Source organism: Puma concolor, chromosome B2 (genome assembly GCF_028749965.1).
Source record: "Puma concolor isolate L17-30 chromosome B2, mPumCon1.1.hap2, whole genome shotgun sequence".
Lineage (NCBI taxonomy): Eukaryota > Metazoa > Chordata > Mammalia > Carnivora > Felidae > Puma > Puma concolor.
In genome coordinates this window covers 40,446-110,175 of record NC_141671.1, presented here as the reverse complement: position 1 = coordinate 110,175, position 69,730 = coordinate 40,446, and the positions used below count along the sequence as shown (strand labels likewise).

The window sequence follows — 69,730 nt, the reverse complement described above, 5'->3', positions numbered from 1 at the left end:
ACCCTCGCCGTCCAATGCGTGCAGACACCCACATTTGCTGAAACACAGTGTGTGAGTGACTCAAAGGTGCTCAGATTTAATGAAAGATAAAGCTGCACCCCACATACGTGTACCCAACCTGCGTGCAAACATGCATTTACTCACAGACATGACCACTCCCACAGTACACTTACACACTCAGTCAGCCGCCCCCCCCCCCTTCCCACGCGCACTGGTGAACACGCAAACACTCCGGCCTGTTCCGTACTGTTTGGGCCTCATTCCCTCACATACAAACCCTGTGTCCTGAGGCCCTGTGTGCGGACACACACTCTCACGTCATGGCCACTCCGTCGCTCAGTGCACGTTCACCGAGCTACATGTCGGCCGTGAGTGAACAGCTCAGAACGTGCGGACGCACAAACACCGACCCTGCACCCAGAGCTGCCTGCATGCTGACAGAGTGGGGGAGACAGACTCCTACCCGGTAGGGCCTGGCTGCGTCCTCCAGGAAGCGCACGGTGTGGGCCTGGTGCGCCCAGGCCTCGCGGCACAGCACGCACAGCTGCGTCTCATCGTCCTCGCAGAAGAAGTAGATCTTCTCCCCGTGCTCCTTGCACACGTCCTCCTCGTCCAGGCCCGGCGTGGGCACCAGCCTGAGGCGCTCGATGTTGTCCACCACACTGGCCAGCTGCCAGTTGGGCCGCAAGCCCGCCGGGCGGAAGGGCTGCTTGCAGAGCGGGCAGGCGAGGGACTCCTCTGGCTCCGGGCCCGGGACCTCACAGTAGCGGGTCAGGCAGCTGCGGCAGAAGTTGTGGCCGCAGTCGATGGTGACCGGCTCCCTGAGGGTGCCTTGGCAGATGGGGCAGCTGACCTCATCCACCAGACTGCTCACAGAGGCGGCCGAGGCCATGGTGCTGCTGTGCCCACTGGCTCCTCAAGGTCGCCCTCTCTGCTTGGCTGGGGAAGCGGTCAGGACACACGGGCACATGTCACACACGCACGGGCACCCTCATGGTCACCTGCACACACACGTGCCCAGAGGCAAGGCATCCGCCTACACGCCCGGGGTCTTCTGTCCCTGTCCCAAAGCCACAGATGCGACGGTCCAAGACAGACGGACAAGCAGCAGAGGAGAGGGGGGACAAAGAGCCCGCAGCTGCAGAGGTGACCTCGGTTACTCTCTGGGCTGGTGTCCGCAGCCTGGGGCTCAGCGTTCCCTCCTGTTCATCCACACGCACGTCAGTGCTGCTATCTCGGCCGCCCACACTTGACAGATAGGTCCCTCCTTTGGGGGTGGGAGGGAGACTGAGTCAGAGAGCAGAGATGCCAGCCCAGCCCCTGCAACGTGGCCAGCTGTGCCCAGGGAGATTACAGGTATCAGCGGGCCCAGGGCAAGCAGTGGGCAGGCAGGGGGTGTCGGGACCCAGATAAGGCAGTGCTCAGGGCAACACAGCCCAGACGGCTTCCCCAGTGATGCCCCCAGCGGCCTGCCACAGGCTTCTAAGTAGGCTGCACCAAACCCCCTGTGGGGGAGACAGAGAAAAAGAGCAGCGGCCAGCACTCATTTATGGTGACTGCACACCCTACACTCCTACCCCCCAGCCCAATGACACCCATGCTGTCAGTGTGGAGCTTGGGCAAAGCTGGGTTATTCTTGCCCAAGGCAGCAGGAGGAAGGTGGACGGCCATAATATGCACTCAGAGCTGTGTGTCCCACATAGAAATACAGCGTGAGCCACAGATGCAAGCAAACTTCCTTAGTAGCCATATTCTAAAAAGTGAAATTAATTTTAATGTTTTGTTAACCCCAAATACTATCATTTCAACACGTGATTGGTCTAAAGATAAGAAATGAGAGATTTTGTGCTCTTTCTAACTGGTGCTAAGTCTTTGAAATCGGGGTGTATTTTACACTGTGGCACATCTCAGCTGGGACTGGCCACACTTCCAGGCCCGGCCATCACAGGGGACTGAGGGCTGCACCCTCCGGAGGGGCGGGCCGGTGGGAAGGGGTGAACAGTCCGTGTGACAATGGGAGTTTTCTTTGGTTTTATCCAAGGACGCAGGGGATCGGATGAAGAACCATGGTTGTTTGACCGTCACCTGGGCCTGGGGCTCAGGAGGAGCACCTGTCTGGAAGGCCAGGAGAGGAGGCTGGGAGAGAAGGCCAGGAAAAGAGTCTGGGAGAGGAGGCTGGCACTGGAGGCCAGGAGAGGAGGCCTGGAGAGGAGGCTGGGAGAGGAGGCTGGGACTGGAGGCCGGGAGAGGAGGCTGGGACTGGAGGCTGGGAGAGGAGGCTAGGAGAGGAGGCTGGGAGAGGAGGCTGGGAAAGGAGGCTGGGAGAGGAGGCCAGGAGAGAAGGCTGGGACTAGAGGCCGGGAGAGGAGGCTGGGAGAGGAGGCTGGGAGAGGAGGCTGGGACTGGAGGCCAGGAGAGAAGGATGGGAGAGGAGGCTGGGACTGGAGGCCAGGAGAAGAGTCGAGGAGAGGAGGCTGGGAGAGGAGGCTGGGACTGGAGGCTGGGAGAGGAGGCCGGGAGAGGAGGCCAGGAGAGGAGTCTGGGAGAGGAGGCTGGCACTGGAGGCCAGGAGAGGAGGCTGGGAGAGGAGGCTGGGACTGGAGGCCGGGAGAGGAGGCTGGGACTGGAGGCTGGGAGAGGAGGCTAGGAGAGGAGGCTGGGAGAGGAGGCCAGGAAAGGAGTCTGGGAGAGGAGGCTGGCACTGGAGGCCAGGAGAGGAGGCCAGGAGAGGAGGCTGGGAGAGGAGGCTGGCACTGGAGGCCAGGAGAGAAGGCTGGGAGAGGAGCCCGGGAGAGGAGGCTGGGAGAGGAGGCTGGCACTGGAGGCTGGGAGAGGAGGCTGGCACTGGAGGCTGGGAGAGGAGGCCGGGACTGGAGGCTGGGAGAGGAGGCTGGGAGAGGAGGCCAGGACAGGAGGCTGGGAGAGGAGGCCAGGAGAGGAGGCTGGGACTAGAGGCTGGGAGAGAAGGCTGGGAGAGGAGGCTGGGAGAGGAGGCCAGGAAAGGAGGCTGGGAGAGGAGGCCAGGAGAGGAGGCTGGGACTAGAGGCTGGGAGAGAAGGCTGGGAGAGGAGGCCGGGAGAGGAGGCCGGGAGAGGAGGCTGGGAGAGGAGGCTGGCACTGGAGGCCGGGAGAGGAGGCTGGGACTGGAGGCCAGGAGAGGGGGCTGAGAAAGGAGGCTGGGACTAGAGGCCGGGAGAGGAGGCCGGGACTGGAGGCTGGGAGAGGAGGCCAGGAGAGGAGGCCAGGAAAGGAGGCCCGAACTGGAGGCCAGGACTGATCCCAGCCCCACAGCTTCCCAGCTTCGTGACTTCACATGTTTTCTTCGGTAAAAAGAGAGTAATCATCCCTGTCCCAAAGGGTTGGTATTAGATTGGACACAATAATATGAGAATACTAAGCCAACACAAATGTCTGTTACCTTTGGGGCTGGGTTTTGCAAATTTTATCAATACAAATCATTCATATTGCAGTTTCTCGCCTTCTCTCGCCTGAAGTTAGAGAGTAAAATTGAAGCACAACGTGACCCAGCGTCATCCTGTTGGGGACACTGGCTCTGGGGCTGGCAGGGCGCACAAGCCAAGGAGGCCAGCCTGGGCAGAGGAGGGGCCCCCGAGAGCACCTCGTGCCCCAGGATGGACTTTGCCGCCCCAGACACACCTCAGAGCCAGAGGTTTATGGCTCCCACCTGCTCTGCTGGACAGGAAGTGGAGTCTCTTCCCAGGTCTCTCCACCCTCCGTGGTCCAGGGAGTGGTTCCAGGAAACCGTGCTCAGCTCCCCAGCCCAGGAACAGAGAGCAGGCTGACCAGGCTGGGAAATGCTGGGTGATTCGAGCCATGCTGGAGTTTGAACCCACTCAGCTGATGGGTGGTTCCGGGGAAGCACACGTGGCTTCCCCGTCTCAGCCTCCCGTGGTCTTCCCTCAGTGACTCACGCAAACGTGACTCATCTTGGGGAAGGACATTCGTGTGGCCTGAGGCAGAGGCCTCAGTGGACAGGCTGGGGAAGGCACCGTGATGCCCTCAGCCCCTTCCCACGAGGAGGCCACCTGTCCGGCCTGCACGAGGCCCCACAAAGGACCTGTGGACACACCTCCTGCTGGCCGTGCCTCATCTGCCCTCTGGGATGGGGGCCCAGCCCTCCTGCAAGGTCCTGCTGTGTCCATGGTGCAAGGAGGAGGGGCACACAGACCCTGTCACAGTCCCCGTGCCGCTGGGCACTCTGGAGGAGATGCATTGTGAGGAACACGGGGAGAAGGTATGCTTCTTCTGTGGACATGATGCTCAGCTCCTGTGCACGCGCTGTCGAGAGGGCCCCTCCCACCACACCCACGCCGTGGGCTTCCTGGACGGGGCCTGCCAGCCCAACCAGGTAAGAAGCATGGCTTTACCTCGGGCCTTTGGGGGTGGGACAGTGTCTGGTCACACGTAGTGGAGGGAACAGGATAGGGGTCCAGGTGAAGGCCCTGGCTGGCACATCAGGGGACTCCAGCGTAGGGACACGGGGCACACTTCCAGACGGAGAGGGCCATGGGTCACTTGGATGTGTGGCTGTTCACAGTCTTGCAGGAACTTCAACGCCAGCCTCAGAGGCCCCTCGGTGATGGATGCCAAGAACCGTAAGCATGAGTTGGCTGCCCTTGGGACAATCCACCCACTGTGTGCAGGCTGAGCCAGGCCTCCCGGGACCCAGACTGGAGACTTCGCAAAGCCCTGGCTGCTGGACCCAGAGGGATGAGGCGGGAGGGGCCAGCAAGGGCGACTGGCAGGCAGGGCTCCTCCTTGTGAGAGTGGGCATGACCTGGCCCATCCAGTCTCAGGGACGCTGCCCCCTCTGTCTGCCCCCAGATCTCTCTCATCATCCAGTCACCAGGTCTGCAAGCGATTTCTCAGAGGCACCTCTTGGGTCTTTAACTCGGCCTCGTCCCCACAACCGCCACCAAATCCAGGCTCTCAGTGCTTCACCCAGACATTGGACGGCCTCGGACGTGCTCCCTGCCTCCGCTCTCTCTGTCTCCGATCACCCTCCAACCCTCCACGAGGTACATCTTCCGCAAACACACAGCAGACCACGTTGCTTCCCTGCTCAAAACCCTCCTATGGCTCCCTCGTGCCCCTCATCTCCCAGCCGCCCCTCCCAGGACCTGAGCATCCAGCTGGACTGGCGGCTGGGCACCTGCTCCTTCCTGCTTCCAGCTCCTTCTCACGTAGCTACTTCCTCCGACACTGCTCTCTCTCCCCCCACTCCTTTTTAAACCATTTCAGCAATTTCTACGTGTGCAGTCCAGGGACACACAGTACACTCCACCCCTCTAGACCCACTGTACGTGCTTTCTGTCTCTGAGATCCCCCCTGTGCCCTTTGCGTTCCCACCTCGGCTGCCAGTTTCGTCGTGACTGACTCATCTCAGGTGCTGGTCTGTTCAGGTCAGCCCTTTCCACCGCTGAATCCCTCAGTGGTCAGCCGTGTGCCTGGGACCCAGCAGACAACTTGTATCTGTGAATTAAGCCACCCCTTTCTGCCCATTCTTCTCCCCACAGGACGGTGTCAGGACTCAGTTGGAAGCCCTGAGGGTGGAGGGAGAAGAGATTGAGGACATAAAGAGTCGGGAAGACCAGAAGTTCCAAATGCTTCTGGTAAAGAGCTTCTGGGCACCTTGTCCTCTGGGGGTTTTCTTAGCAGACTGGGGGCCTGGCAGGTGAGAAGAGGCAAACTGTTCTCACTCACTTCCCTATGTGTGCACAAGGGCATTTGGGGTCAAGGTTTTGGAATCCCAGAGCATCACAGCTGGAAATGGTTCTGATGACTTCTAGCCCAAGATCCACTTAGCAGCCACTTTACAGAGCAGAAAGCTGAGGTCCAGGAAAGTGATGCTCCCAAGGCCACACAGCAAAGCCCACGTTCACGCTGACATGGCTGTAGAACCTTGGCCCTCAGCAACCCTTCCCATCCCAGTCTCAGTGCCTGAAAGCATCGCCTTCAGATGGGAAGCTTGGGGCCAGGAAGTGTATACAAGGGTCTGCCCTCTAGTCTGGCCGTGAGGCTGACCCTACACCATGAGGGTGTCCCTGGGCACGGTAGGTGAATGGTGGGGCTCCCTGCTCACAGCTACATGGTTATTTATCCAAGAGGAAAGCTGCAGTATGAGAATTTCTGGTACCCTGACCAAGAGACAAGTTTTGGGACAGGAAGGGATCTCCAGCATCCCTGTGCCCCCCTCAGAGTGTGCCCTACAGGAGGCAATGTCGGAGGCCAAGACCAATGCCACACACTCTGCGTGGCCTGTAACCTCACTTCCTTTGCTTGCGTGGCCCTCCGATTAATGACTACCGCCATCTCCCCTGGGCCCTAGGGGAGGTGGGGTGAGGTTAGTGTGAAAGTTCATTGTGGCTCGGAGGATATAATGTGTATGACGGGTAGAATCTCCAGGTAGGACAAGAACATAGCCCTCATCACGTTAAGTTTACCCTGAGACCCATCATATTATACAAGAGACTTAGTTAGTCCTTATCACTCTTAACAGTAAGAATACCGATGACCCTCCTGGAACCCAGCTTCTGAGCTTCCTCCTGGCCACGTCTATATTTTTGCCTCTCACAGACTCACATCGAAATCAGGAAGCAGCAGGTAGAAGCCGTGTTTGAGAAGTTGCAGCAGGAGCTGAGGGAACAGCGGGGCCTCCTGCTGGCCAGGCTGAGGGGGCTGGAGGTGCAGGTCTGCGAGGAGCGAGAAGACTACATCTCCAAGTTCTCCGAGGAGGTTGCCAGGCACAGAGCTGAGGCCGAGGAGCTGGAGAACTGCCAGCAGCTGGCAAGTGTCCTGCTACATGTGGGGGGCTGTCCACAACCTGCCTCGTGGGATGGGAGAGGGATTGCTCAGGCAGGGACAGCAGCTGAGGTTGGGAGATGCTGCAGAGGGGCAGGAGAGGGGAGCAGAGGTCTTCTGCTAGGAGGGACTGGTAGCTGTCAGGTTTCTTCAGCCCAGAGACGCTACAGAGGGGCAGACCCCGAAAGGCTGGATGACTTGACCCTGCACTGCGGTCGTGTCAAAGACTCTGGAATCAGCCGTTCTTGGGTTTGAGGGCAGGCTCTTCCAGCCGTGTGGCCTCAGCGAGCCTTGCGCCCGCCTAAACATGGGGATAACAGTAGCACCTCCTTCCTAGAGCTCCTGCAAAGATGATAAACAATCCGTACCAAATGCCTCGCATGGTCCTGGTTCACAGAGAGAACTCCATAGTGGCGTCTGTTTCGATGGTCCTCACGTTATCCTGCGTCACATCAGGTTCGGCTGGTAACTCAAGGCCTGGACCCTGTTCTCCACCATGTCTCAATGACTGGAGGCAGAACACGCTCCCAAGATGAGGCTAAGACAAAGAAGTGAGCTTGAATGATCTGGCCAGAGTCCCACATTAGTAGGGAGGCATGGTGCAAAAGAATAGTCTGATGGGTAGGTCATTAGACACACAGAACTTTCTTCAAGAGGAGAACTTTGAGCCAATGCGTTACGAAGAACGGATGTGCAGGCTCTCTGGCGGGAAGGACCTGAGGACACTGAGTGCATGTTCTTTTTCTTTTGTAGGATGTGGGCGTCAGCCAGAGCAGGTAGGGCCTCCTCCCAGTCCTGCTTCCTTCACACATGGGGTGTATACTTTGTATCCGTCACCTGTGTCCCCTGGGCACGGACATTGGGGGGCACTCTGACCTCGCCCTCCAGCGGGCTGCGCGGAAACGCAAAACTGCTTTGGCAGACACACACACAGGCAGCCTCCACTCAAAGGTTTGTGTTCCAAGAGTTCGTTTTTAAAACTGATTGTTTGGTATCAGGGACACATTTTCCCCTTAAAAGTGAAGAAACAAACAACAATCAGGTTTTTTGGCTGATCCAGGAACATCCATTTAATTCCCGAAATTATTAGTGCTCGAGGCAGCGTTAACACCAAAACGTAATTCTGAGGGGAACATCTTCTATCAAGTACAGTCAGCACGGAACGTGGAAAGACCAGGCAGCCTGCCTTCAACCATTTCCCCCCTCAACTGCCCCATTTCCTTCAGAATTTACAAACACTACTCTCAAGGGGCAGCCGCTGGAACTGTGAATATTAGCTCCTCTCCCTTCCTCTGCTCCAAGTGCCTGCGCCTTCCCGGTGCTCTGCTAGGGAGCAGCTGTCACAGCCGTGGGTCATGCATCCACAGGGGCCTGAACCCCGGGGGGGGGTCTACCCTGGGGGCCCATGAGCCAAGAAGCATCTCCAAACATACTTTTCAAGTTGTGTTAGAGATTCCGATCTAGATGGGCTTTGCAGGCCTTCTGGTTTGCAGAGGAAGCTGAGACCAGGAAGTGGGGGAAGGGGCTTGGGGGGTTGAGGGGTTGGGGGAGGGGGTAGGGGTGCTGTCAAGGTCATGCAGCGGGTGACCCGCAAGGACACATTTTCTTCCATCCCGCTGTTCTCCCCCATCCCCTTTCCCCTAGTAATGAGCAGCACACAAGTCACAGAGGAGTTCAAGCGCCTTCTCCTTTTCCTAGTGACCCTGTACTGTCCTCTAGAGGCAAACAGGGTAACGACCTCTTGCAGCCTCCACAAGCCCCAAACATTCTCCTAAAGGACCTTCCTCTAATTCTGGAGGAACTGGTTGTAGGTGTGAGAAGACTTTTGTGAGTCCAGAGACCATTTCTCCTGCCCTTGTCGAGAAGATCCGAGATGTTCACAGGAAAATCCTGCCCCTCCCAGAGATGCTAAGGACCTTCTCAGGTAAAGGGGAAGGGGTAACAGATTTCCCCATGCTGTTCCCTCCCCCCTCCACCGCTTGCCCTTCTGCCCCCCCCATCCCTCTCCGCCTTCCCCTGCCTTCCAAGCCTGCCTCCAGTTGTCTTCCACCCAAGCCTTCCCTTAGTGACCCTGCTCTGCTCAGAGGGACCATTCCTCAGAGATCTTCTCTCCCCAGGGACATGCACTGGCAGGTGGGGGCTGCTCCTGTGCCATTAGAGCACAGCAGGAGGCATGGAGCAGATGCCTTCTCCTCCTTCCCCACGGGGTCCCCAGGTCTGCCCTGGGGAGTACCTGTAAGAGATGGCAAGTCACATACCTTTCTATTTCTGCTTCGCTCAGAAAGCCTGGTGCATCATCTGGAAACAGACTCAGGTAAACAGCTGGGGGTTTCGGGAGCCTTTCTCTCATCCACCCACTCAACCCGAGGCAGCAAACAGAGCAGTTAAATACACCACGTCTGGAGCCTGGTTACTGGGCTCTCTGCTCCAGCTCTCGCTGGGTATGAGGCATCCGGCAAGCCGTTAAGCCTCTTTGTTCCAGTCTCTTCACTGGAAATGGAAAGAGACAATGGAAAACACACTGGTTCTAGCCCCATACATAGCCGCCAGGCAAGTGAGGCAGTAGATGCCTCATTACCACCAGGTAATGAGGCAGTTAGTGTAGCACCTGGCACATAGTGAGGGCTCAATGTTTGTTACTTGTGTAGGCATTATTTCCCCCCAAATATTTATGAAGTTCTTGGTTGTGTGTGTGTATGTGTGTGTAATGCCCGGCACTGTGCCAGACTCTGCTGACTTGAACAGATACTGTATAATTTAAAACCTAGCATTTACTTTGAGATTGGTGCTTAAAGAAGAAACTATTTCCACAAATATCACCACATTCTGCTTCTCACACTTAATGTGCAAGAAAAACCACCCGGGGGATCTTGTTAAAATGCAGATTCTGGTTCAGTAGGGATGGGGCCCAAGATTCTGCATCAAAAAAAAAAAAAAGTTTATTTATTTATTTTGAGAGAAAGCGGGGGAGGAGAAAAGAGAGAGGGAGAGGGAGAGAGAGAGATCCCAAGCAGGCTCCACAATGTCAGTGCAGAGCCTGATGTGGGGCTTGATCCCAGGGAGATCATGACCTGGGCTAAAACCAAGAGTCAGACGCCTAACCGAATGAGCCACCCAGGCACCCCCAGGATTCTGCACTTTTACAAGCTCCCTGGCGAGGCCGTTCAAGGGCTGCACTTTGAAAAACAAAATCTCACAGCTGAGCAGCACTTGCGTGTTGGGTAGCATTGCTCCCGCCTCGGTCCTTACAGAACAGAAGGGGAAGCCGAGGTTCAGGACAGAAAGGCGCTGGCAGGTGGCACCTACTGGAGCGCTTTTTGCCCCGCCCCGAGCGGCGCATGCGCCCCAGGGCTCCCCTCCACGCCCTGCTCTCCTCCCCCAGGGGCCGGGACCCGGGACCCTCCGGCCGCCAGCTGGAGCACGGCCCTCTCCGAGGACAGGAAGCCGACGAGGTTCACCCGGGACCAGCAGGACCTGCCTCACTGCCCCTGGAGCTCCGAGGGTGTCCCCTTGGCGCTCCGCTGCCCCGGCGGCACCTCCGGGCGCCCCCGCGGGCATGTGCAAGTGCAGCCCAGAGCCCGCGGGTAGGCGGTGGGCGTGGCGGGCGCGTGGGCGGGGAGCAGGGCGGGGAGCAGGGCGGGGAGGGGGGGTGGGGGGCGCCTGAGCTCGGCCGCGCTCGCACCGGCACCAGGCCTCCAGGGCTTCGCACCTGCTGCGCCCAGCGCGCAAGTGCCCTGCCCCGTCTCGCCCGCCGCGGAGCGCGACCCCGCCTTCGCCACCTCCTTCGGTCGGTCGGAGCTGTTTGGGAAACAGGCTCCTAACAGAATGAAGGGCCGAGGGGGGAGTCCGAGGGGCGCTGGGGCGGAGAGTGGCCGAGCTTTCGGGAGCCCAGGGGCTGCTCCCGGACACACGCACGGCTCGGGGAGCCAGCGCGAGTTTGAAAAACGAAACCAAACACCAGTAGAATAGAAACTGCCAAAGCTTCAAAATAACCGTCGTGGGGAAAAACAACGTCGTTGGGCCTGCATTAATTTGTTCCGTTGACATGCGCGCAGACATGCTCCCGTCTTTGCGGGGCGCAGGGTGGACCCAGACTCCCTTCCATTCTGACATTCGGGTCGTTTCTTTCTCGTAGAGGGCGTCCTAATACAGTGTACGACGAACCAGCCAGACGCTGAAAACTTGAAAGGCAACGGAATCCGTGACCGCGACACAAGCCTGTCCCTCCTTGTAACTCCGAGTTTCCTGATTTACCAGACCCCACCGTTCAATAAAGTGACATTTGCTTTCAGGTCCAACTAACCTCTCAAATATGTATTATCGTCCCCGTTCCTGTTGGACGATGAGGCTTTGTCTCACTTCCCCTGCACTCAACTCGTGTTCTGGGCAGGCCAGGCGTTTTGGCCGCGTATGAAGTTGAGAACACAAATGAGCTGCTTACACTGTATTTCCACGTCTAGTGCTGCTACTCTCAACGGTGAGTGTCCAGTGATTTAGGCTGTGGGTATGCATCTAGGGAGGCCCTGGGCCAAAATTAAATTGCCCTGCATAAGGAAGAAAGTAGGATTCAGAGGCTTCAGGGAAAAGTTGAGTCTGAGGACTGGAGCTGCCTGGAGGGAAAGAATCCACTTGGTGGCCCCACTGGAAAACCTGAAAATATTTGTGTTGCAATGTTTGTGATGTAAAACCGGCCTTTATCGCCTGCACAGGAGCCTCAGCCTAGTTGACCTTGGGCTCGATGCTTCTGGAAGCCTTGCTGGGCTCCGGGAATCTGGAATGTGAGAGGCTGAGCACTGTTCACTACCGGGCAGGAGGCAAACAGAGACTCCACAAAACAAGTGTGTGGCTGCTGGTTTACGTGAGGAGCTGTCACACACCGGGACGTGCCCCTGAGGACCAGGGCGGCCCAGGTGGAGTCTGTCCAAAGCCCAAGGACAGCAATTACAGCAGGCAGGATGTGACAGACACCCGGGCCAGAGCACTGCCTCTGTGCCCTGGTCGTGCTCCGCAGGCTTGCTGGCTTTCCTCATGCCATTTTCCCCACGCATCTCCGTTCTTTCCTTTTCCTTGGACCCCAGTGCAGACAGCTGACTCAGTCATACTCCATGGTTCCGGGCGCAAAACCGTGCAGGGTCTTCTTGTTTTATTTATGCTTTCTCCCCTGTCTCCAAGTCCCATTGCCATTCTCTTCACCCCGTGGGCAGTGGCTCTTGAATGTTCTCACAAACCCGCGGATACAGAGGGGTCCTTGCACACACAAGTAGTACAGGACTGTTTCTTCCTTCTTTAAACCTAGTACCACGGTTTTAAGATCTAGTCATGTTGCTGTATATACATCTAGTTTTTGGCTTCTAATCGCTGAATAGTATTCTATAGATCACGTCAACCACGTTTACTTTGCTTTCTTTTGGCAAAGAATGTCTGGGTTACCTCCGTCTGCCTGTGACAATGAGCAACATTGGTGATGAACAGCCTCATGCTTTTCCCTTGTGAACCTAAGATATACCCCAGGAGGGGATGGCTGGCGTTTGCACACTTAATTTCCTTAAGTACCACCAGTTGCTCCCCAAGATGGCTGTACCCACTTATACTTCTGCTGGAGGGGCACAGAGGTTCCTGCTTCCCAGCCCCCCCACACAAATGGGTGCCATCAAACTTGCTCATTTCTGCAAATCTGATGCCTGCAAACTGATAACGTATTTTTAAAATGTTTGTGTTTTTCTTCCTGTAAAGTGTGCGTTTCTTCTGGACTTTCCTATGCTGTTTCCCTATCTTTCAGGTTCCCCTCTTCCTTTCATTGACTTCCAAGAATCTCTTACATATTCTAGATGGTAATCTCTTGCTCATCTTAGGCTTGAAAATATCACTCATTTATTAACTTTGCTGGTGGTGTTATTCATTAGATAGCAATCCTGAACTTTCATGATAAATTTAATAAATTTTCACTTTGTGACTTATGTTTTTGAGATCTTTTTCGCCACCACAAGATCATGTGTGTGTTTATATATATTTCCACTAGTTTTATAACTTACTGTACACATGAAATCTTTGGTTTATCTGGAGTTAGGAGGACGCCGCCTTTCTCCATAGAGTAAGCCAGTTCCTCCAACTCCATTTACTTAAATAATTCATCTTAGTCCTACTGACCAGTAGGGCCACTTCTGCTACACCAGCTTCCCATGAATGAAAGAGCTGTTTCTGAGCTTTCTACTCTGTTGTCTCAATCTATTTGTCTCCTCCTGGGCCAGTTCATGCTGTTTATTGCGACAACCTTGTAGTGCAAGTTAACGTCTAATAGGATGGCTCTACCCCCTCAGCTTCTTTTTCAGATATATCTCAGTTATCTGTTGACATTTATGCTTCCATATGAACTTAGAATCAATTTGTCAGATTGTTTAAAAAAAATGCTGGTGCTCTTTTAACTGAACTTAGGTTGGCATTGATTGAAATTTTATTGAATTGGAGGATTGAGGGAAATTAATTTGGAGAAAATGGACATTGTCATCCTATCCATAAATGTGTTATCTCCCTCCAGCTGTTTGGATCTTGTTTTGTGTCTTTAATGGGATTTTGAGATTTTCTCTAGAGAACAGTTTGGCAACATCTAGTAACATGCCTGTCCTTTGACCCGGAAACTTTCCCTCGAGAGAAACGTTCACACAAATGTGCAATGAAACACCTCATGATGGTTTGTCACAGCACAGTTTGTTTGTTTATTTATTTATTTATTTATTTATTTATTTATTTATTTAATTTTTTTAAATATATGAAATTTATTGTCAAATTGGTTTCCATACAACACCTAGTGCTCATCCCAACAGGTGCCCTCCTCAATACCCATCACCCACCCTCCCCCCCTCCCACCCCCCCATCAGCTCTTAGTTTGTTCTCAGTTTTTAAGAGTCTCTTATACAGCACAGTTTAAATTACAGAACAGATAATCAGCTGTGGTCTATTCATATAATACAGTACCATACAACAGTGAAAATGAATTAATCATAGCTACACGAATCTGTATGGATACACTTCAAAAGCACACCTGGGCACACACCAAACCCAGCCGGTGGGTCTTTCTGGTCAGGAAGGCAGGCGGCTTGTGATTGGAAAAGGACTGTGCACACAGGGCCTCTCAGCTGTATGTGTAATGTTTTATTTTCTGGGGGGGGGGGGGAACTAGATCATGTTCATCAAGGGATAAGAGTTTGATGGAGTTGAGTGATGACTATTCCTTAGGTTACTTAGAACACTTTTCTGCAGATCTGAAATACTTCATAAGGAAAACCAAAACTTGCTCTTCCTAAAATTTGTACCTTTTGGGGAAGCTATGATATTTACAAGGCTCGCATTGCTATTATAAAACTTTCCTTTAAAAAATTATAATTTGTATTGGTTATTGCTGATATGAAGGAACAATATTGATTTTGATAATCTTTTTAGTAATTTTGCCACATTCTTGTGAATTCTAATAGTTTGTTAATTCATAGGGTCACTTACGTAGAAAATCGTTACTATTTTATCATCTGAAAATAAATTTTGACTCTTTCCTTCTAATCTGTGTAACTCCTACTGCCATTTTGCACCCTGCTGTGTGGGCAGGGGACCTGCAATATGCTGCTGAGCCGTGTTGATAGAGGCCACCCTTGGTCCCTTTTTAACATGAGAATAAGCTCTCTAAGGTTTCTCCCTTAAGTATACTGACTGTGGATTTCTTGGTAGAGAGCCTTCATCAAGTTAAAGAGTGGTTTTGTATTCCTGGTTTTCTTAGAGTTTTTCAAATAATACCTGGGGTTTAAGCTTTATCAAATACCTCTTTTCACGTTTTGAGATAAGCGTTGTGATTTTTCTGTCTGTCCATGGATGTGGTCATCCCACGTCAGATCTTCTGATGTTAGACTATCATTGCCTGTCAGAGGTGAACTCTATGTGATAACAGTGTAGCCCGTTGTTGAGGTGTTTCACAATCACATACACATTCTTTAACCTGCGCAGGACCCTCTGGGCTGAGCTGCCACCATCTACCCGCCCCTCCCCTGCCCTGCTTTGCAAACTTTAGCGTTTAAACTAAACACTTCAGTGTTGACTTGTTCAAGTGCAAGTTCTGATTCACAGGTATAAGGAGGACTCTACTCTAGTTAGGGCTTTAGATCACAGATGTCACCGGCAGACCTGAACTTCAAATCTCGAACTCCTGAGAGGCTTTGGTCGTCTCTGTACTGACTTTTATGCCAGATTGCAAGTCACTAGCCTGTGAGTGTCTGGTGACCCTTGAAAATGACCTCAGGGCTGATCATGTGGCCAGCAGGACCTGGTATGGTTCACAGCCCTTTGGCTTGGTTATTATGAGTTCAAATCCTAGCTCAGCCAGAAGCAAGTTACTTAATTTTTCTGAATCTTAGTCTCCTCATGTGAAGAAGAGATCAAAATGCCTATTCTATAGGATTATTGTGTGGTTTACATGGATTGATATGTGTAATATGATACTGGAACCCAATCCCAAAGTAGGTACATGGGTTTTCCTGACACCAGCTCCAATTATCTTGACCCCAGCTGGGTGTCCCCCAATTCAGCCCAATTCTGACACTATCTACCCAGATTGCACAGGGTAAGTCAGTGCTGATGGACTGTCCTCCACTGCAGACGCCAATCACAAACCCCAGCTGACACCTATGCTTCTGACTCACTGGCTGTAAATCAGAAGTTCCCAGGGTACCTGGTGGCTCGGTTGGTTAGGCTTCCGACTTCAGCTCAGGTCATGGTCTCGCAGTATGTGAGTTCGAGTCCTGCGTTGGGCTCTGTGCTGACAGCTTGGAGCCTGGAGCCTGCTTCGGATTCTGTGTCTCCCTTTCACTGCCCTTCCCCCGAAGGCTCTCTGTTTCTCTCCCTCTCTCTCTCTCTCTCTCAAAAATAAACATTAAAAAAAAAAAAAGAAGTTCCTATGACCCTCTCCTTGGGCTCAATTAATTTTCCAGAGTGGCTCATAGAACTCAGGAAACCTGTTCACTCACTAGATTATTGATTTATTGCAAAGGATATTAAAAGATCTGAATCAACAGCCAGATGAAGAGCTGTATAAGTCAGGTCTCAAACAAAGGGACTTCTGTCTTTGTGAAGCTTGGGGACCAGTATGGGAGCACGTGGGAGCATAACCGATTAGATCACCGGCCATCAGGGACTGAGTCAGCTTCCAGCCCCTCCCCTCCGCTCCCCAGAAATGAGGTTGCTCCCTGATTCATGGTTCTTCCCTCTGGCAACCAGCTCTCTTCCTTACATGCTTCCCCAAGTCCCTCATTAACAGAAGCCCACTTGTGGAGGAAAGGGGCCTGTTATCAACCACGGGACACCCATTTCTCCTTTACGACTCTGAAGAGATTTCAGAAACTGAGGATAAGAGAGCCACCATTGTAACAAAAGATGGCTCAGGAAATTGCAAGGTTTGGGGAGCTGTGAGCCAGGAACTGTGGACAAAGACCAGATATATATGAGAACTGTATTTTGGTTGTATGACTGAATCGCATTATCACAACATGTACTGGGCTTGGTACCGTGTTTGGCATTCAGTAAGCATTTAATGCTGGTGTTTGGACTTGGGACAAATTCCTCCAGAATGAGACCCTGCCAGGAGGCTCAGTGAGTGGTCTTCAGAGTCAGGGTCAAACTGGTGTGAACCTTTAAATGTGCACCAAAAAGGACCTATTTGGGAGCAGGGAGATCTCCACTTATCCATTCTTTTTCTCACATGTAACTGAAAAGTCTATGGTCAAAATGAAAAATCTGGCCTAAGTTAGTCCAGGCAACACTCCAGACGTAGAGAACTGGGTAGCAGAGCTCACAGCCCCACGGAGGAAGGAGAGAATGGGGCCAGGGGTGGCCATGCCCAACTTTCCTGTGTCTCTGGGTCTGGTTACGTCCTGAATTCAAAGAGCGGTGCGGCTTCACTGACTGAGAGTCATAACAGGGAATTAAAAACGTACTCAAACCTACAGAAGAGCAAAACCACTATAGTGAGAACTGCTGTGTACATTACCTTTGGTTTGGACTATGTGGCCTTCGCCAGTATTATCTTTGTATATTCTCTCCTTCCCGCCCCCTTCAGAAGGAGGACACAGAGCTAATTATCCTCATGACAATAAAGCCATTGCCACCAGTGTCATCTGCTCACAGAAGTCTCTTTGTATAGATTCCTGAGAGTGGCTGGGTGCCCCCGAGAAGCATGCAGAAGTGATGGTGAGTATGCACACAAACCAGGGTGCCTGCCTGGGGATGTGAGGGCCCTGCTCCGGGCTTGATGATGGTTCAACCTCAGGGATGGATCCTCCCATCTGCCCAGGGCCTAACAACTAGAGGATCCCTCCCATCTGTGAGTCTTAATGCCTATCATGGAGCTGTGCGCTTTAGGGCCTGAGGAGTGGGCCTCTACCCCCTAAAGTGTCATCTTGCTTCTCCTAGGACTGGGGACCAAGTTCATGCACTTTCACCCAGGTCCCTGGCGAAGCAATGACCTCATACCTTTGTGCTCAGTGGAAACCATGGGCTCTAGAAACAGGGAGACCCTGGCTCAAATCCTGACTCACGTTTTACTGGTGTGAGCTTAGGGAGGTTTACTTAATCTCCCTAAACTTCTACTCTCCTTGTCTGAAAACTAGGAACAAATGCCTACGTTAGGGTTGTAATAAGGAGGGAATGAGACGATACATGTGCAATGAGAAATCCAGATTTTTCCTTCTATGGAGAGAAGCATGCAGCTTTTCCCTACCGTGTGTCTCGGTCCTACTCACATGTAACAACTCACTTCTGGTCACCAGGTGTGTGGAGAATTCTCCCTGCATCAAACAATTCTCTGCAACACCAGCTGGGTGTCCTATAATTTAACTCAATTCTGATCCTCTCCACCTGGAGACAGCATCAGATTCCCACAGGTTAGGGGAGGGCTCAGTCCCGCAAGACTGTCCCTCCACCCCCACTTCAGATGCTGAGATTATCACCTGTGCTTCTGACTGACCACTCCTTGGGTTCCATTAATTTGCTAGAGTGGCTCACAGAACTCGGATAAACACTGATTTGTCTGCTAGTTTATTTAGGGACATGATAAAGGGTTCATCTGAACAGCCAGATGAACAGACACAGGGAATGAATGGGTCCTGAGCATGGGAGCTTCTGTCCCCATGGACTTGGGGTGCAGCACCCTGCAGGTGTGGGTGTATTCACCAGCCTGGAAGCTTCCTCAACCCTGTACTACTGGGGTTTTATGGAGACTCCCTCATGCGGGTAGGATGAATTATTAACTCCATTTCCAGTCCTTCTTCCCTTTCTGGAGAGTACGGGATGGGGGTCGCGGATTCCAAGCTTCTAATCATGGTTTGGCTTTTCTGGTGAGCAGCCCCCACCCAGAAGCTCACCCAGAGTCCCCTCATCAGAACAAGAGGTGCTCCTAATGCTCCTTGCACTTAGGAAATTGCAAGGTTTTAGGAGCTCTGCACCAGGAACTGGGGGCAGAGACCTATATATATGTGTCTTACTATCTCACCACACGTGATGGTGCTGGGCACACTGCCTGGCTCAGGGTAAGACTCGGCGATGCTGCTGCTGCTGCCGCCAATGTTGTCTGGCAGCTCAGAACCGGTAAACATGAGCAAATATAAAGAAGCATTAATTCTATAGACCAGCGGTAACAGGGACTACTTGGAGGCATTCAAAACAAAGAGTGCACACGACTGTTTTCAGGTAAGGTACACATCAAAGTGTGAGGGAAATGCTGTAAAACGTTTACAAGGTAAGACAGGAGAATATCCCCAGGACCTGGGGGTAAGGGAAGATCTCGTAAGACCAGTAAGTAAATAAGTGAATAAAGCACTCACCACAAACGTACAGATCTATCAATTCCCCAGCATTACAGTTAAGAACTGATCGTGACAGCAGATGAGAGTGAAGAGGTCAGTCACAAACTAGGAAAAGACACTGACTGTATACATGTAACTGACAAAAGACTAGAATCCAGAGTATATGGAAACTGCATGTCAAGCTGCAAGCGAACTGCAGAGAAAAATACAAAAGATGTGAGCAGGCAGAACCCAGAGAGGAAACCCAAAGCTGCCATCGTTAGCAACCCAGGAAACGCAAACGGCAACCACAGTGAGCTTGTTACACCTGCCGCTGGGCACAGGCTTCCAGGGCTGATGCTACCAAACATGAAGAGCAGTGAGGAGGTTCAGATACCAGCGTGAGTGTGAACTAATGCAACCACTTTCAAAACCAGTTTGGCATCACCTTGGTAAAGCCAACATACACCTGGTAAAGAAAACATACCACACTACGGCCCAAATTCCACTTACGTGCATATCCAGATAAACCCTTGCATATACATCAGGAGGGATGCAGAAATATACTTAGCGGCAGTGGTTTTTTATTTTATTTTTATTTTTGAGAGAGAGAGAGAGAGAGACAGAGCCTGAGCAGGGGAGGGACAGAGAGAGGGAGACACAGAATCTGAAGCAGGCTCCAGGCTCTGAGCTGTCAGCACAGAGTGGAACGCGGGGCTTGAACCCACGAACTGCAAGATCATGACCTGAGCCAAAGTCAGACACTTAACCGAGTGAGCCACCAAGGCGCCCTTTTTTTTGTTTGTTTTGTCTTGAAAGTCAGGGTGTAAGTGAGCGAGGGGTAGAGAGAGAAAGAGAGAGAGGGAGACAGAGAGTCTCACAAGGCGGGGGGGAGAGAAAGTGGGGCTCACACATGGCTCCTGTTTTACCAGAAACGGGGCTCCAGCTCACCCAACGCAGGGCTCGAACTCACAAACTTGCAAGATCATGACCTGAGCGAAAGTCAGGTGCCCACTTAGCAGCACTGTTGTCACAGTGCGAGACTGGAAACAACACAGATGTGGGACAAAGCTGTGAATAATAGCATCATGTAGATGAAGGTGTGTTCCCAGTTAAAACTTTCCAAGGTCTTCTGTTGCTGGAAGGACAGAGGGACATTGATATGCTTTATTTTTTGTTAATTCAAGTATGCATGTAAAATTTTATAGATAAAGAGAAAGAAAATATGTAACTTCCAAACCAGGAGAGGAGAACAATGGAATAAAGAAAACTTAACCAACCCAACAAAGATTAAAAAAAAAAAAAAGTACAAAAAAAGATTAAAAATAATATACTGGGCAATGATAGTGATGGGAAAGTTGATGTAACTGTATTACTATCAGAGAAAACATACTTCAATGCAAGAAGTATTATTTGGTGCAAGAAACAGGGACACTACATTCTGGTAAAAGGAACAATTTATCTGGAAACTAACAATTCTAAGCTCTAACACATCTAACAATTCATGGTCAGTTACAAAAAGAACTTAATAGCAGATTTTAAAACATATTTCTTTCAGTCACTGACACTCAAAGGCAAAAAAAAATTGTGAAGATATATAGAATATTTGAGGCACAAAATAAGATTTCCAGAATAAAGATACAGTGTATTGGAATAACAAAATAAAGTTCATCTAATGATCACATGTGGAACCATAGACTTAACAGGAAACAGTCTTTTTGAACATTCATGGAACATTAGGAAAAGAGTGACCAGGACCTAGGTACCAAAGCCAGACATGAGTGTCATTGTCAGAGCAAAACATGGCATGCCTGCCCCCGCCCCCCCCACCCCCCGATTTGTTTCAAACTTTTTTCCATGTCTAAGTTGTGACCTTCTCTTTCTGTCCTGTTCCCCTGCTCCTAACCTGTGGAATCCTCGTGCTAGGGCTTGGGGACCTCTCCTGCTTGTTCTGATGGGGGTCTGGCCATGGGTGTCCATGGCAACATCACCATTCAGGGTGTGGGGCTGCAGGGAAGCCTCTAACCACGACCACGCGCTCTGTGCTCTGCTGTCATAGAGCTGATCTTGCCAATGTTAGCCGTAACAAGGCTTTCTTCCAGGGTTCCTCAGCTCTAGCCGTTAACGACTGCAGTCTGTAGAATCTGGTGAAACTTTTAGTCTGTACAGTGCCTGCTTTATTACATGATTTTCTTGCCAGACAATAACTGCTCAGGTAATAACTGAATAATCATGTTTTCTAAAAGTATAAATGCCTGAAAGGTTTATTTATTAAACCGAAGCATCTAACCTCTCCAGTTCCACCTGCTGCTTCGCTGGGCTCCTTCTCACCTGGCTGGCTGCTGCGTCCTTCCTCTGCCTGGCCCTCTGGCAGGTGCTGGGGCACCCCAGGGGCCAGCACGGCCCTCCCCCATGCTGACTTCACTCTCACCCAGGGGTCAGCTCACCCTAGGGTCAGCATGGCCCTCCCCCGTGCTGACCTTCACTCTCACCCCAGGGGCCAGCACGGCCCTCCCCCGTGCTGACGTCACACTCACCCCAGGGGTCAGCACAGCCCCTCCCCAGTGCTGACTTCAGGCTCACATGGTCCGACATGAGTCGCCTCTGCTGACCTCTCCCTGCTCTCCAATATCACACTCCAGACACCCCATCTTCCTGTGCCCAGCTTGTCCCTGCCTTGTGACTCTGGCTGCTGCCATCCTAGAATTCCTTCTCGGAATTTGGATTTCAGCTTTAATGCCACCTTCTGAGAGAGGCGCTGACCATCTGGCTTACTACACATCATCCTCCTATCTTAGGTCTCTGCAGGGTGCTAACTGCTGTTGTATTTTCTACTCTCACTCACTGCCCATTACCCTCCACTAGAATATCAACTCCATGCAGGGACTTTGTTTACTTTATTGCTATTGTAACCTAGACACATCCTGGCTTCTCACAGGCACTCAGTAAACGAATTCAGGAGCTATACGAAGGCGGCAAAGAATAGACTTGAGAGAACAGAGAAACTGAAGGAGAGAAAAACCATCAAGAAATAATTCAGTAATGTTTCCCAGAACCGAAAGCTTATGAATTTCTAGAATGACAGGGTCCACTGAGTTAATTAGCACCATGGTGGGGGAAGGTTGGACACATACATCCCGATGTTTACACAGTCAAAAACTCGACTTACATGCCCCATTTCTCAGGAAGCTAGGGCGTGGTGTTTCACCAGAAGGAAGTAAATGAAGAAGAGGGAAAAAATAGGATAAGAAAATGAAACCGAAGCCAGGGTTCCAATACGGCAGAGAAGGGAGAGCCAGGAGGCTGGGCACAGGTGAGGGGCAGCCGTCCCAGACTGAAGGTCAGGAGGCGGCAGAGACGGCACTGAGAAGAGAACCTGGGAAGTGAGCACCCTGAGGGACCCTGACTCCCAGCCAAGTCTTTGGGGTTCAGTTAGTAACAAGGATGTAGGAGATGAAGCAAAAGGGGAGAAAGAGGCAATTACAGCAGGGAAGACGAAGCCGCACAGGAAGGAAAAGCAGCCACGTTTGCCAGTGGTCCAGGTGTGAACTGCTTTCACAGACACCGGACTCTGCTGCCTGAGCTCAGGGTGGGTGGGGATGGGAGCCCAGAGCTCGACCCCCTCCTGCCGTGGGGGGTGGGAGGGCAGGCAGTATTCTTTCTCCTTTGTGGGAACACGGAAGGCAGACTGGACCATATGTGTAGTTGCAGCTCACGTATAAAAACTACTTACAAAATAGAAAGGTTCCAGAGAACTTGCTGAGTAAGTACCCTGCTGGTAACTTTCTGTTCTAAGATGGTGTCACCCAGTATGCAGTTTTGTTTATGACTTTGCAAGGCCGTTTTATGCTGACACTTGCTCGTCTACAGATTATCCTCGAAGCATGACCCTTGTGAGACTCGGTAAAGCAACAATGACCTGAAGGCATTCATATTTTGTTCAAATGGAAATGTTCCCTATTTAATAACTATGAGCTTTTAATTATACAATGATCACCTTAAAACATTTCAGAAACCTCATTATATAAAAATTCTTTCCAAGAAAGGAGAAAAGGCATTTTGAGAATTATGAAAATTTTCCATAAATAAAAGATTAGTAGAGTATAATTTCAGGGAACAATTCACATCAACCAACAAAATAAATTTTCAAGAATTTCAAGCATATGCTGGTGATTATTGTCTCTCAGGACTCAAATGCAGATTAACTGACCTTATAACTGATAACGCACATTGTATGTCTATAATTGACACATTTTGCATATCTGTATTTGGAAAGAAAAGTAAAAAGAACAATTAAAATAAAAAGGGAGAACCTAAATGAGTCATAAACGAGATCTTGAAGGGGCTTTATCCCACTCTTCCGTTTCCACCTTTAATATGGCAGTTTAAAAAAAATCAGAAAGAGGCCAGAACCAGAGAGTTGAATGTGTCACACAGCAGGACAGAGTCTCTGTTGTATTTCCTTTGGGCACTGCTTATTTTCTGAGGAAAGATTCTGGGAGTGCCACCAATGTCACCTTCTCACAGCCCCATCATGCACTCTGCGGATGCTGGGGCTCAACCAAGGGCTGGCCCCGTGGGAAGGGAGGTAAGGGGGCTTTTGTCTGGGGGAGCAGAAATGACAGCGCGTGTGCAACAGCGTGTGAGCAAGCAGTGTGTGCGCAAACAGCATGAGAGCAAAGTGTGTGCAGACAGCGTGTGAGCAAACAGCGTATGTGCAAAGAATGTGTGTGCAGACAACAGCGTGTGTGCCAACAGCCTGTGAACAAAGAGTGTGTGTACAGAGGACAATGTTATGTGCAAAGAGTGTGTGAGCAAATGGTGGGCAGAGCTGCAGGTACACGTCCCAGAAGGGGTGGGGGAGCAAAGCCTGGGGCCACTGTCCGTGGAACCTCTCTGTAGCCAGACTAAGAAGGTCTGGGGGTATCTGAGTTATAATAAAATATGTGTAAACCCAGGCTGCTCATTCATCAAGTTTTTATTAAGCACCTACTATGTGCCCACACTGCAGGCGGTGCCGCAGGGAGTGCAGAGGAGAAGACACGGTCTCCACCCTCCAGGACCTTACAAACCTAGAGGCAGGATCAGGTGGATGTGTGACCCAGCAGCACGGGACACATGCACGGGGCAAGTCCCAGACAGTGTGGAGGCCAGTGGCTGGGGACACGTGGTCTCTGGGGCAGGCTGCTGGCAGGCTGTGGGGCTGGCCACGAGAGGGCCCTGGACACAGGCTGGGACGGGGCTGGGCCTGGGCGTACGAGGCCAGGCTCTAACCTTCTCCCGACCCGAGGACCCGGTGACCTCTCCTGTGCCCACCACCGCCCTTCTCCCAGGAGAACAGACTGTGTGTGTGGAGTCAGGCGCGACACAGGCTTCCTGCTTCGTAGCCTGCAGCAGACTTGTCCAGGCTTCCAGGGAGGGGATTCCAGGTGTGGCTTCAGTGGTATTTGCCCTGGTGCTTTCAGAGGACTGGTCAAGAGCAGGATATTCTGGACGCCCAGGAAAATCTGCCTCCTGTGGCCACACCCACGGGTTATATTGATCACTGGTCACAAGTGGTGAACCAAAGCCACACGTACGCAGATCCTTCCCCCAAGTCCACAGGTCCTCCAGGGGGTCCCGCCTTCTTCAATGCACACACATCAGATGCTCAGCTCTCTCGTGGAGAAGCATGGAGCCCATGCTGACCCCCGACTCCGCGGCACTCCAGGAGGCTTATTACGCAGCCCGGAAACCGTGGCGGGCTTTTGCCCTGTCCACTAGCGTGTGTGTGGGTGCTTGAGACTCTTGAGCTGGGGGGCAGCGCGGCTGTCTCAAGTGCTGGGGAACGCAGGCAGCAGAGAGGGTCTGGGCAAGCGGGAAGCATGTGGATTGGGCCTCACAGTCACCTGCTTTTTCCTAGGAAGAGTCAGCGTGGGATGCTGGACGGGGCAGCAAAACACTGCTTCTCCTCTAACTCAGCATGGAGAGTGCAGAGCTGGGTCAAAGGCAGTGGGCAGAAGAGGGGCCCCGTGGCCCTCGGGTTGGAAGTGTGCATGGGGAGCCCCGGGGGCTGGGGGAAGAGCCTGACTACGGCTGTATGGCACAGCAGCAGCACTTGAGCAAGCCTCCACGGGCCCCGGCCATGGGGGGCAGGGGCCCACCTGCTCCAGGTGGGATGGCCAGACACCCTGTTCCCAGCACAGTCCAGGGCTCCCAGGGGAGGGGGGCGTCGGGGGTCATGGGCTGGGGGAGGCGCGGGGCTCAGGGTCTCAGCAGGAGGCGTGTCCCAGGCCACTTGAGCCACAGGAAGGGCACCAGGCGCCGGGTGAAGGTGGCCGTGAACGTGTAGATGAGCTCTTGTGACTCGGCGTTGGTGAAGGTTACGGTGCCCCCCTCGTAGTCCAGGGCGATGCCCACCCTCCGCGGCCGCAGCGCAGGGAAGAGCTCAGCCTCGGGGTCAGTATTGGCCCAGATGCCCGCAGATGAGAGGCGCAGGGCCCATACCCCGTCCTCTGGCCGCAGGGACACGTCTCCCTTCCTCTTCACAGAGTCTCTGGCCACCCCCACCATGCAGCTTTCCAGGACCTCCTCCCCCTCCTCCTCCTCCTCCTCCTCCTCCTCCCCCAAAGACTCCTCGTCCTCATCTGTCTCCCAGTCTTCGTACCCGTCCCCGTAGCCGGCCTCCTCCTCCTCCTCCTCCTCCTCCCCCTCCTCCTCCTCCTCCCCGTCCTCCTCCTCCTCGGACCAGCCCTCCCTGTCCACCTCCACCTCCCAGTACACCTTGCCCCAGGTGAAGCCCTTACTTCCCAGCACACCCGGCTCACAGTCAAACTGATGCGGGTGCAGGTAAGTGCTCTGGTACAGGCCACTGTACGTCACACACTTCCAGTCCTCTGACAGCTGCAGGTACCCGCTGGCCGACTGCGGGTCCAAGGTGACACTCACTGCGGGGACAGCAGAACCAGGAGTCACCAGTAGGCGGGAGGCAGGTCTCCAGGGCTGCCCACTGAATAAGCCCAGGGGGACCAATCCCAGCTCAGGGGCATGCAGGACACGACCTGACAGCAGGGCCTGGGGCACACACGGCCCCTGGCCAGTTGCATGTGTTGCAGAGGAGGGTCAGACGATCAAGTACAGGCCTCTGTGGCTGATTACAGACACAATGCGGGGGCTCAGACCAGCAGCTGGGAAATCTCGCTGCAAGAGGGAGGGGCCAGGGACAGCAGGGACCAGGGTGCCTCTCTGGTGGGAGGGCGTTCTTTTTCTCTACAGGAGGTGAACTGGGACAGCCCTTCGGACACTTACCCGTCTTATATTCCAAGTCTCTAAGCAGCTTCCCTGGGGAGGAAAAATACAGCAGTGACCCTCGAGCCCCACACACGTATGGGCCTGTGTCCTACTAGGACAGGAATCATTTCCTGACAGGCCCCCATCCCTGAGACCCAAGAAGAGAAGAGAAAACAACCAGCAGACCCAGGAGTAAGGCCGAACAAGGTGACAGCAAGGAGCTGATTCCACTCCTCCAAACAGAGCCCTGGCTCCGGACTCGATCTGCGACCCCCAGCTCCTGACCCCCCACCCCAGTGCCCTCCCTGCCCAGCTCCTGATCCCCACCCCAGTGCCTTCCCTGCCCAGCTCCTGATCCCCACCCCTGTGCCCTCCCTGCCTGGCTCCTGACTCGATTTGCGACTCCCAGCTCCTGATCCCCACCCCAGTGCCTTCCCTGCCCAGCTCCTGATCCCCACCCCCGTGCCCTCCCTGCCCGGCTCCCGACTTGATTCACAACTCCCAGCTCCTGACCCCCCATGCCAGTGCCCTCCCTGCCCAGCTCCTGATCCCCACCCCCGTGCCCTCCCTACCCGGCTCCTGACTCTCACCCCCGTGCCCTCCCTGCCCGGCTCCTGACTCAATCCGCAACTCCCAGCTCCTGACCCCCCACCCCAGTGCCCTCCCTGCCCAGCTCCTGATCCCCACCCCTGTGCCCTCCCTGCCCGGCTCCTGATCCCCACCCCCATGCCCTTCCTGCCCAGCTCCCGACTCGATTCACGACTCCCAGTTCCTGACCCCCCACCCCGTGCCCTCCCTGCCCAGCTCCTGACCCCCATCCCAGTGCCCTCCCTGCCCGGCTCCTGATCCCCACCCCCATGCCCTTCCTGCCCAGCTCCCGACTCGATTCACGACTCCCAGTTCCTGACCCCCCACCCCGTGCCCTCCCTGCCCAGCTCCTGACCCCCACCCCAGTGCCCTCCCTGCCCGGCTCCTGACCCCCACCCCCGTGCCCTCCCTACCCGGCTCCCGACTCGATTCACAACTCCCAGCTCCTGACCCCCCACCCCCGTGCCCTCCCTGCCTGGCTTCTGATCCCCGACCCCAATGCCTCCCGGACTGACTCCTACCCTAGTGCCCCACCCTGGCCCTCACCTTGGAACTCTCTTAGTCCTCGCTGCAGAGACAGCACTTTTTCTGAGAATTCTCCTGTCTTTTTTTTTACCACTCGAGCAATGGGTTTCCCAATCCAGAACTTCTTCCGCGGATACCTAGGGAAATGACACAGGGACGCTGTTACTTAGGTCCCCCTGCATTTCTTTCAATTCTCACAACAATTATGAAGCGGGAAGGACAGGTCTGACCATCCCCACTCAAATGACAGAAAACCAGGGGCTCAGAGGCAGAGGGGACTGCCTGCAGCTGAACCAGGACTTGAGACCACCTACAGACTGGACATCCGTGCTGCTGTGCACTGGGCCCCTGGTCACCTGTCCTGTCTCCACCCAGCACAGCTGGGGCCACGCAGAACCCGCAAGCCTGCACTTCTCAAGGATGTGCTCTTGCTCCCCAGCAGGGAAGGTGGTGGGAAGAGCCACAGGACACGGACACCGTCAATTCAAACAGGTCAGGTTAGAAGAAGGGCAGGGGGGACACAGGGAGCTCTCTTACCTGTTCAAGAAGTCCCTGCTGTCCTGGAAGGAGAAAGCACAGCATCAGTGGGGTTTGATCAGACCCCACTCACAGGTCACAGGTCACAGGTCTGTTAGGAGCCAGGGCACCCATGCACAGTCCCTTCCCCATGGCTCTGGCACCCAGTGGCATGGCTGGGTCAAGAGGTTGTGGCTCATGATGTGTGTGGTGCCTCCTCCCCTTCTTCCTTTATTTTGGTTTTGTTTTTTTAGTTTTTAAAAAATGTTTATTTATTTTTGAGAGAGAGCACAAGCAGGGGAGGGGCAGAGAGAGAGAGGGAGACACAGAATCCAAAGCAGGCTCCAGGCTCTGAGCAGTCAGCACAGAGCCCGATGCGGGGCTCGAACTCATGGACCTCGAGATCATGACCTGAGCTGAAGTTGGACATTTAACCGACTGAGCCACCCAGGCACCCCCTGCCCCTATTTCCTTTGAAGAGCAGAAGCCCTGGGATCACAGTGGGCAGACTGCCACCCAGCAGAAGACTACACTTCCCAGATGACTTTGTGGTCAGGCCTGGTCACATGACTGAGTGCAGCCAATGGGATGTGAAAGGAAGCAGAGAGGAAATTTTGGGGTGCTGTCCTAGCTGAGACCCACACCCCTTGAAGCAGGTGGAACCAGCAGGTAGAGGCACCCAGCCTCCAGGATAACCTCACGGTTGGCCGCCCGGTTCCTGGAAGAAGGGAAAGTGTTCTCTCTGAGCCAGGGTACTGGGTTTGATACTGCAGCTGCCCTAATGCCCCAGTCCTGCAGACTGGGGCAGAGGGGGCAACGGGGACACAGATGGGTACACAGACAGGACACTGATGGCAGGCAGGGGAGGCCAGGCCCCGTCCTTGAAGCGCTTGTCTAGAGACTAGCTGTGAGTGTCCAGTAAATCCTTCTAATCTGCCCCCCCCCCCCGACACGTACACCATGGCCAGCTCAGAGAGGCCACGAATGCACCCGCGTGGCCAGCAGGTGTGCCAGCATGTGGGCACAGGGCCGCGGGTCCAGATTCATGGGGCGGAATCCCCAGCAGCACAGAGGCCGGCCAAGGCCATCTCTTCATACACCTGGAGGGCCTGCCTTGCTGTCTCTCCCTGAGGCTGCTGGCCCGGAACAACAGCATTTTCCTGGAGGAGACCCTGGGGGCTCCACTGCAGACACACAGGCCCAACTGCACACCAGCAAGTGAGACCATCCCAGGCCACCTCCTGACTCGGGGAGGGGGAGGAAGATCAAGCACACCCTTCCAGAGGCCACTGAACCCTGGTCAACGGGTGGGACTCCTCAAAGAGGCTCTGAGCCCTGATCAGGGAGGCGGGACACCTCAGAGAGGCACTGAGCCCTGATCAGGGAGGGGGCACTCCTCGGAGAGGCTGTGAGCCCTGATCAGGGAGGCGGGACTCCTCAGAGAGGCACTGAGCCCTGATCAGGGAGGCGGGACACCTCAGAGAGGCACTGAGCCCTGATCAGGGAGGGGGCACTCCTCAGAGAGGCACTGAGCCCTGATCGGGGAAGCGGGACTCTTCAGAGAGGCACTGAGCCCTGATCAGGGAGGCGGGACACCTCAGAGAGGCTCTGAACCCTGATCAGGGAGGGGGCACTCCTCAGAGAGGCCGCTGAACCCTGGTCAGGGAGGCGGGACTCCTCAAAGAGGCTGTGAGCCCTGATCAGGCAGGTGGGACTCCTCAGAGAGGCACTGAGCCCTGATCAGGGAGGGGGCACTCCTCAGAGAGGCACTGAGTCCTGATGAGGGAGGCGGGACTCCTCAGAGAGGCACTGAGCCCTGATCAGGGAGGCGGGACACCTCAGAGAGGCTGTGAACCTTGATCAGGGAGGGGCACTCCTCAGACAGGCTCAGGAGCAGGGAGTCACAGAGTTGTTTCAGGTCAGGACTCTCCCCCTGACAGCATCCAAGCTGCCTCCTCCAGGAAGTGCTCCAGAGGCTCCCTGCCTGCTCTCTGACTTTTCCTCTGGGGGTAACTACAGTTGCAGAAAAAACCTCACCCATCTCAGTCTCCTTCCCCAGCTGCCCATATCCTCTAGTCCTTCAGGTCCCTGAGAGGAGCTGCCATTCAGCTCGTGCTCAGCCCCCCACCCAGGCTGCGTCTGCTCCAAACCACAAGAATCAGCCCCCATTGGACTGGCTAGCAGGCAGACTTGTGAACGATAGAGTTGAGGACAGGAGCAGTCATGGAAAGAGCAATGACCTTCCCTTCCACTTCCACAGCACTTTCTAAAATTCTTACACTTTTTTTGGTAGAAAATTTGCTTTTTGAAGTGACAGCATATGCCAGTCATGTCATCTTACACTCACCTGACTGCTGGACTACGTGGGGGCAGTGGGGTTATCCTGCTCACGTCTCGGGAGAGAAAACCCAGGCCTGAGAATCAGTGAGTGTCTCAGGTCCGCCAGGTGAGCGGTGGGGCAGAGACCTAGTGGTGAGTGTCCCAGGTCCCGCAGGTGAGCGGTGGGGTAGGGTCCTAGTGGTGAGTGTCCCCAGGTCCCCCAGGTGAGCGGTGGGGCAGAGACCTAGTGGGTGCGTGTCCCCAGGTCCCCCAGGTGAGCGGTGGGGCAGAGACCTAGTGGTGAGTGTCCCCAGGTCCCCCAGGTGAGCGGTGGGGCAGAGACCTAGTGGTGAGTGTCCCCAGGTCCCCCAGGTGAGCGGTGGGGCAGAGACCTAGTGGGTGCGTGTCCCCAGGTCCCCCAGGTGAGCGGTGGGGCAGAGACCTAGTGGTGAGTGTCCCCAGGTCCCCCAGGTGAGCGGTGGGGCAGAGACCTAGTGGGTGCGTGTCCCCAGGTCCCCCAGGTGAGCGGTGGGGCAGAGACCTAGTGGGTGCGTGTCCCCAGGTCCCCCAGGTGAGCGGTGGGGCACAGACCTAGTGGGTGCGTGTCCCCAGGTCCCCCAGGTGAGCGGTGGGGCACAGACCTAGTGGGTGCGTGTCCCCAGGTCCCGCAGGTGAGTGGTGGGGTAGGGACCCAGCGCCCTGGCCTCCCGCCCCTACCCTGGGAAGATTGCTCACCTGCATGAGCTCTGCTGCTGGCTGCTGGGCCTTGCCCTCCAGCTCAGAGATGAGCAGGGCTAGCCGGGCCAGCTCCGAGACACCCTTGGTCTTGTACTTCTCTCTACCCTCCGTGAGCTCCTGCTCCAGTTTCGCCAGTTGGTCCAGCAAGTGCCGCTCCCGCTCCCTCAGGAACTGGTGGCTCTGCTCAAACTCAGCCACTATGTCCTGCCTCTGGTCCTGGAGCTTCTTCTGCGGGCACAAGAAGGGCAGAAGGGCATGACTCCTCTGCTGTGGGTGGAGAATCCCCGCAGGCTCTGCTCCCGCCCCCATCCAGGGCCCCCCCCAGCTTACGCGTGACGTACAAAATATGTCCCCGAGCTCTGCCTCATTGGACTGCATCCTATTCCCTCAGTGAAACCATGGAATATCTGTGTTCAGGGACCATGTCCTTTCCTGCCTCCACATCTCCCTGCTTAGTGCAGGCTGGAGTCTGGCCAGAGTTAGAACCCCTGTTGACTGATGTCCATGCACAGTGAGGGCACAGGGGCTCCTTGGACTTGGGCCAGCTCCTGCCTCACCCTTCTCCCCCAGGGTCTCATCATTCGCTGTGGGGCCTCCATATCCCTGCAGCACACAGCTCCCTGACACTGACGCTCCCCCAGGAACCTGGAACATGTCCTCCTGACCCGTTCCTAATCATGCACGTGCTGTGCTGCTTCTGCATTCTGACTGTGGGCGGCGGTCCTGGGACAGGACTCAGCATCCACAGTGTTCTCAGAGCCGCTCAGGCCGTCCCTGGCCTCCTCCCTCTTCCCAAACCCTCCGGCTCCCCTCCACCGTAGGAATCTCATCTCCCTCCCCCTCTGACAGGAAGGACTCAGCCAGGACCTCGTTGGTCCCTTACACTCTGGCCATCCCTAGCACAACAGCGGCAGCTGCCAGACGGGACCCACAACTATGGTGAGTCACACAGAAGGAACCTTAGCTGACACAGGGCCACCATTCCTGCAGCAGATGAGGACGCCAGCCCAAAGCCACCCTCCCGGCACAGCCTCCACTGCTCACCCTCCCCTGCTCACCCTCCCCTGCTTAGCCTCTGAACAGGGCCTCCCCTGATCAGCCTTCCCAGCACAGCCTCCTCTGCTCAGCCTCTCCTGTTTGGCCTCCACTACTCAGCCTCCCAGCACAGCCTCTCCTGCTTGGCTTCCACTGCTCAGCTTCCCCTGCTCAGCCTCTCAGCAGAGCCTCTCCTGCTTGGCCTCTACTGCTCAGCCTCCCAGCAGAGCCTTTCCTGCTTGGCCTCCACTGCTCAGCCTCCCTTGCTCAGCCTCCCAGCAGAGCCTCTCCTGCTTGGCCTCCACTGCTCAGCCTTCCAGCACAGCTTTCCCTGGTCAGCCTCCTGGCAGGGCCTCCCCTGCTTGGCCTCTACTGCTCAGCCTCCCATCAGGGCCTTCCCTGCTCAGCCTCCCAGTACAGCCTCTCCTCTCAGCCTCCTGGCAGAGCCTCCCCTGCTCAGCCTCTCCTGCTTGGCCTCCACTGCTTGGCCTCCCCTGCTTAGCCTCTGAACAGGGCCTTCCCTGCTCAGCCTCCTGGCAGGGCCTCCCCTGCTCAACCACTCCTGCTTGGTCTCCCCTGCTCAGCCTCCCAGCACAGCCTCCCGGCAGAGCTTCTCCTGCTTGGCTGACACTGCTCAGCCTCCCCTGCTCAGCCTCCCAGCAGAGCCTCCCCTGCTCAGCCTCCCGGCACGGCCTCCCCTGCTCAGCCTCCCGGCAGGGCCTCCCCTGCTCAGCCTCCTGGCACGGCCTCCTCTGCACAGCCTCCCAGCAGGGCCTCCCCTGCTCAGCCTCCCGGCAGGGCCTCCCCTGCTCAGCCTCCCGGCAGGGCCTCCCCTGCTCAGCCTCCCGGCACGGCCTCCCCTGCACAGCCTCCCAGCTCCCCCTCCGCACAGCCAGCTGCCGCAGGCTTTGTGCTGACAGCCTCACTTACCAGGGCGGTGAGGATGTCGGCTTCTCCCTTTGCCTGAAAGCCCTGAATCTTGTCTCTGTCTCTCCTGAGGGTGCTCAGGTGGTTCAGGATCTTCTCCTGTGGGGAGACGGGCGGTGGGGACAGGTGGGTGCTCCGGGTTGGGGAGGGAGGTGGGGCCGCGGGGCGTGTGGGGGGAGGGGCGTGGAGGGCTCACCCTGTGGGGCTGGGCAGCCTTCTCCACGAGGACGGCCGAGTGGGGCCGGTGCTCCCGAGACTCGCGGCACATGACGCACAGAAGCTTGCCGTCGTCCTGGCAGTAATAGTGCAGCTTCTCGCGGTGCCGCTCGCACAGCCTGCCGTCCGCCTGCTCCCGGGCCCCCTCTCCGGGCTGCCTGTCCTTGTCCACCTGCAGCCGCTCGATGTTCTCCACCAGGCTGGCCAGCTGCCACACGGGCCGGATACTCTCCTTCCTGAAGGGCTTCTTGCAGAGTGGGCAGACGGGCCGGCCGCCCGGGGCCGGGCGCACGTCGCTGGTGCAGACGCGGCAGAACACGTGGCCGCAGTCGATGGTCACGGGGTCCCGCAGGTAGTCCAGGCAGATGGAGCAGGTCACCTCCTCCTCCAGGCTGCGCAGTGGGGCCGACGTGGCCATGGCGTCCTCGGCTCACGGGGGCTTCTTTGCCTTGAGGACCAGACACGGTGTCAAGAGCGGGCAGGGCTGGGGCGCACAGTGGCGGCCCACACTGCCGGGGACAGTCAGCAGAGGCTTACCAGAGCCCACAGCATGCAGGTGAGAGGACCTCACCCACCCTCCAGGCCAGCCCCACATCGTGCACATGAGGAAAGGGAGGCCCAGAGAGGGCACTCTGGTGGGCTGGGGAGCACGGCACCAGCAGCCCAGGCCATGCTGCCGGGGCAGCGCTCCGGCCTAAGACCCTCTCCATCCCTTAGTGTTGGGAAAGTGCTCTGACATACCGAGTGCGACAGAGTAAGACGCGTGTTAACTATGTGGTGGAAGTGTGTTGTAACACACAGAGGCCTGTGGTGTCTCCTGTGTGCACGGTGCTCCCTCAGCTGTGCACCGGCTGCACAACCATTCCCGGGGGTGCTCATGCAGGACACTGATGTGGGAGGAGTCCCCGGGTGGCTGGAGAGGACACTGGTCCTGTCTACCCATATGGCCAGGCCCACCTCCTGTCTGGGGAAGGAGCCTCAGCATAGCTGATGAACGGTGGCCCCCTGCCCCTGATTCTGTGTGACAACAGAGACGCCTCTCAAGTACTCTGAGCCTCGGTCTGTTCATCCATAAAATGGGGACACTGATGCTTACCTAGAAGTTTCTACATGGGCGGAGACAAAGGATTACTGAGGGCACAGGACACAGAGGCAGGCACAGAAGTCAGAACCCTTGGTTCCCAAACATGGTGACAGTTCGAAGCACGAACAGAGCAGGAGAGGAGGTGAGGACGCAGCAACCACAGTGGCACGTGCTTCAATTACAGTCCCTGAGGAGCAGGGACCAGGACAGGCTGGGGAAGACAGCCGGCCCACAGGGCACATGGGTCACCGCAAGGCTGGAGCAGGCACCTGCAGACACAGGTAAGTCACTACCACTAGTGGCTGTGTGCGGGGAGAGTGTGTCACAGCCCGGTGACGGGGAGGCCCTGCCCTGTGGTGACGAGCTGGGAGGAGTTGGAGATGAACCCCAGAGAAATGACACGGGAATAAGGTCTTGTCCCTGAGATGTGATGCGACAATTACAAGAGTGCCTCATAGGCTGTGAGTACCGTGCGGACATAAGGGATGCTCCTAATGCTGATGACCAACAGCAGCACGGATTCAGAGGCTGTGGCCTAGAGGGACGCCACGCACACACAGAGCTCACGGGAAAGAACAGACGGCTGTGTCTGGGGTGTCAGCGAGGCTGCGATAGACCCTGGGAACTGCTGGTCCCTCACCAAGAGGAAGCTGGCCAGTGTCGGGCTCTGGCAAGGGGCACCGTTACTGTTACTGCTGCTGGGGATGGAACGTGCTGTCCTTGGGGCTGGGACGTACGGCTGCAGCTTGCTTTGAGCACAGCAGACCGCAGGGAGCTTGGTGACAGCACCTCCTGCGCACCTGACCGTGGTCACAGCCAGGCCCCATGCCGACACTGCATGAAAATGCCCACACATGTAGCAGATACATGAGGCTGTCCGGGGATAACAGAAGACCACCACGTTGCAACCCGCATTATCAGTGGATGCTACAAGCAAGAAAGGTATTAGGGAACACGGTAAGTCCCATGGTGCTGAAGGCCCTCCCCGTGGATGACCTCCCAATGTGCCCTGATGAGGGGAGGATCTGGTGATCACCCCAAGCAGTGACCAAACCCAGCATCGCTCAGAGAGGTACAGACTGGCACTGGCTTCCCAGTACGGCACCATATGGAACACTCGACATCCCCTGTGAAGGAATCCTGCCAAAAATGTTTGACCTGAAAGGATCTGATGAAGCCTGTAGACCTAGCTTCCAACATACAGAAAAGATGAGGGACAGAGAAATGAGCTAACCCACAGGATGAGGAAACAATCAGATAAATTCAGACTAAACCACAGTATTAGGAAACAATCAGATAAATTCAGAATATAGGACCTTCCACAGGACAACTGGCCCAGCCTTTAAATCAGTCAATGTCATGGGGAAAAAAACAAAAAACAAAAAACTGTTCTTGACGTAGACTGAAGAGAAATAACAGCCAAATGCAAATACCTTGACTGGATCCTGTTTGTTTGTTAAAAAAAAAATTTTTTTTTAACATTTATTTATTTTTGAGAGACAGAGAGAGACAGAGTGTGAATGTGGGGCCGGGGGGGGGGGGCAGAGAGAGAGGGAGACCCAGAAGCAGAAGCAGGCTCCAGGCTCTGAGCTGTCAGCACAGAGCCCGATGTGAGGCTCGAACCCACAAACCATGAGATCGTGACCTGAGGCGAAGTCTCAAACCCACGGACCGTGAGATCATGACTTGGGCTGCAGTCAGATGCTTAACCGACTGAGCCTCCCAGGCACCCGTTTTGTTTTGTTTTTTTTTAAAGCTACAAAAATAGTTTTGGGACAACTAGAGGAACTCTGACAAAACACAGTACTAGGGGCACCTGGGTGGCTCAGCCGGTTAAGTGACTGACTCTTGAAGTCGGCTCAGGGCATGATCTCATGGTTCATGGGTTTGAGCCCTGGGTCAGGCTCTGAGCTGACAGCATGGAGCCTGCTTGGAATTCTCTCTCTCTCCTTTTCTCTCTGTCCCTTCCCCATTTGTGCTCTCTCTCTCTCAAAATAAATAAACATTAAAAAAAGCCTGGGTTCTGGATCATAAAAAATCATCATTAATTTTTAACAGTGTTTACTGAGGTGATGAAGGGGAACATCCACGTTTAGGTGATTCATCCTGCCGTATTTGGGGCTAAGGACTATCACTTTTAAATGGTTCAATGAAACATCATACAAAGTTAGAATCATTTCCTGAGGAGGGCGTTCTGGTTTTCTATCACTTTTAAAGGAATGTGTACAAGGGTCTGGAATGACCAAGGCCGCTGCCCCCTTGTGGATGCTCAGTGTGGGCACACAGGCGGTGGGCCCGGGCAAACCAAAGGTGACGTGAATTGTGCGAACCCCATGTCTGTGAGCCTGGCCTGAACAGGCAATCGAGGCTCGGTGTCTCCATGCACCGTCCCACAACCGGTTACACGGATTCCATCCCAAACACACAGCTCACGCTGCCGGTTGCACACACGACTGGATGTGTAAACTGGTCAGTCCAACAACCAAGGGTCACGTCTGGGGCCCCAGAGCCGGGTGACCAGCTTCTCGGGACACTCTTCTGGGAAACTGAGGCTCAGTGAGGTCAAGCAGTGTGCCCAGGGGCACAGGGCTACGGCGGCTCGACTGGCTCCTCCTCCTCGGCTGGCTCCCTGGGAAACGCCAGGAGCTCAGGTGAGGCCATCCACATGGAAGCGCTTTGTGAGCTGCCCAGTGTGTGCACTGACCAAAAGCACAGCAGCTCAGATTCGGAGAGGGCTCCAGTGCAGGAGCCTTGGCAGGCTGGACCTGCTCACGCCAGCGAGACTCTGCCCTTTGTCTTGTGCAATGCCTCTGGAACATTCTATGTCATTGGATTCCACAGTATGGAGGGGCAATGGTCCTGCTCTGGGGCAGAAGGAACCACGGAAAGAGCTGGAAACACTTCCAGGCCATACCATCCACCCAGTCCCCATTACCCTCAGTGAGAATTCTGACACTTGAGATCATTTCGTGGCCTGCCTGGTACCAGCGGCCACGCAACCACTGCTCTGGGGTGGCAGGCACACCCCTCGCTCTGCCACTGCCCTGGCCCAACTGCCCCTTATTTCTTCATGGAAACCGTCTTCCGCCCCCGCAGGTCCTAACTTCCCCTTCAGCTGTCTGTAGTTCAGCTGCCCCACACTGTCCTCCCTGCCTCCCGCTGCCTTGGGCTCCCGGATGCCACTGAAAGGGACCTGGAAGGCACCAAGTCCCAGCTGTGGGCTTCACGGCCCAGAGCTGCCAGTGGCCTCCAGGCTGCTTGCCAAGCCCACGCGTGGGGTGTAAACAGGAGCCCCTTCTTGCTTGTAATCACAAAGCACTCAGCTGATGGCTCCATTCCCCATGGGAATCCCATTTAAGGACTCCTGGGGCCCCAGGCTAAGCCCCAATTCTTCATCCAAAATAAGCAAATTCTCCTAGAAGTAAACACCTGTGATGCCTTATAAATCTGGAGACGATGAATTCAGGGCAAAACCCAAGTGATCTGGATCTGGCTGCGGAGAAGTGGCCGCATCTTGGCTGACGATGGAACCCTCAGGTCCTGCAGCCCTGGCTGTGGCTGCTGAGTGGGCCACAGTGTTGGGGGACACAGGTTGTGCGGCCAGTGCACTCCTGAGGTCACACGTGGGCTACTGTCCCCAGAGGACCGGCGTCTGTGGTGCTCTGACACGCAGTGGGGCTGGGCTGAGTTGCGCTGTGAGCAGTGGAAACCCCAGGGCTCAGGGGCTGTGGCAGCCATGGTGGTGGATGGAACAGGCTTTGACGTGCCACTGCAGGCTGTACGTAGCAGGCTGTCACGCTTCCCCCACGTCCCGGACACCTGCTACGTGCCAGGCACCGAGGATACGGCACAGGACAAACGTGGCAAAGTCCCTGCCCTCCCAGAGCTCCGACCAAGTGATGCACGTGCGTCACCCTTTGGAAGCTGGACTGGAGCTGATTGATACACAGCCCTCCAGGGTTTCCCAACACCTCCTGCCTCCGCTGCCTGTGTTCTGGTCCCCCAGGCCGGCCTCCCGTCCGGCATGCACATTCCACCACATGTTCAGATGCAGGTGTGCCCACGCGACCAGCCCGGTTAGCACCCTTCGGTGGCTTTCTTCTGGTGCCCCAGGGATCAAGTCAAAACCCCTTCCAGTCCTCCCTGAGGCCAAGGAACCGAGGCCCAGCCCTTGTCTGCAGTCTCATTTCCTGCCACCCCCACCCTAACCCAACCGCATAGCCAACTCAAAACCCTCTCCATGTCCCCCAAGATGCTATGCTCCCTCCTGCCTGAGCCCTTAGAAAATGCTACTCTCTCTGCATTGAACACTATTCCTTTCCCGCTTAGCTGAATGCCACCTCCTCTGGCCATTCTTTCCCGACCAGACAGACTGAGACCACAGGCTCTTTCCCTTACAAAGCCTGAGAGCGTCCCACGCTGTGCCCTGCACTTCTTTGCAGTGCTGAGTCCTGGCTAATGAGCCTCATTACATCTGGACAGAGACTGTCTGCCTTATGCCCAGAATCCAGCCCAGTGCCAGCACCTCCTAGCCAGGAGGTGAAGAAGCACGGGCACAGGGCATCTGATGCGCACAGATGCTTCCCACATGTCTGTACAAGGGCAAGCAATCGCAGCCACCTGTCCTTTCCCCTCCACCCAGACGGCGAAGTAGCAGAGGGAGAGAGGGGTGATTTCTCCACATTCTCCACAGCAAGACCAGCAAGACCACATCACCAGCACCCTCCTGTCACGGTGCCTGGGTCTGGCTGCAGGGATGTAGACACTGGGGGAGGAGGGAGAGCCATGTCTGGGGAGACAGATGCCGTGGCATATGTGACACAGGTGACAAATCACTCCCCTCTCATCCTACAACTGGTACCTCTTCTTGCAGGGTTGGGTATCATCAGCATGTTTGTAAGGTGCATTCATGTGATTGTGAGCTGATGTCATTCATGTTCATTGCTTTTGGACACTATATTTCTACCTCTGATGAACAGGCACACCTTGGAGATTTGGGGGTTCAGTCATACACTCCCACAGTAAAGTGAAGATCACAATAAAGCAAGTCAAAGCAATCGTTTTGTTCTCTGGTGCATGAAAAAGTTGTGTTTAATAAGTCATACAGAGAAAGACAGATACCATATGTTTTCACTCTTATGTGGATCCTGAGAAACTTAACAGAAGACCAGGGGGGAGGGGAAGGGAAAAAAAAAAGAGAGGGAGAGTGTTAAACCATAAGAGACTCTTAAAAACTGAGAACAAACTGAGGGTTGATGGGGGGTGGGAGGGAGGGGAGGGTGGGTGATGGGTATTGAGGAGGGCACCTGTTGGGAGGAGCACTGGGTGTTGTATGGAAACCAATTTGACAATAAATTTCCTATTAAAAAAAAAAGTTGTGTTTACACTATACTGTCGTTTATGAGACGTGCAGTCACGTTATGTCTAAGAAGCAACGTACGTTCCCTAATTAAAAATACCATATGTAAACAATTCCAACTGTTGTCTGAGCTTTCAGGGTAAGTGTCCCCGCTGGTCACAGATCACCATAACAACTGTAATCATAATGCAAAGGTTGGAAATACTGTGAGGATTGCCAAAATGTGACGCCAACATACGAAGCAAGAAAAGGCCGATGGGAAGTGGCACTAAGAGCCTTGCCTGATGTGGGCTTACCTCAAACTTTCCGTTTGTGATAATGCAGTATCTGCAAAGAAAACAGGTATGCATGTAGTCTGCTTCTGATGGCCACCTGGACCGTTTCCTGCTCGGGACAGTTACAAACACGGTTCTGTGAACGTTTCTGCAACCGTGTCCTGGTACACACAAGCAAGCAAACACATCCTTAAGCAGATCAAGCCACACTGTTTCCACACTGACTGTACCACTGTATGCTGCCACCAGCAGGCTACAGGCATCCATGCTGCCCCACGGCCCTGTCAACACCGGGTACTATCAGCTTCTAAACTGTTGCCAGTGTAGAGGATGGGAAACAGGATGTGTGCATATACGTGCGTGATGTGTGCATATGTGTGTGATGTGTGCATATATGCGAGTGACACTGAAGGCAGAGGGAGGAAGCAAGACGGAGCGCAAGGGAAGCAGCATGAGAGAGGCCGAGCACTGGCTGAGGAGTCCCACCGCAGCAGACGAGAGCAGACGACGGCACGGTGCTCCCTGGTCCCGGCGGTAAGTGATGCAAGAGCTCGGTCTTTGGGCGAGCAGTCCCCCTAGCTTCCATTCTTCCTTCCTTTGCTAACTCTTCCCAGTTCCCTTCTGGGGATTATGTGCTTAGGGCAGAGCTCTCCCTCAGCTCAAGGGTGGAGTGAGAGAGTGCATGTGATGCCGCCTTGGCCACGGTGCCTGCTTCAGAGGTGAGAACATGACTCAAGGACTGATAGTCACAAGGAGACCTAGTTTAGATGGGGAAAAGATTCTGTGGTTTCTCGAGAACGTGCAAGAGGTGAGGTCATATGGTTTGGAGCTACATGAGCAATTTTGCTAAGCCTGTTTGAGAGTGAAGCCAACCCAGAGAGGAGGTATGAGAAACTGGTTCCTGATGACATCCTGTAAAACCCTGTATCTAGCTGTGCCTGAAGCCAGATTGACCCTTGAGTTCTGCCATCACGTGAGCCAATAAATGCCCTTTATGCCCAGCCAGATTGGACTTGTGTGTCATTTGAAAAAAAAAAAAAAAAAAGGAATCCTGACTGATACAGCACAGGAAGTTGCTGAAGGTTACTAGGCTGAACTATACAAAGCATTTGTGAAGAAAAAAAAGAACAACCAAAAAAACAGCCTATTCATCCAGAGAAGGGCAGACACTGGGCAGCAGTTCCCTCTCTGGCCCCACAGGTGGAATACAACCTGCCAGGACAGCCAGGTCTCCAGCCTGCTCTGGCCCACCACGGCCCTTTCCCACGGCTCCTGGATGGTGCGAGGAAACACCATCAAAACCTTCTTTCACCCCGGGCTGTCCTTCTAACCAAAGCCGACAGTGAGGACTCCTGGGTCAGCACACAAACCCGGATTTTCACCCAGCTGCAGTCACTCAGATGTAGAGCTTGCGGCTACATTCTTGACCTCTACACAGCTCGGTATCACCAGGAAGACATGGGGGTCGGGGGGAACATCCAGGCCTCTCACAGGGCAAAGTGAAACAGACGTTGGCCGAGCACAGCAGCATATCTGAGGTGCCACACAAAGTCATGGCCGTTAACAGGACCAAGCAACGCAGAATAAGCACAGATGAAAGATGGAGGCCAGGCGTCCCCTGTGCTGGTTTTCCACAATTTGGCTATCAGGCAGGAAAGAGCCAGTGACGGGTTAGTGAGATGGAGATATCCTGACTGTTCACTTCCCAGACGACGGAGGGATCTGAGCAACTGGTGAGTGATTTACAACTTTCCGTCAAATTTCAGATGCCCATGGCATCACATTTCAGTCTCTCGACTGCGATCAGCAGCACATCCTGATTCAGCTGGCAGGATGTGTGTTCTGTGTGGAACATACCTAAACTGACAGCACTGACGATTTGGTGGAATGTAGCAGATGTCCTACAAAGGGCCACCAGGGCCATCCTAACACAGCTCTCGGCCTGGGGCTCTCCTGCACTGCATGGCAAACAAAGCCTCCTGCAAGCTGGCCCCCCTGCCCTGAGCCAGGAACACAGCTGTGTCCTCAGGGCCCCTGCTCCCCACCCCTGGTCCTTGTACCCGCTCTTGTCTCTGCTCCTGCTCATCCCTGAGGACTTGACACAGGCCAGCCCCTCGTGAGACCTTCCCTGTGCTCAGAGCTTAATGGCTCTGCCCAAGGACCACTCCTCGCTGACCCTCTCAGCTCCAGCACTGGGCACAAGGCAGGAGGTCTGTCAACTGTCTCCTGAGCACCACCCTCTTCATGCGCCCCCCACACTTGCCCACCCCTCCCTCCCCCTCAGATGAGACGCTCTGACCACAAACACTTCCCAGATTGCCCCTCGCCTCCCTCGACACACACTGGCTTGGGGGGAAGGTCAACCTTTCATGTCTACCGATCTGGCAGGTGGTACTTCCTCCTGGATGCCACTCAAATTAAGCCTTTATTTTCCAAAACCATTATCTTCCCATTCTCCATCTTTTCTGTTCTGATCCTGGGGCCTAAGGCTGAAGTCGCCCCAAGAAACCTCAGCTTGGACTACGGACTTCCTTCTGCGGTTTGCAGGGTTTTCTGGGGTGGTCAGCCCTTGTCTGAGACCAGTCTGTCGCTCCCTTGCAGGGAAGTGACATCTAAGAAGTCATTCACTGCTCCTGGGCCTCAGTTTCCTTACTTCTTCATGAGGAGAATAATAATGTCTTGTCAAGTTCACTGCACTGTGTGAAGTTCAAGTGAAGCCACATAAAGTGCTTTCAACTGCAAGAAGCTCTGTAAACACATGCTAGCAAGGACACAGGAGCCAACTTGACAGGGCACCCAAAAGCCAAAGCTGCAACAATTTGAGCATCAAAATAAAGCAGTATTGGATTATAACCCAAAGTATAAAACAAATATCCACGAGTCCATGCTGATACAAATAAATGACGGAGTTAATAAATAAGGAACACGAGAGACTAAACTCCCCTGCAGAATTCCAAGTAATATATGTAGATACTTGTCCTCAGGGAGGAGGAGCACGCCCCCCTCCTTGAAAGTGGGCTGCACACAGTTGCTCATTGCCAGAGAGTTCAGTATGAAATGTAGTAGAGTGACTTTACACCTGAGAGGCCTGGCTACACGATGCCAACGGGTCACAATCAACAGCACGTCGTCCATCGTGTTGACACTGTGGGCGGCCTTCCTCTGGGGTCCTCCACCCAATCACCTGCAGCCGGTCTTAGGAGAAACACATCACAGGGATTCCAGTGGAGGGGCGCCCAGAACACAGATCACCGGGAGACAGTGAAACTGTCAACATCATCACAAACAAGTCTGAGAAACTGCCACAGCCAAGGGGGCTTAGGGAGCCATGCTGACCAAATGTCACCTCGTGACCTGGATGGGATCATGACACAGAACAAGTGCTTAGGTGAAAACTCAGTCACTCGGAGTAACTATGGACTCTGGCCAATAAGGTATCAATATCGGTTCATCAGCAGTAACAAATGTGCCACATGTAAGATGTTAATAGACGGGGGGAAAGGGTTAGGACCCGTGGGAAGTCACAAACGGGCGCACAGGCGGAGCGTGCAGTGTCACAATCCGGGGCGCACACGGGGAGCTTGCGGTGTCACAAGCCGGGGCGCACACGCAGAGCGTGCGGTGTCACACACAACCCGGGGCGCACCGGGAATCTGGAAGCGCCTGCCCCCCCCCCCCCCCCCCCCCCCCGCCACTTGCTCCTCCAGGATGAACTGACACAGCCTGTTCTCTGAGGCGAACGAGGCATGAAGTCAACCGGGCAGGGCGAACCGGCTGCAGGATGGAGTGAACGTGTAGCTCCAAGCCCGGCGCCTAACCTGGTTCATTCCGACTAAACCCTCCCCCGCCTGGCGGACGAGCAGACGGAAGCAGCCTCGACGCGGGCCCCGGGCCACCTGCCGGCTCCAAGAGGGCCGGGGAGGGCAGTGGCCCCGCACCCAGGCGCACCGCCCCCCCTCCCCGCCGACTCACCCCACCGCCGATCTCCACGCCGCGAGCCCCGGGCCGGGGGCGCTGCTCTCGCTCGGCTGACGGTTCCGGATCCCGATCCCCGCGCGTCCCCGCCGCGCGGTCTCCGGGATCCGCCGGGCGCGGCTCCGAGATTTCTCGGATCAGCGCCCGGATTGGCTGCTGCCAAACTCCGTCTCCCAATGGGAGCCCGCAGCTCTGCTACGTCACTGATCACTGTGCAAATCCGCGGGTCTCTGCAGGGGGCGGGGCATCGGGGGCCCTGCCCGGCGGGGGAGGGGAAAGCCTGCGCCTGGGCGGAGCCCAGGTACGCGGGGCGCGCTCCCGGCGGCGGGATGGCTGGACCCGGTTCCGAAACCTGGCGGCTGGTTTGCAGGATTCCGACTGGATCCCTTGTCTCGCCCTGCGCTGGGTCGGCGTCGGAGGGGGCTCTGCGGCGGGGTGGCGCGCACCAGGCGCTCGGCCTCAACTAGGCCTCCTCGCCCCCAACGTGGCCTGAATTCGCCTCCGGAACCCGGAAGGCCCTTAGCAAGCACAGACTTAATGGGCGCTGTTTACAAAAATTAACTGCTGTTTTCGAAGCGCCTGCGACGAGTGAGGGGCCGTACACAGAATACCCTTGAACAGGACGGCGTTACTGTTCCCACTGGACAGAAGGGAACACCGAGTTTCCCAGAGCTCGGGTGCCCGGGCCCGCTCAGGGCGGCTGTCTTCCTCCTCGGGGCTGGATGCGGGACACTCGAGTCCCTGAGACCCCGGTGGGGAGGGTCCGTGGCGGCGCCCGCGCGTGCGCCCAGGCTCCGCGCCAGCCGCCAACGTGTCTCCGCCTCTAAGGGCGCCGGAAGGTCAGGGTAGGGGTAAGAGGGTGGCTGGCGGGGTCCTAAACCCTAGCACCTGCCCGCCCCTGGCCCTCTCGCGGTGGGCCATTCAGACCTACGCGCCCTTGTTTCTCGACCTCCGTGTGCGCCCCCACCCCCACGCCAGGCAGTCTTCTCTCCCTTTCTGCCGCGGTGCCACTCGAAGCCCCTCTCTGGGGTGGAGGGGTGTTGTCCTCACCCTCTGAACAGGACGCGGGCCGGCCTGGGCTCTGGGTGTGGTCTCAGCACAGCCTGGAAACTGCTGCCACCTGGTCTTGTGGTGGGTGTTGTGGGAGAAAGCGTACGTAAAATGCTCCTTAAGTGATTCCGTGCTACTGGTGTGTCCTCTCCCAGTCCCTGACCCTTGCCCCACTCAGAGGCCATTCTGTAGCCATAGAGGTCCCCTGCCCGGCTTCAAATTATATGATACCTTCCCTGCCCACTTAGAGACGCAGGAAGACCCTACTTATCTCTCTGAGCCACTTCTGTCTCTGTCCCTGCGCTTCAACCCGTGTGGCCTGAAACACTCTGCCCCTGCCCCTCACACAGCTGCCCTCTTCTTGTTAGCGGCTCAGGTGGCGTCTTAGACCGGCCTTCATTCTGTCACTGTCTTCATGCACGTGTCAGCATTGGAAAGCATCTTACTCTCCTGTCGGTGTCTCTGCCCGCCCGGCTTGTGCGTCCCATGAGAGTGGACACGTTCCCTGCCTCCTTCCGGGCACCTGCCTGCCACTCAGCAAATGTATGTTGAATGAATGATCTCTGCTTGGGCGTTTCTGGAAGCTTTCTGAAGCTGTGTCAACCGGCCTGGCTGCAGTATTGGTCATGCACTTCAGCACACCATACCTTCTCAGGTCTGAGTTACAGCAGTGGAAATGCTGACTCCAGGCCTTGTTTTGTGGTTAGAGATGGATTTGTAGCAGCATAGGGTAGTACTGTCCTGTCTGGCTGCTGCATGTTCAGACTTACTGGCCTCCCGCCTTTCTCGGAACACAGCCAAAATTCCTTCTTCCAGTTCTCTGGTCCGGTGCTCACGCCAGATGGAGTCCAGTGCAGTAAATGCGGCTGATTAGATGTCTGACTTTGGAGTCAAGTCTCTGTTTGGCTCTACATGCGCTTGAATCCTACTCTCAGCTACTTTTGGTGTGACTTTGGAGAGTTGCTCAAACTATGTGCCACAGGCTCTTTCTCTGCAAAATAGAGATGGTAATTCACAGAGCTGCTGTGAGGGTTAAGTAAGATAATACATATTATACCCACTTCACAGAGCTGCTGTGAAGATTAAATAAGATAGTACATATAAAACTTCTGGAACGGTGAGTCTTGGGAGGCCAAAGGGTGTAGTATAATTACTTCCATTTGAAATGAGAATCTTTTTTTTTTTTTTTTTTTAAGTAGGCTTTATACCCAGCACAGAGCCCATTTCAGGGCTTGAACTCAAGACCCTGAGATTATGACCTGAGCTGAAATCAAGAGTCGGAAGTTTAACTGAAAGAGCCACCCATGCACCCCTGAAATGAGAATCTTAAGCAACAGGATGTTGTAAGTATGTTCCTGGAGCAACCCAGGTTTAACCTCAGGAAGAACTAGGGGGTCCCCTCTAAAACTGACTTTGCACAGTATAAATATATTGAGTTTAAATGTGGCATCTGGAAATCTGAAGGCTTTAAGAATATTAGAGTGCTTGCAAAGAGGCCTCCAAACAAAAGTCCTTGAAAATATGAGGTTTCCATTGGTAAAGATGCAAAGCATTTGTCTAAATCTTTCATACGAAGGATGCCTTTGCATCAGGACCAGAATAAATGACTATCTTAAAAAGCTAGAAAAAGCTATCTAAAAAAGCTTAGAAAAAGCTAAAAGTTAGCTCTTTTAACCACGGGGATTTCATTTGCTTACATCACCAAAATGCCACCATCTCACCAAGTAAAAGTATTCACATAATCAATATTTTCATAATAGCTTTTAGCACCCAGACTATATTCAAACCTCCTGATTTTCTCAAAGATGTCTTTTTACAATTAAGTTGTCTCAATCCAGATGCAGATAAGGGCCACACTATTAAGTAAAAAAATCCCAAACTTGGAAATGGGCAAAATGATGACTGTGTATGCTTTCTGAGCAACACTGGAGCATTTTCCAACAGGCCCACAAAGCAACGATCTAATTCTCTAGCACAGCCCTGTTGGACTTACCATGGCAGGATTTTTGGAGGACTCTCTCTGGGCAGATGTTAGCTTATGGAAAGTGATGTAAATGCAAGTGATTCTTGGTCAGTAGCAATGCCAATGAATATTGTTCAGTAGCGATATAATATATGTGCACTCAATGTGCATGTGTGCTCTGATTTTTGAAATGTCTTTGGAATAGTTCTTTTTTTACTGGTCCCCATGTTAATATAACTTTGATACATGCTCAGTTTATATTTGTATAGGACCATTGTTTTTAACTTTTTGAAAATTATCCTTTGACAATATATGGCATTTTATTATCATGTCTTTTAATGTCCTTTTTATCTATAATAATCCTTTAGTTTCACACTATTAATTTGTTGGAGAAACCAGTTTATTTATTCTGTGTTTGAAGGAAGAAACTGATTTTTGCTTCCTAGTTCTGGTGTGCTCCATGCCAGGCTCCTGCAGCTGGCACCTGGCTTTCCCAGCACCAGCTCCCAAAGCACCAGAAACTTCCCTAACATCCAGTGTCTGCAATGCATGATGGTCAGCAACACACAGCCACCAGCAGCTTCTTGGCACCCCGCTTGGGTGGCTTTATATTGGAGTGTTCCTGGTGTGAACGGCTTTCTCCTGCACCCAAGACGGTGGATTTCTGGGAAGCTCCAGCAACTTCTCCTGCAGCAGAACCTCTGTGACTATTGTGCCATCCTGGGAAACACCACACAGACAAGGCTGGAGCCATCTTGGGAGACACCACCACAGACAAGGCTGGATCCCATCCCCTCTGTTTTCTGAGATTCTGCATCCACAAATATCCCATCTCCTGCTCCAGCATTTTCTACCTTTTCACTAACTCGTAAGCATAAACATATAATATCTCCCGTTAAGAGAAACATTCCTTGATATCTAAGTTTTTCAATCATTTTTCCTCAGCCAGCCCTTCTCTCATGTCTGTTCCTTATAACGTGAAAATCTTGTCTGTACCTGCTCTCTGCATTTCCTTTCCTCTCAGTCTGTTAAAAACTGTGAAATATACCATGTGTTCAAGAGTATACATAATACCTTATATGTTTTAAAGTGTTAGTGGTAAGGTAATAAAGTAGGCTCTGGCATTCATCTCTCATTTAAGAAATCAGACATTCCCAGTACCTTTCACTGTGTGTCCCTAAGCAGTATTTCACTTGTGGTCTCCCCCAGACATAAGGATCAATCTGCACTTGTGTGATCATCATTCCTTGATTTTTCTTTATGCTTCTTTTTTATACATGTTTGTAACTCTAAATAGTACCTTGTCTGGTTTTGCCTGTTTTTGAACTTTCTGTACTTGGAAATCCCCCTGCACGTGTTCTTCTGTGACTTGTCTTTGTTTTTGAGATTCACCATCTTGATGCATTTAGGTTTGATGCTTTCATTTTCATTGCTGTGTAGTATTTCAGATATGAACAATTTGCATTTTTTTCTTCTTCATTCTACTGTTCCTGGAATTTGGTCTGTCCCCATCTTTTTGCTATTATGGTCAACACTGCTATAAACATTATCCCACATGTATCCTGGCACATGTACCCATGTGTCCATCAGTTTTGGACCTCTCCCCCATTCATGTATTCACACAATGGAATCCTATTCAATGAAAAACTAATCTCAGCGCAGTTCTCTGTGTACTTTTGGTAAGATATCCAAGTACATTCCTAAGTGAAAGCAGCAAGATGAGGAACAGTGTATGATAGGCTACCTTTGTATTAAAGAGGATGGAACAAAGACTCTATTGATATTCTCATAAACTAGAAGATACACAAGAAACTAAAGAAAGTTGCTATGTGTCTGAGGATGAGAAGTGAACTGCACAAATGGTGGACAGGAGCAGGGGCAGGACACTTTCCTGTCCCTACTGAGGCAGTGAGTGCTCCTTACAGCAAATGAATAAGTAGGGGAGTGTCAGCAAAGTATGGAAGCCGCACTGTGCCACACGCAAGCGTCCCAGCTCAGCAAAGTACCAAACACAACTGAACAGAGCCGGCCATGGAAGAACAGGGCTGTGTGTGATGCTGTTCACCCCTCCTCCATCCTCCTCACTCCTTTTGGACACAGTCCCTGTTTAAAAAGTTTTTAAATGTTTATTTAGTTTTGAGAGAGAGAGACAGGCACAGAGCATGAGCAGAGGAGGGGCAGGGAGAAAGGAGACAGAATCTGAAGCAGGCTCCAGGCTCTGAGCTGTCAGCACAGAACCTGACGTGGGGCTCCAACTCATGAACTGTGAGATCGTGACCCGAGCTGAAGTCAGACGCTTAGCCGACTGAGCCAGGAGCCCTGATACATCCTCCATTTTGAAATGCTTACTACGTCCCCCACCCCTAATCATCATGCACCTTTTTTGGGAATGAGAGTATTAATATGCTGCTGCAGACCCTTCCTGCATGAGAGCAGCCACAACTGAGTCTGTGCGGGCCCTCAAAAGTGCAGCAGGAAGTCTTCATTAGGCTGCCCCCCAGGAGCTCTCCCTGCTGTCTTCCACGGGAAATGTGCACAGGACGTGTGTGCACTGGAAGAAGTGACTGCTGCTGGGCAGACTGCACTTCTGGGGTAAGGTTGTGTTTGGAGCTCTCTAAGCTGCTTCTTAAGGAGAGAAGGTAGCAGGACAGCAAAATGAACCCAGACGTCTTTTTTTTTTTTTTTTAATTTTTTTTTTCAACGTTTATTTATTTTTGGGACAGAGAGAGACAGAGCATGAACGGGGGAGGGGCAGAGAGAGAGGGAGACACAGAATCGGAAACAGGCTCCAGACTCCAAGCCATCAGCCCAGAGCCTGACGCGGGGCTCGAACTCACGGACCGCGAGATTGTGACCTGGCTGAAGTCGGACGCTTAACCAACTGCGCCCCCCAGGCGCCCCCCAGACGTCTTTTTTAAGCCAAACAGAAACAAGCACAAGGCGGTGAGCCAGAGCTTACCATCACTGGCAAAACCTCAACTGCTTATCCCAGAGCTGTTTTTTTTTTAATTTTTTTAACGTTTTATTTATTTTTGAGACAGGGAGAGACAGAGCATGAACAGGGGAGGGTCAGAGAGAGGGAGACACAGAATCCGAAGCAGGCTCCAGGCTCTGAGCGGTCAGCACAGAGCCCGATGCGGGGCTCGAACACACGGACCGCGAGATCGTGACCTGAGCCGAAGTCGGCTGCTCAACCGACGGAGCCACCCAGGCACCCCAAAGAGCTGTTTTTTTAAAGGAGGCTTCACACTGGGGACAGAGCCTGGCTCGGAGCCCACCTCATCACCCTGAGATAACACCTCAGCTGAGACAAGAATCACTTAACCCATTGAACCACCCAGATGCCCCTGTCCTGAAACATAAGTGGTAATGTCCCTATGCCTGTCTCCATGAACCAGCAGCTTCCTTCTTCCCTCATACTCTCAAGAGATATTTACTTTTGCCTTTTATATCAGTAAAGCCCTTTATTTCATGTTATAATCTTTATCTATTAGGAGTTTAACACGTCTTTCCCAAACTGTGCTGGGAATTGTTATCATTTTGTTGGTATTGTGGTCACAGAGGTGTGTAGATTTTGAGTTGGCTGCCAAAACACTATTTTCCACTATAAACCCTATTATTTCTGTGGACGTTTTGCAACTTGTGAATTTCTTTCCCCCAGGGATACATACATAACATTAGGGCAGAAGTATCTGTAAAACTTTTTACTGTTTGTAGAATCATGTGACTGCCTTGTACTAAAATTTTTTAAGACAAATTTTAATAAAATCTCCTGAAGTGGGGGGCACCTGGGTGACTCAGTCGGTTAGGTGTCCGACTTCAGCTCAGGTCACGATCTCACAGTTTGTGAGTTTGATCCCCGCGTCAGGCTCTGTGCTGACAGCTCAGAGCCTGGAGCCTGCTTCAGATTCTGTGATTCCTTCTCTCTCTGACCCTCCCCCACTCACACTCTGTCTCTCTCTCAAGAATAAATAAACATTAAAAAAAATTTTTTTTTAAATCTCCTGAAGGAGACAGGGACCCCAATGGCAGCCTTGTTTTACAGCAGCTTGGGCACCTCCAAAGCTTTTTGTCACCAGGGTCCTGTTCAAATGTTGCTTGCTAGGCATTTGGTGCAGATTCATGGGATGTTTTACCTCTAATATCCAAAGAGGTTAGTCAGGTTAATCAGGAGGGTGGGGGCACTTTTTCTTTCTGATTGGAGGCTATAAGACTAACCGTCTAGCCTGTCTACATTGTGCAACATCTCTGTGGGCTCTATCTGCATGGTTCCTAAGAAAGACACAGGGCCCTGGATATTATCCTCCCTCAAGGACTACCCAGCTTTAAACAGGTATGCAATGTGATCTTAGTGGGTTCTTCATGGGGGCTACTTCATGATCGTACCAGTAGCTCACATTGTGCTGAGGTTTATTTAATCCACTCTTGGCATATTACAGACTACTTTGAAACCCTGAGGAAGTAGGGCAAGAGGACATTGCATGACTAGTAACTAAAGGAGCGCTAACCCTGATGAGTAGTCTGTAGAAAAGCAGGTGTTAGGAATGTCCAAGGTTGCATCCCAAGTGTCAGAAAGGCAGCACCCACAGCAATGATATGAGGATCTGCACGAATAAAGTTGTCCTCTGCTTGTGTGAGTTTCTCAGTCTGCTTTCCCTGGCCAGATGGGGCGGGGGCTGGGTTGTATAGTATCTCATCCACTCTAATTGAATGAAAAGGAGAATTCCCTTTTCACCTTTGGGTTCACAAATCAGTTTCTTTGTTTAAGTTTTTCTTTAAATTCTAGTTAGTTAACTTATAGTATAGTATTGGTTTCAAGAGTAGAGCCCAGGGGTTCATCACTTACATATAACACCCGGTGCTCCTCCCAGTAAGTACCCTCCTTAATGTCCATCATCCATCTAGCCCATCCCCCATCCACCTCCCTCCATCGTCCCTCAGTTTGTTTTCCGTCTTTAAGAATCTCTTATGGTATCTTTCCCTCTCCTTCCCCACCCTTCCCCTATGTTCATCAATTTTGTTTCTTAAATTCCACATAGTAAAATCATATGGTATTTGTCTTTCTATGCCTGACTTATTTCACTTAGCATAATACACTCTAGCTCCATCCATGTCACTGCAAATGGCAAGATTTCATTCTTTTTTATGGCTGAGTATATATTATTCCAGTGTGTGTGTGTGTGTGTGTGTGTGTGTGTGTGTGTGTGTATGTATGTATGTACACACACACACATACACACACATACCTTCTTCAGTTGATTCATTAGTCAATGGACATTTGGGCTCTATTCATAATGTGACTATTGTTGGTAGTGCTGCTATAAACATTGGGGTGCATGTGCCCCTTCGAAGCAGGATGTTTGCATCCCTTGGATAAATATATAGTAGTGCAATTGCTGGGTTGTGGGGTAGTTCTATTTTTAGTTTTCCGACAAAACTCCATACTGTTTTCCAGAGCAGCCGCACCAGTTTGCATTCCCAACAGTGCAAGAGGTTCCCCTTTCTCTGCATCTTCACCAACATCCGTTGTTTCCTGAGTTGTGAATTTTAGCCATTCTGACAGGTGTGGTGGTATCTCATTGTGGTTTTGATTTTTATTTCCCTGATGATGAGTGATGTTGAGCATCTTTCTATGTGTCTGTTTGCCATCTGAATGTCTTCTTTGGAAAAGTGTCTGTTAAAGTCTTTTAGCCCATTTCTTAACTGGATTATTTGGGTTTTTTTTGGTTATTAAGTTTAATAAGTTCTTTATAGATTTTGGATACTAACCTTTTATCTGATATGTCATGTGCAAATATCTTCTCCCATCTGTCATTTGTCTTTTAGTTTTGCTGATTGTTTCCTTCTCTGTGCAGAAGTTTTTATCTCAATAGTTCATTTTCGCTTTTGTTTCCCTTGTCTCTGGAGACAATGTCTAGTTAGAATTGCTGCGGCCAAGGTCAAAGAGATTTTTGCTTGCTCTCTCTTCTAGGATTTTGATGGCTTCCTGTCTTATGTTTAGGTCTTTCATCCATTTTGAGTTTATTTTTGTGTATGGTGTAAGAAAGTGGTCCAGGTTCATTCTTCTGCTGTCCAGCTTTCCCAACACCGATTGCTGAAGACTGTCTTTATTCCATTGGATATTCTTGATCTAAGTGTCTGTTTTTGTGCCAGTACCATACTATCTTGATGAATACACCTTTGTAATACATCTTGAAGTCTGGAATTGTGATGCTTCCAGCTATGGTTTTCTTTTTCAAGATTGCTTTGGTTATTTGAGGTCTTTTCTGGTTCCATACAAATTTTAGGATTGTTTGTTTTAGCTCTGTGAAGAATGCTGGTTTTATCTTGATAGGAATTGCATTGAATATGTAGATTGCTTTGGGTAGTATAGATATTTTAACAGTATTTGTTCTTCCAATCCATGAGTCTGGAATGCTTTTCCATTTCTTTCTGTTTTCTTCAATTTGTTTCATAAATGCTTTATAGTTTTGAGAGTACGGGTCCTTTACATCTTTGGTTAGGTTTATTCCTAGGTATATTATGTTTTTTGGTGCAATTGTAAATGGATTGGCTCCTTGATTTCTCTTTCTGCTGCTTCATTATTGGTGTATAAAAATGCAACAGATTTCTGTATGTTGATTTTGTATCCTGTGACTTTACTGAATTCATGTATCAATTCTAGCAATTTTTTGATGGAGTCTTTTGGGTTTTCTACATAGAGTATCATGTCATCTGCAAATAGTGAATGTTTAACTTCTTCCTTGCTGGTTTGGATGCCTTTTATTTGTTTTTGTTGTCTGATTGCTGAGGCTAGACTTCCAACACTATGTTGAACAACAGTAGTGAGAGTGGACATCCCTGTTGTGTTCCTGACCTTAGGGGGAAAGCTCTCAGTTTTTCCCCATTGAGGATGATATTAGCTGTGGGGTTTTTGTATATGGCTTTTATGATGTTGAGGCATGTTCCCTCCAATCCTCAAAGGTTTTTATTATGAATAGATGGTGTACTTTGTCAAATGCTTCTTCTGCATCTATTGAAAGGATCATGTAGTTCTTATACTTTCTTTTATTAATGTAGTGTATCACGTTGATTGATTGTGAATATTGAATCACTCTTGCAGCTCAGGGATAAATCCCACTTGATCATGGTGAATGATATTTTTAATGTACTGTTGGATTCAGTATGTTAGTATTTTATTGAGAATCTTTGCATCCATGTTCATCAGGGATATTGGCTTATAGTTATCTTTTTTAGTGGAGACTCTGTCTGGTTTTGGTATCAGGATAATGCTGACCTCAGAGAATGAAATTGGAAGTTTTCCTTCTTATTCTATATTATGGAACAATTTGAGAAGAATAGGTATTAACTCTTTAAGCGTTTGGCCGAGTTCCCCTGTGAAGCTATGTGGTCCTGGACTTTGTTGGGAGATACTTGATGACTGATTAAATTTCTTTGCTAGTTATTGGTCTGTTCAAGTTTTCTGTTTCTTCCTGTTTCAGATTTGGTAGTTTATATGTTTCTAGGAATTTATCCGTTTCTTCCAGCTTGCCCAATTTGTTGGCATATAGTTTTTCATAATATTCTCTTATACTTGTTTGTATGTCTGTGGTGTTGGTTGTGATCTCTCCTCTCTCACCTGTGATTTTACTTATTTGGGTCCTTTCTCTTTTCTTTTTGATAAGTCTGGCTAGGGGTGTATCAACTGCATTAATTCTTTCAAAAAAACAGCTCCTGTTTTCATTGACCTATTCTGTTGTTTTTGTTTCTATATTGTTTATTTCTTCTCAAATCTTTATTATCCCCCTTCTGCTGACTTTAGGTGCTGTTTTTACTTTTTCTAGCTACTTTAGGTGTAAGTTTAGGTTGTGTATTTGGGACCTTTCTTACTGCTTAAGATAGGCCTGAATTGCAATGTACTTTCCTCTGAGACAGCCTTTGCTGCATCCCAAAGGTTTTGGGTTTTTGTGTTTTCATTTTAATTTACATCCATGCATTTTTAAATTTCTTCTTTAATTTCCTGGTTAACCCATTCATTATTTAGTAGGATGTTCTTTAACCTACATGTATTTGTGGTCTTTCCAGATTATTTCTTGTGGTTGATTTCAAGTTTCACAGCATTGTAGTCAGAAAATATGCATGGTATGATCTCAATCTTTTTTACTTGTTGAGGGCTGTTTTGTGTCCCAGTATGTGATCTATTTTGGAGAATGTCCCATGTGCACTCGAGAAGAATGTATATTTTTCTGCTTTAGGATGAAATGTTCTGCATATATCTATTAAGTCCATTTGGTCCAGTGTGTCACTCAGAACCATTGTTTCCTTATTGATTTTCCTTTTAGATGATCTGTCCACTGCTGTCAGTGGGGTGTTAAAGTCTCCTAGTATTATTGTACATAGTATATTGTATATTGTAATCCATATATATATATATATATATATATATATATATATATATATATATGGATTTTTCCAAGTTGGGGGCATAAATATTTACAATTGTTAGATCTTGATGGATAGATCCTTTTATGATTGTATAGTATCCTTCTTGGGAAGGATACTTCTTTGTCTCTTTTATGGTATTTGTTTTATTTTTATTTTTTAATATGAAATTTATTGTCAAATTGGTTTCCATACAACACCCAGTGCTCATCCCAAAAGGTGCCCTCCTCAATGCCCATCACCCACTTTCCCCCCCTCCCACCCCTCATCAACCCTCAGTTTATTCTCAGTTTTTAAGAGTCTCTTATGGTTTGGCTCTCTCCCTCTCTAACTTTTTTTCCCCTTCCCCTCCCCTGTGGTCTTCTGTTAAGTTTCTCAGGATCCACATAAGAGTGAAAACATATGGTATCTCTCTTTCTCTCTATGACTTATTTCACTTAGCATAACACTCTCCAGTTCCATTCACGTTGCTACAAAAGGCCATATTTCATTCTTTCTCATTGCCATGTAGTATTCCATGGTGTATATAAACCACAATTTCTTTATCCATTCATCAGTTGATGGACATTTAGGCTCTTTCCACAATTTGGCTATTGTTGAAAGTGCTGCTATAAACATTGGGGTACAGGTGCCCCTACGCATCAACACTCCTGTATCCCTTGGGTAAATTCCTAGCAGTGCTATTGCTGGGTCATAGGGTAGATCTATTTTTAATTTTTTGACAACTTCCACACTGTTTTCTGGAGTGGCTGCACCAGTTTGCATTCCCACCAACAGTGCAAGAGGGTTCCCGTTTCTCCACATCCTCTCCAGCATCTATAGTCTCCTGATTTGTTCATTTTAGCCACTCTGACTGGCATGAGATGGCAGCTCAGTGTAGATTTGATTAGTATTTCCCTGATGAGGAGTGACATTGAGCATTGTTTCATGTGCCTGTTGGCCATCTGAATGTCTTCTTTGGAAAAGTATCTATTCATGTTTTCTGCCCATTTCTTCACTGGATTATTTGTTTTGGGGTGTGGAGTTTGGTGAGTTCTTTATAGATTTTTGATACTAGCCCTTTGTCTGATATGTCATTTGCAAATATCTTTTCCCATTCCATTGGTTGCCTTTTAGTTTTGTTGATTGTTTCCTTTGCAGTGCAGAAACTTTTTATCTTCACGAGGTCCCAATGGTTCATTTTTGCTTTTAATTCCCTTGCCTTTGGAGATGTGTCAAGTAAGAAATTGCTGCAGCTGGGGTCAGAGAGGTTTTTTCCTGCTTTCTCCTCTAGGGTTTTGATGGTTTCCTGTCTCACATTCAGGTCCTTTATCCATTTTGAGTTTATTTTTGTGAATGGTGTAAGAAAATGATCTAGCTTCATTCTTCTGCATGTTGCTGTCCAGTTCTCCCAGTACCATTTGTTAAAGAGACTGTCTTTTTTTCCATTGGATATTTTTTCCTGCTTTGTCAAAGATTAGTTGGCCATACTTTTGTGGGTCTAGTTCTGGGGTTTCTATTCTATTCCAATTGTTCTATGTGTCTGTTTTTGTGCCAATACCATGCTGTCTTGATGATTACAGCTTTGTAGTCGAAGCTAAAGTCTGGGATTGTGATGCCTCCTGCTTTGGTCTTCTTCTTCAAAATTACTTTGGCTATTTGGGGCCTTTTGTGGTTCCATACAAATTTTAGGATTGCTTATTCTATCTTCAAGAAGAATGCTAGTACAGTTTTGATTGGGATTGCATTGAATGTGTAGATAGCTTTGGGTAGTATTGACATTTTAACAATATTTATTCTTCCAATCCATGAGCATGGAATGTTTTTCCATTTCTGGTATTTGTTTTAAAATTCATTTTGTGTGATATAAGTATTGCTACTCCAGCTTTCTTTATACTTAATTTGTGTGACATATTTCTCCATCTCCTCACTTTCAGTCTGCAGGTGTCTTTAGGTCTAAACTGAGTCTGTTGTAGGTAGCATATAGATGGATCTTAATTTTTTATCCACTCTGTCACCCTGTGTCTTTTTTTAAATTTAAATTTAAATTTAAATTCCAGTTAGTTAATATGCAATGTAATATTAGTTTTACGTGTACAATTTAGTGATTCATCACTTAAATACAACATCCGTGTCCTTCTTAATACCCTTATCATAACACGTGTCCTCCTTAATACGCTTCACCTCTGTTTTTTGATTGGAGTGTTTAGTCCATTTACATTCAAAGCAATTATTGATAGATATGTATTTATTGCCATTTTATTATTACTTTTGTTTTTGCTTCTGAATTTTTCTCTGATTCTTCTTTCTTTTATGTTTTGCTTTCTTTAGTGATGTATTTGGATTTCTTTCTCTTTTTTTTTTGCATGTTTATTAGTGGTTTTTGATTTGTAGTTACTATTAGGTTTGTATATAACATCTGCATATAGCAGTCTATATTACGTTGATGATCGTTTAAGTTCTAATCCATTCTTTATTCCTCTCCTCCCCAGGTTTCAGGTATGTGGTGTCATACTTTACATTCTCTAATTTTGTGAGTTTCTTGACTGAATTTTTTAAATAGAAATATTCATTTTACTGCTTTTGTGTTTCCTACTGTTGTATTGTGACTTTTGGTTTTTCCACTCAAAGAGTCCATCTTCAAATTTCTTGCATACGGTTTAGTGGTCACTAAATTAGTGGTTTTTCTTTGGTAAACTCTTGATCTCTCCCATTCTGAATGACAGACTTGTTGGATAAAAGATTCTTGGCTACAGTTTTTTCCCATTCAGCACGTTGAATACATCCTGCTATTCCCTTCTGGCCTGCCAAGTTTCTGTGTAGAGATCTGCTGCTAACCTGATGTTTTCTTTTGTAAGTTAGGGCCTTCTTTTGTCTTGCTGCTTTTAGGACTTTTTTATCACTATATTTTGCCAGTTTAAGCAAAATATGTTTTGCTGTGGGTCTGCTTTTGTTGGTTTTGATGGACATTTGATGTGCCTCCTGGATCTGATGTCTGTTTCCTTCTCCAGATTAAAGAAGTTTTTAGCTTTTATTTCCTGAAATAAATATTCTGCCCATCCCCCCTTCTCTCTCTTCTTCTTCTGGGACTCCTATGGTATGAATGTTATTATGTTGGATGGAGTCACTGAGGTCCCTAAATCTATTCACGTTTTGCATAATTATTTTTTTCCTCTCTTTTCCTCAGCTTGATTACTTTTCATTACTCTGTCTCCTAGGTCATTAAGTCATTCCTTTTCTTCTTCTTTGCTGCTGTTCATTCCATCAGGTGTGTTTCTCATTTTGTTTATTGAGCCCTTTATCTCTGCTATGTTGGTCCTTATCTCTGTGTTAAGGGACTCACTCATATTCTTCACTCTTTTCTCAAGCCCAGTGAGTATCCTTATGATCATTGCTTTACATTTTCTATCAAGCAGGTTTCTTAGATCTGTTTTGCCTAGATCTCTGGCTGTGGCCTTGTTCCTTTCTTTCATTTGGGGTAAATTTCTCCCTCACCCTGTGTGGTTTGCCTCTCTCTGTCTGTTCATGTGTATGAACTCACTAAACTGTGTCTCCTGCTTTTGGAAGTAGTGACTCAGTGAGGAAGAGGTCCTGGAGTGCCTGCAGTGCAGTGTCTCTGTTCACCATGACCTGGAGAGCTTTGGTCTCTATCCCATGGTGTTGCTCCTGCCCCGCTGTTTTGTCTGACACACTTTTCCTTTCTGCCTATTGTGGGCTGTGCTTCCTGTCTGTGGTGTGAGCGGGACCCAGGCAGGCCAGCCCTGAGGGAATGTGCTCACCAGAGATCTTATATTGGGCCACGAATCCTATGCTGGATCCCCTGAAGTGCTGGGTGGCTGGAGGCTGCACACCAGGGTGGCTGGGGGCAGGCAGCTGGGCACAGTGTGGTGGCTGGGAGTGGCCCTCCACTCAGCTGTGTTTCTGACATCTGGGCCTTACACTTGATGGTGCCTGGGGGTGCATGACTGAATGTGGCTCTGGGGCTGGGTGGGCTGCATGGACTGCTTTAGCAACATTTTCCCAGAGCCCTGGACAAAGGTGAATAGTGTCTGTGCATCCCTGCCACCCCCAGGTAGTCCTGTGTTAATGAGGGGGGGGGGTGGGAAGGGAGAGGAAAATGGCACCTGCCAGCTTCCTTGATTTTAGAGAAATCAGTACTAGCAGATATGTCTCTTGTTTGCCCCTGGCATTGTGTAAGCTGCTCTTTGCATATTGTCTCTCTGTGCAGGCTGTTGTCTCTTCTAGGGCGATGACCCAGCTATCACTCACCCTCCAGGCTTGCCTGGTGATGAGTCAGCTGACTTTTAAAGCTCCAGGATTCAAGTCCCACTGGCTTTAAAAACTCAGCCTGTCTGGTTTTTAAAGCCAAACATTGTGGGGACTAGTTTTCCCCATATGAGCTTCCTCCTGCAAGGACCAGTTTCTCTGCCCTCCTCGTGTGCACAAGGCCCTCCATCTGCCTCCATCTCCGACCTTCCAAAACCTTCAGGTGCAGCTTCTTCTCTAATTTAGTTGTGGACTTTGTTCTCTCAGTGTTTGCATTGTGCTCTGATTTATTGACTTGGGTGTGCATGATACCTGGCTGTAAACGTGGGATGGGGTTACCTCAGGGTCCTCCTACCCTGCCATCTTCCCAAGCTCCCCAGAGTGGACTTGTGATCCAGAGTGGTCATATCCAGAGACCACTCATACCAGCTTTCATGATTTAGATTATGACAGTTGGGTCTTTGGAGCTGATGATATAGAGATGAGATTTTGAACTTGAGTTGATGATGTAAGGGCTTGAGACTTTTAGGAATGTTAGGATGGGGTGAATATATTTTGCATATGGAGTGGACATAAATTTTGGGGAGCCAGAGGGTAGAGTGTGGTAGGTTGAATAATGGGCTTCAGAGGTATCAGTGTCCTAATCCCCAGAACCCGTGACTGTTTTCTTCGATGACAAAAAGGACTTTGTGGATGTGATTAAGTCAATGATCTGAAGATGAGGAGAATGGCCTGGATTGTCCAGGTGGGCCCTGGATGCAACCACAAGCGTCATTGTAAGAAGAATGAAATTTGACTGAGGAAGAGAAGACTTGAGTGGTGTGAGCATGGGAGGAACCATAAGCTGAGGGACACAGGTAGCCCTTGGACTCTGAAAAAGGTAAAGAAATGGATGCTCCCTCAGAATCTCTAGAAGGAAGCAGCTCTACTGACATCTTGCTGTCAGTCCCATAAGACTCATTGTTATGACTTTAAAGTTAACTGCAACACAGAATGCCACACGGTGAGCTGTGGTTTAACAGACCCCAAGAGTAATGGAGATAGAGACGTTCACTACTCATAAGCCCTGGAGGAGGTGCATGGCAAACCTCAGGGAGCCACAGGGGGAGGTCAAGTTAGAGTGAAGATGGAGAAGGAGGCAGGATCTGGGGAGCCCACCTTTGTTAGGGCTCAGGCGTGGATGCTTTGGGGGTTCCCAGGCTAAGGCTGGATTTTCAAACCAGATCAGTTGCATACTGGTAAGCCCCATGGTGGTCTTGCCTATGAGGCACACAGTGTCATGGTCCTGGGAGGCAGGAGAGACTGTTGATCATGAGCACTGTTGAGGAAGTCATGGCAGAAATTTACATTTCCTGCAACTCTGCAGGCTGCTGTGTAGGGCATGCACATGTATGAGGGCCGAGTGTCACTTTACCGTCCCTGCAGGCTTTGGCCAAAGACAACGGATGCTGAGGCAGCAATACCTGGATAGCTTAGCTACAGTCTTGACACTAACTTAGATTTCTGGCCCCCAGAGATAATAAATTTCATGTTGTTTTAAGCCATAAAGTTTGTGGTAGCTTGTGACAGCACCAGGAGATGAATACAGCTGACCACTGTTTTTTTTTAAACTTTTTTTTTTTTACATTTATTTATATTTGAGAGATAGAGAGCATGACCTGGGGAGAGGCAGAAAGAGAGGGAGACACAGAATATGAAGCAGGGTCCAGGCTCCGAGCTGTCAGCACAGAGCCCGATGAGGGGCTCAAAGCCATGGACTGAGAGATCATGACCTGAGCCAAAGTCAGATGCTTAACCAACTGAGCCACCCAGGCACTCCTGCTGACCACTGGTTTAATGGGAACCTTGCTTCCAGTGGGGCAGCCCTTGGGGCCCGTCTTCCAGTTGATGCTGTGTGTGAGCCTCAAAGTAGGCATTGCACCATTTTATGAAGCCAGCTTCTTCTAGGTGATGGGACATGTGTTAAGGTCAGTGAATTCAATGGACATGAGTCTGTTTGCACATTTCCTTTGTTCCAAAATATGTCCCTTGTCAGATGAGATGCTGTTTAGAGTACCATGGTGATGGTAAGTTTACAATTGTAAAGCTTGTGGACCAGTCATAAAAGGAAAATACCTTATAAAGTAGGTATATCTGCTGGAAACAGTTAATAGGACTGAGATGCTCAAACCCTGCACGTTTCAGAGAAAGACCTGTTTTCATGAGCTCCTGGAAACTGAGCTCTTGGGATGTCCTGACTGATAAAACATTTTCCATGCCATTGTATAAGATCTAAACCTATGTGTTTAATATCATACAGTTATTATGAGCTTAAAGTACATGCTGCCTTGACATTGGGAGAGCTCCAAATGGCCTCTCTGCATGTTCCCATCCCCTCTGCTCCTGTGGGGAGCATTCCAGCCAAACCACCCTCCTTATCAAAGGGACCAAGCACAGTTCCTGCTTACCCCTGAGTAGTGAGTTTCAACTCCTGATAGCCTAAAGAATTATTCAAACAAGTCAAGCACATTTTCCTTGGAGAACCAGGGGCCTTCTCAGCCTCTTGATACCACAACGTTGAGCGCAGAGGTGCTCACAAAAGAGGGATGGTCCAATGCCCCATGTATAGTACAAGATCCTGCCCACTGTCTCTGTTAATTATCTTTGGGTGGGTGGTGTCCTCGGAACTGTGAGGACCTGTGGCTGTTACCTGCTCTTGAACTCTTCTGTCCAGTTTTGGGGTGTCTTCTGTCTGCCCACCCCATAACCATAGGGGAGGATCCCTTCACTCACCAACAATGTGAGGATTGAAACACATGCTGGGTTTTTGAGCAACGTTGTACCAGTTTTTCTAGATGGGTTATATGAACAGACATGTATTTTGTGGTGAATACCTATTTTTGCCCTGGATATTCACTGTGTGCCCCTATGACTGACTCCCAATGAAACCCTGAACTCCTGGGCTCGGATGAGTTTCCTTGGTTGACACTCATGTGGGTTGTCACACATCGCTGCTGGAGGAATTAAGCATGTCCTATGTGACTTCATGTGCGGCCTGGACTTCTCATTTCCTCTGGACTTTACCCCATATGCTTGCTTCTTTTGTGGATTTTACTTTGTATACTTATGTTACACTGTGTTATGTTATGTAATGAGTCATAAGTGTGGGTATATAACAATCTCTTCATTACTCTCCAAACCTGAGAGTGTGATGGGTTTACTCTCATCCATCCCTGTGAGGTCTGAAGTGATACCCTTCCCTGAAGGAAGGGGCCAGAGAAAATGAACCTGTCATTAGGTAGCTAGCTGGGCTCTCTCAGGAATGATGCTATGCTGGGAGCTAAGAGTTGACCTACAGTTTGAGAGCTCATCAATAGTGGAAGTTTTCAGGTGTGCAAGTCTGTTTCTATGGAACCAGGCATAGCCTCCAACCTTTGTCATTTTGTATATGGGCCCATTGAGCAAGCAGCAGGGTGATTGAATGGATCAGTGTAATGCATGTTGAGACGTGCTGCCCAGAATTTCCCCCCATCAGCGCCAAGGACGACTACTCCAGCTGCTGAGAGTCCTGGCCTGGTGACTCTACCTCCAAGGATTGCCCTCTGCCTGAGTCAGCCGCCTTGCTCAAGGTTATGCCCCCTTCCCAATGGCTGCCTACGTGTGCTCTGGTTAATATGGGATTATAAAGACCTAGCCTCTTTGCCCCAGTGTGGGGAGATGCTGCAGGGCCCTCTTAGCCCTGTAGCTCCTCATACAATAGCCTGAGGCCCTTGCTGTGACTGTATCACACCCGACCTTCTGTTTCTGCTCAACCCTTTCACCTTTCCTTCCTGCAGGTACTGATCCCAAGAGTGCTCCCTAATATCTTCCTTCACACTAATCTCTGTCTCAAAATCTGCTACTCAAGGAATCCTATATGTGACAGAGGTTACTGGAAGTGGGGTCTGAGAAAGTAGCCTCTCAAATGGAGTTGTGGAACTGTGCTAACCCCCGGCTGGCTGTTGCTATTACTAGTCATAGGTGGAGCACTGGTAGCCCCTAGCGTAGATGGGGTACAGTTGTTAAAGCTTGCAGGATGAGTAAACCAGATGGAGGGCCAGTGAAGGGAAATGCACTGGTGGATACAGGGTATGAGTCATTTGAGAAATATGGGAAAAAGAGAATTCTCAAAAATGCAATTGGATGGCTGCATCTGAGAGTAGTCATTGCACTGGGAAGAGATAACAAAGGGCTGAAGGTAATAAATCAGTGGTTAAAGACTAAGTGTGAAAGCCACATGATCAACCTCCTTGCAGCATTTAAAAAGGCTCTTATCTCCTGCAACCAGAAGGTAGGAAATGCTGAGGACTAGGCCCAGCATGTAATCATAAGGGGGCCGAGCTCCAGAGCAGTTGTTCTCAGCACTACCAGGTCTATTATGCCAAGGTTGAGGCCTTGTTTGGGAAAGAATAGAATCCTAAGGGATGGGGTACACGTGGGTAAATGCACTAAAAACTCTTGACTCCTCAGACTCCCCTGCATTCTCCAGGCCTGGAGCCACGGCCACTCTTTCCTCTTGTGGACTGTATTACAAAGGTGTATTCATCAAGACAGTATGGAACTGGCACAAAAACAGACACTTAGAACAATGGAGCAGAATAGAGAACCCAGAAATGGCCCCACAAATGTATGGCCAACTTATCTTTGACAAAGCAGGAAAGAATATCCAATGGAATGAAGACAGTCTCTTCAGCAAATAGTGCTGGGAAAACTGGACAAAGGCATGTGGAAGAATGAACCTGGACCACTTTCTTACACCATACACAAAAATAAACTCAAAATGGATGAAAAACCTAAACATATACAGGAAGCCATCAAAATCCTAGAGGAGAAAGCAGGCAAAAACCTCTTTGACGTCAGGTGTAGCATTCTAACTAGACATGTCTCCAGAGCCAAGGGAAACAAAAGCAAAAATGAACTATTGGGACCTCATCAAGATAAAAAGCTTCTGAATGGTGAAGGAAATAATCAGCAAAACTAAAAGGCAACTGACAGAATGGGAGAAGATATTTGCAAATGACATATCAGATAAAGGGTTAGTATCCAAAATCTGTAAAGAACTTCTCAAACTCAATATCCAAAGAACAAATATTCCAGTGAAGAAATGGACAGAAGACATGAACAGACACTTTTATGAAAAATACATCCTGATGGCTAACAGAGCATTCAAAAAGTGCTCAACATCACTCACCATTAGGAAATACAAATCAAAACCACAATGAGATATCAACTCACACCTGTCAGAAGGCTGAAATTAACAACTCAGGCAGCAACAGATGTTGGCGAGGATGTGGAGAAAGAGGATCTCTTTTGCATTGTTGGTGGGGATGCAAACTGGTGCAGCCACTCCAGAAAATAGTATGGAGGTTCCTCAAAAAACTAAAAATAGAACTATTCTACGACCCAGCAACTGCACTACTAGGTATTTATTCAAAGGATACAGGTGTGCTGTTTTGAAGGGACACATGCACCCCAATGTTTATAGCAGCCCTATTGACAATAGCCAAAGTATGGAAAGAGCCCAAATGTCCATCGATGGATGAATGGATAAAGAAGATGCGGTATATAGATACAATGGAGTATTACTCGGCAATCAAAAGGAATGAAATCTTGCCATTTACAACTACGTGGATGGAACTGGTGGGTATTACGCTAAGTGAAATTAGTCAGAGAAAGACAAATATCATATGACTTCACTCATATGAAGAATTTAAGATACAAAACAGATGAATGTAAGGGAAGGGAAACAAAAATAATATAAAAACAGGGAGGGGGACAAACCACAAGAGACTCTTAAATATAGAGAACAAACAGAGGGTTACTGGAGGGGTTGTGGGGGTGATGGGCTAAATGGACAAGGGGCATTAAGGAGGGCACTTGTTGGGAGGAGCACTGGGTGTTATGTGTAGGGGGTGAATCACTGGATCCTGCTCCTGAAATCATTATTGCACTATATGCTAACTAACGTGGATGTAAACTAAAAATATGAAAAAAAATTTAAAAAATAATAAAATACTAAAGAAATGTTGAAAATATAAAAGTGGAAAAAGGGATACTAGATAAAAAAATATAGAGAATATAAGATAATGTAGAATTTACAGCAAAAACACTAAAAATATAGAGGTAATTTTGTAATGAAAAAGACTTAGTGCTTTGTTTTTTTTCTTTTTAAATTTTTGTAATGTTTATTTATTTTTAAGAGAGAGAGACAGACAGACAGAGTGTGAGCAGGGGAGGGGCAGAGAGAGAGAGGGAGACACAGAATCCGAATCAGGCTCCAGGTTCTGAGCTGTCAGCACAGAGCTTGATGTGGGTTTCAAACCCACCAACCGATATCATGACCTGAGCCGAAGCCAGACACTTAACTGACTGAGCCACCCAGGTGCCCCAAGGCCTAGTACTTTCTAATAGTCTATCTTTCATGTTCTCAATGAGTTTTGAGATACAGACCTACATTTTTAAAATTCTAATTTTCTACTATTGAATTATTTACAGCAAATATTTTTTACTGAGCTGATGTACTAAGAGTGAAGCAAACCCCTTAGACTGCCCTGGAGATTTACTTTCCACCATCTTCTGGAATGCCCCACTTAAACCCATGTTGGTAACAGACGAAACAGAAAACCTTTGTCACAGATTCTATCTTGATGTTGGTTAAACTCACAATTTCTCTTTTCCTTCATGTCTTCTTAGAAAGTAATTGCTTGCCTTGAGAAGGAGCTCTGTGCAGGGTCTGGGCCGCTCTCATGGCTGCTGTCTCCCTTTGAGGGAGCTGGAGGGTAAGGTGCTCTGGTCCATCTGCCTCAACTACTTGAGAGACCCCGTAGCCATCAGCTGCGATCACGTCTTCTGCTATCGCTGCATCATTCAGGTCTGTGACTCTACTGGGCAGCCGTTGCACTGTTCTCTGCAAGCCAGCCTTCAGGGAAGAGTATTCGCCATGTCTGGCAGATGGCCAGCCTAGTGGGAAACATCTGGAGGGTAAAGGTAGATGAGGAGAGACAGCCCAGAGAGGATGCACCACTTCAGCGAAAAGCAGAGAAGCTGTGTGGGCTGCATTTGGAGAAGCTCCATTATTACTGCGAGGATGACCAGCAAATACTGTGTGTTATGTGTCGGGAGTCCCAGGAGCGCAGACATCACCCTGAGGTTCTCCCAGAGAAGGCTGCACAGCCTTATCAGGGAAGAGTTCTGCCAGACCCTAGCTTCACTCTCATCGCCAAAAAGGTTCTATTATGGTGCCTTCGGGACAAGATCCAAATTCTTTTTCTATTTAAAAGTATTATCTTGGGAGCCTGGGTGGTTCAGTCAGGCGTCTGGCTCTTGATTTCAGCTCAGGTCATGATCTCACTGTTGGTGAGTTTGAGCCCCATGTCAGGCTCTGCACTGACAGCGCAGGGCTTGCTTGGGATTCTCTCTGCTGATGCTCACTCTCTCTCTCTCTCAAAATAAATAAATGAATTTTTAAAAATAAAAACAAAAACATTATATTTAAATGTGACTGACATGTGAAAAGCTGTACATATAAGGGGCACCTGGGTGGCTCAGTTGGTTGAGCGGCCAACTTCGGCTCAGGTCATGATCTCGCTGTTCACAAGTTCAAATCCCGCATCCCATGTCGGGCTCTGTGCTGACAGCTAGGAGCCTGGAGCCTCTTCAGATTCTATGTTTCCCTCTCTCTCTGCCCCTCACCCACTCATGCTCTCTCTCAAAAATAAATTAAAAAAGGCATTAAAAATTTAAAAGAAAAGCTGTACATATTAATGTACACTCTTAGTGAGTTTGGAGATAGGCATACACCTGTGAAGCCACCACTATCATCAAGACCACAGACGAATCTCTGACCTCCCTAAGTTTCCTCCTACCCTGTTTATTATTGTCATTATTTATGTGCATAACAAGACCACTTAACATAAGATCCTTAAGATACATCATCTGGGTGCCTGGGTGGCTCAGTCTGTGGTGACAGCTCAGAGCCTGGAGCCTGCTTCGGATTCTGTGTCTCCCTGTCTCTCTGCCCCTCCTCACTTGTGCACATGCTCTCTCTCTCTGTCTCAAAAATAAATAAAAAAATTTAAAAAATCTATCCTCTTAGCAAGTTTCAAGTATACAATACAGTATTGTTGGCTGTAGGTACAATGACCTAGACAGTGTCTCCAGAACTCATCTGTCTTGTGTAACTGAAACTTTGTAGCCTTGGACCACTGCCTCCAGTTTCCTCCCCTCCAGCGCTGGCACCCGCCTTTCTACTCTCTGCTTCTATGAGTTTGATAAGATTATACAATATTTGTGTTTTGGTGTCTGGCTTCTTTAACTTAGCATAGTGTCCTCCAGGATTTCCTTCTTCTTTAAGGCTGAGTAATATTCCATTGTTTGTATTCACCATGTTTTCTTTAGCCAGTCATTCACTGATGGACAGTTAGATTGTTTTCATATCTTGGCTGTTGTGGATAATTCTGTAACACAATATTGTCACACAGGAGTGCAGATACCTTTTTGAGATCCTGATTTTCTTTTCTTTTCTTTTCTTTTCTTTTCTTTTCTTTTCTTTTCTTTTCTTTTTTTTGAGAGAGAGCATGCACACGTGTGTGCAGGCGAGCAAGCAGGGGAGGGACAGAGGGAGAGAGAGAGAGAGAGAGAGAGAGAGAGAGAGAGAGAGAATCCCAAGCAGACTTCACTCTCAGTGTGGAGCTCAACATGGGGCTCGATCTTATGACCCTGGGATCATGACCTGAGCCAAAATCAAGAGTCAGATGCTTAACCGTCTGAGCCACCCAGGTGCCCCCAGACCCTGACTGCAATTCCTTTGGATAAATATTTAGAAGTAAGATTGCTGGATCATGTGGCAGTTATATTTTTTAACCTTTTTAAGGAACATCCACAGTGTTTTCTGTAGTGGCTGCACCAGCTAACAATTTTACCCAGAGTGCAGTAAGTCTCCCTCTTCTGTACACCTTCATCAATACTTATTATCTTTTCGTTTAACGGTAGCCATCCTAACAGGTACAAGGTCTTTAGTGTGGGAAGTTCTTGGTAAAGAGTTACCCTTTGAATTTTGAAAATAAACCTCATTTGTTTCCATATCTGTTTATAATAGTAAGTCTGTCCTGTTGCCTTGCTGTTTTGTTTTCGGAGGCATTTGGATCAGGTCTCAGCTAACAGAATAGTATCTTGCCCTCTTGATAGCATTCCTGGTATGCACCTTCAAACTGTGGTACTCTAGCACGTAGCTGTATAGATGTCTTTCAGAACGTAATCTCAGGGAAAATATTATTGCCTTAGAGGTGCTGGTATGTTTCCTCCTGTTTGCTAAGGAAGGATTATGCAATCAGTTCTCTTTTCTCCTTGGCTGACAGGAATCTTAAAACCAATTTAGTCATCCTCTCAATAATTTGTAGTTACTGTATATGCTTTCCTTCACTTTTTGTTTCAATTTTCTGTTCTATTTATAGGTTATTAATTATTTTTTAATTAAAACAATTTTTTAAATGCTTATTTTATTTTATTTTTTGAGAGACAGAGAAAGAGACAGAGTGTGAGCATGGGAGGGGCAGAGACAGAAACGGACACAGAATCCAAAGCAGGCTCCAGGCTCTGAGCTGTCAGCACAGAGCCTGATGTGAGGATTGAACTCATGGACCGTGCGATCATGATCCGAGCCAAAGTCAGGTGCTTAACTGACTGAGCCACCCAGGTGCCACTCTTAATAACTAGTTTAAATATAAATTGTCTATATTTTTGATGGAAAGGGACTATAAGTATAAATAAGAAGCACACTGTAAGTTGTAGTATTAATGAAAATAAATTATTGTTTTATCTCAATTCTAAGAAACTGCTCTAAGCTAGCATAGCAGTGATGTTGCTTCTTGTTCGTTAACTAGGACAGAAAGCATTCTGCATCCACATGACCATTATTATGCTGCTGAAGGTCCAATGTGTCTGACTTCACTCGGGAATCACTTTGTATCTCTCTTTTCTCATTGAGGGCATTTTCATCTTCATCTTGAGACCATCTGTGTCAATTTCATAGGTAAAATTTTAAATCATCTGAAGATTCTGAAGGGGGACTGAGACAGGATCCAGAATTTTCAGTCAACAGGAGAAGATGAGGTTCGGGCCCTGCTGGTGAGAGAAGTCTCTGTGGCATCAGGGTGGTGGCAGTGTGGGGGATATTGAGGAATGGGGAGGGCATGACCACGGGAATCCCTTTTGTGGACTCGTCCCCAGAAGACCTCACACATGTCCTCATAACTCCTCCCTCCCAGAAGAAGTCCTTTCCTCTCTCTGCCTTTACTGTAGACAGAATTCCAGAGTCAGAGGCAGGACATCATGTCAGTGTTTGAACAGGGCCACCAGTTCCTGGGAGAAAGGGAGCTGTACTTACTGGACCTGCTGGAAAGGATAGAGCAAGAGCTCACCCACGGGAGGAACAGCCATGTCACCAAGAGCTCAGAGGACGCCGTCCGGCTTGGAACCCTCATTTCTGAGTTGGAAAAAATGGCTCAGCAGCCTGCAGTTGAGCTTTTTCAGGTGAGGAGCAAACTACATTATACTTGCATCTTCTTGCTG

At 50.5% G+C, this 69,730-nt stretch overlaps 4 protein-coding genes and 1 long non-coding RNA gene across 6 annotated transcripts in view; 3 read left to right on the top strand and 2 right to left on the bottom strand.

The window, feature by feature from the left end:
* LOC112853762 (tripartite motif-containing protein 10-like) overlaps positions 1-1,226 on the bottom strand; it is a 7,081-nt gene extending 5,855 nt beyond the window's left edge. Inside the window, exon 1 of the mRNA XM_025917341.2 lies at positions 464-1,226. Coding sequence (XP_025773126.2) covers positions 464-892 — 429 coding nt within the window. The 5' untranslated portion in view covers positions 893-1,226. The remainder of the gene's footprint in view (positions 1-463) is intronic.
* Positions 891-11,120, top strand: LOC112853621 (E3 ubiquitin-protein ligase TRIM15-like). The gene is given in 10 exon segments (XM_086705977.1): positions 891-921; positions 3,859-4,107; positions 4,110-4,369; positions 5,538-5,633; positions 6,598-6,825; positions 7,576-7,598; positions 8,634-8,746; positions 9,104-9,136; positions 10,205-10,406; positions 10,958-11,120. Coding segments are annotated over 10 exon segments (1,278 nt in total). The 3' UTR covers positions 11,001-11,120.
* Positions 11,121-23,598: 12,478 nt separating this feature from the next.
* LOC112853622 (tripartite motif-containing protein 26) lies at positions 23,599-43,588 on the bottom strand. Its single transcript, XM_086705994.1, has 8 exons — positions 43,462-43,588; positions 32,752-33,219; positions 32,559-32,654; positions 30,591-30,821; positions 27,558-27,580; positions 27,042-27,157; positions 25,926-25,958; positions 23,599-25,564 (listed from the first exon to the last, which is right to left on the bottom strand). Exons 2-8 carry the CDS (start codon positions 33,187-33,189, stop codon positions 24,882-24,884), a joined length of 1,620 nt encoding a protein of 539 aa, XP_086562120.1. The 5' UTR covers positions 33,190-33,219; positions 43,462-43,588; the 3' UTR covers positions 23,599-24,881.
* Positions 43,589-43,771: 183 nt separating this feature from the next.
* Positions 43,772-60,167, top strand: LOC147580529 (uncharacterized). Of its 2 annotated transcripts, XR_015250908.1 has the most exons (5): positions 43,772-45,545; positions 45,596-45,631; positions 45,714-45,857; positions 46,924-47,345; positions 59,106-60,167. It is a non-coding gene; the product is annotated as an uncharacterized LOC147580529 (long non-coding RNA). The 2 variants fall into 2 exon arrangements; XR_015250907.1 differs by lacking the exon at positions 59,106-60,167 and having other exon boundaries at positions 46,924-48,138.
* A 9,149-nt stretch (positions 60,168-69,316) lies between these two features.
* Positions 69,317-69,730, top strand: part of LOC112853623 (tripartite motif-containing protein 26-like) — a 9,353-nt gene continuing 8,939 nt past the window's right edge. Inside the window, 1 exon segment of the mRNA XM_086705995.1 lies at positions 69,317-69,691. Coding sequence (XP_086562121.1) covers positions 69,491-69,691 — 201 coding nt within the window. The 5' untranslated portion in view covers positions 69,317-69,490.

What these genes read in the sequence shown, in the direction of transcription:
- LOC112853622 (XM_086705994.1), bottom strand. Translation starts at nt 33,189, where the DNA reads ATGGCCACGTCGGCCCCACTGCGCAGCCTGGAGGAGGAGGTGACCTGC. An exon ending in CCGACATCCTCACCGCCCTG is followed by an intron (nt 30,822 to 32,558) that starts GTAAGTGAGGCT and finishes TTGTGCCCGCAG; the next exon opens with AAGAAGCTCCAGGACCAGAG. An exon ending in CAGCAGCAGAGCTCATGCAG is followed by an intron (nt 27,581 to 30,590) that starts GTGAGCAATCTT and finishes TTCTCCTTCCAG; the next exon opens with GACAGCAGGGACTTCTTGAA.